The 72,089-nt window shown below is 36.3% G+C and overlaps 1 protein-coding gene across 1 annotated transcript; it reads left to right on the top strand.

Annotated features, from left to right (window-relative positions):
- The first annotated feature begins 36,851 nt into the window (after positions 1–36,851).
- On the top strand, positions 36,852–65,656 carry SLC6A15 (solute carrier family 6 member 15). Its single transcript, XM_077168146.1, has 11 exons — positions 36,852–37,308; positions 44,486–44,643; positions 44,993–45,119; positions 46,621–46,802; positions 51,121–51,231; positions 54,428–54,669; positions 54,769–54,961; positions 56,627–56,819; positions 58,528–58,687; positions 63,070–63,232; positions 64,320–65,656. Exons 1-11 carry the CDS (start codon positions 37,020–37,022, stop codon positions 64,689–64,691), a joined length of 2,190 nt encoding a protein of 729 aa, XP_077024261.1. The 5' UTR covers positions 36,852–37,019; the 3' UTR covers positions 64,692–65,656.
- Positions 65,657–72,089: the final 6,433 nt, after the last annotated feature.

Raw genomic sequence — 72,089 nt, 5'->3', positions numbered from 1 at the left:
CCCACTCAAAATTAGCAGCTTTTCTGGTCACTCGATAAATGGGCTGGAGTAGCACACCCAAATGAGGAATATGTTGTCGCCAAAATCCAAAAAGACCAACTAGGCGTTGTGCCTCTTTTTTGGATGTGGGAGGGGCCAGATGCTGCAATTTATCCTTCACCTTAGAAGGGATATCTCGACATGCCCCACACCACTGGACACCTAGAAATTTTACTGAGGTGGAAGGCCCCTGTATTTTTGTTGGATTTATCTCCCATCCTCTGACACGCAAATGCCTTACCAGTAAATCTAGAGTAGTTGCTACTTCTTGCTCACTAGGTCCAATCAACATGATATCATCAATATAATGGACCAGTGTGATGTCTTGTGGGAGGGAGAAACGATCAAGGTCTCTGCGAACAAGATTATGACATAGGGCTGGAGAGTTGATATACCCCTGAGGTAGGACAGTGAAAGTATATTGCTGACCTTGCCAGCTGAAAGCAAACTGTTTCTGGTGGTCCTTACTAATAGCTATTGAGAAAAAAGCATTTGCCAGATCAATAGCTGCATACCAGGTACCAGGGGATGTATTGATTTGCTCAAGCAATGATACTACATCTGGAACAGCAGCTGCAATTGGAGTTACCACCTGGTTGAATTTATGATAATCCACTGTCATTCTCCAAGACCCATCTGTTTTCTGAACAGGCCAAATAGGAGAGTTGAACGGGGATGTGGTGGGAATCACCACCCTTGCATCTTTCAAGTCCTTAAGAGTGGCAGTAATCTCTGCAATCCCTCCAGGAATACGGTATTGCTTTTGATTTACTATTTTGCTTGGTAGGGGCAGTTCTAGTGGCTTCCACTTGGCCTTTCCCACCATAATAGCCCTCACTGCACGAGTTAGAGAACCAACGTGGGGATTCTGCCAGTTGCTCAGTATGTCTATGCCAATTATACATTCCGGAACTGGGGAAATAACTACAGGATGGGTCCGGGGGCCCACTGGACCCACTGTGAGACGGACCTGAGCTAAAACTCCATTGATCACCTGGCCTCCATAAGCCCCCACTCTGACTGGTGGTCCAGAGTGACGTTTTGGGTCCCCTGGAATTAATGTCACTTCTGAACCAGTGTCTAATAATCCCCGAAATATCTGATCATTTCCTTTTCCCCAATGCACAGTTACCCTGGTAAAAGGCCGTCAGTCTCCTTGGGGAAGACTTAGAGGAAGGTTAACAGTATAAATTTGTGGCAGTGTAACAGGTTTCTTCCCCATAGGGACCTGGCCTCCCCTTCATTCAAGGGGCTCAGGGTCTGTAAACTGTTTCAAGTCTGGAAATTGGTTAAGGGGCCGTGACTCTGTGTTTTTGTAATTCAGGTTAGACTTCTGTTCCCTTGACCTAGAACTCTTTTGTTTATACAGCTCCAACAAGAATTTAGTAGGCTGCCCTTCTATTGTATTTCTAGGCACCCCATGATTTACTAGCCAATGCCACAAATCTCTGCGTGTCATATAATTTTGATGCCTCCTTTGAGTTTGTTGTCTATTATAATGCCCACGTCTACCCTGTCTTTGGTGATTAAGTGCTGCCACCTGGCTTCTGCCAACTCGGGATCCTGTCATCCCCATTGTGTTTAAGGATTCCAGCTCAGTGACAGCAGTTCCTACAGTAGTATCTGACCTACAGAGTAGTGCAACCACAGAGCTCTTGAGGGATGATGGTGCTAGTCTCACAAATTTATTTCTCACTGTTCTGGTAAAAGGTGCATCCTCTGGACATTCCTGGGGGGTAAGAACAGGCTTTGCATGATAAATCCACTCTAACATTCCAATCTCTCTAAGCCTCTGGATACCCTCATCTACATTATACCAGGAAAGTTCTGGCATTTCAACCTCAGGTAATGTTGGCCACCTTTTGATCCATGTTTCAACCAACCACCCAAACAAACTGTTAACACCTTTTCTAACTGCTCTAGCTATAACATTGAATGCAGAATCTCTGCTTAGTGGGCCCATATCAATAAATTCAGCCTGATCCAGCCTTATATTCCTCCCACCATTATCCCACACTCTTAAAATCCATTGCCACACATATTCCCCTGATTTCTGTCTATATAAATTGGAAAACTCACACAGTTCTTTTGGAGTATAACGTACCTCCTCATGTGTGATACTTTGTACCTCACCTTTAGGGGCCTGTTGGGACTTTAGTCTAGTTATAGGTCTAGAAGAAATGAGGGGTGGTGGGGGTGGGTCATGAAAAGAATTAGAAATATCTTCCAAGCCATTTGCTTCAGGGCTTTCATTTGCAGTTTCATCTGGTGAAACAGGATTAATAACTCTAGGGCTAATCCCTTCAGGAGGAGGTTGGGTGGCCAATTCCTCAAGGCAGGCTGGAGGTGGGGCGGCTATGTCCTCAGGGCAGACTATTACAGGGTTATCTAAAGAAGGCTCAGCATGGTCTAGGGTTTCAACCTCACCCCCAACATCATTATCAATCCATATGTCACCATCCCATTTTTCAGGGTCCCACTCCTTTCCAATCAATGCCCTCACTTTAACGGCAGACACCATGCAAGACTGAGATTTCAGTTTACGTTGTAAAGTTGCTACTCTAACAATAAGATTCTGAGTCTGATTTTCAGAGATCTCAAGTCTACGGCTACAGGAAATAAAATTTTCTTTCAGGATACTCATAGAAACCTCTACGTCTTTCAGACGGCACTTAAGCTTCTTGTTTGAAGCCTTAAGCCCATCCCTTTCACCCTTTAATGTAGACAGTATATCTAACAACAACCAACCAACATCTCTATAACTCTTATTTCTACAAAACTCTGTAAAGGTGTCAAAAACGTTATCCCCCAGAGTCTGGCTTCGTACTAGCGAAGCATTAGGAGAATCAAATGATGATATTTTGACTATCTCCTTTGCCAACTCAGTCCATGGATTGGGAGTGTCATTCTGATATGGGAATCAGAGTCCTTAGTGTCTCTGAGCCCAGTCAGAGTAGAAAACCATTCATAAAAAAACATTTTTAAGATTCTGTTCCTTAAGAACCACTCCTGGTACCAAGATGTATTAGTTAGGGTTCTCTAGAGAAACAGAATCAACAGGGAACACTTGCAAGTATAAAATTTATGAAAGTGTCTCACGTGACCGTAGGAATGCAGAGTCCAAAATCCACAGGGCAGGCTACGAAGCTGATGACTCCAATGGATGGCCTGGATGCACTCCACAGGAGAGGCTTACCAGCCAAAGCAGGAATGCAACCTGTCTCCTCTGAGTCCTCCTTAAAAGGCTTCCCATGATTGGATTTAGCATCACTAATTGCAGAAGACACTCCCCTTTGGCTGATTATAAATGGAATCAGCTGTGGATGTAGCTGACGTGATCATGACCTAATCCTATGAAATGTCCTCATTGCAACAGACAGGCCAGCGCTTGCCCAATCAGATGAACAGGTACCACAACTTGGCCAAGTTGACACCTGTCCCTAACCATGACACTTACTAATGCTGTTTTGATAAAAAAATTACATGGAATCTAAGGATGTGTTTTTAGGATATACTCATGGTTATTTTAATAAAATATGTGATAAAAAAAGAAAAAAATAGTGTAATTACAATGTTTAGTTCATTTAATCCTTTCACCAATTACAATACTATTTTGAGGGAATTTAATATTCTTTGAATTCCAGACACAAATAAGCAATAAAGAAAGAGATGTTACAAGTACAATATAAAATTAGTAGAAAAGTGGGAAAAGGAGAAAGGAGTGAAAGATTAATTTAAACCTAAATTCTTCCTAAAAAGTAGTGATGTTCTGGGGAACAATTAGCATAGTATGCTTGGATATTGCTCTTTTCATTAAGACATGAGAATCAGTGGAATTAACATAACTTACTATTTCCAAAGCGTATTTTAATCTTTAGGACAAAACAAATACAAAATTTCAATAATCTTGTGCCAGTTTGAAAGGATGTATGTCTCCTAGAAAAGCCATGTTTTAATCTAAATCCCATTTCATAAAGGCAGAATAATCCTTATTCAAAACTGTATGTTTGAAACTGTAGTCAGATCATCTCCCTGGAGATGTGATTTAATCAAGAGCGGTTGTTAAACTGGATTAGGTGACAACATGCCTCCACCCATTTGGGTGGGTTCTGATAGGTTTCCACCAGACAGCAACCTTCAGAAATGAAGAAGAAAAATGCCTCTTGGGGAGCTTCATGAAACAGGAAGCCAGGAGAAGAAGCTACCAGATGATGCTGTGTTTGCCATGTGCTCTTCTAGATGAGAGAGGCAACCTGACCATGTTCTCCATGTGCCTTTCCAGATGAGAGAGAAGCCCTGACTGTGTTTGCCATGTGCCTTCTCACTTGAGAGAGAAACCCTGAACTTCATCAGCCTTCTTGAACCAAGGTATCTTTCCCTGGATGGATGCCTTTGATTGGACATTTCTATAGACTTGTTTTAATTGGGATACTTTCTCGGCCTTAGAACTGTAAACTAGCAACTCATTAAACTCCCCTTTTTAAAAGCCATTCTGTTTCTGGTATATTGCATTTCAGCAGCTAGCAAACTGGAACAAATCTTTATAATTTAAACCATATAATAAGACAAATTAATTAATTTAGTTCCTGAATCCAACAACAAATTGAAAATATGTACTCAGTTTTAATTTCCATGTGAGAAATATCTATTTTAATCTTGATCTGGGATAATATATATTTTCCATAAGTGAAAAACATTGTGCCATAATTATGAATTTATATAGTGTGAATTCATTTAATTTCTGTTCTTAATATAACAACTTTTCCTTTACTTCCATCCAAGACCCATAATATTAATTTAAGTAGATCTAACTATCCAAGAAATTGAGAGTAGGTAAGAAAATACACAGAAAGTTCTTTGACATAATGTGTCTAGTCAATACAAAAACAAAGGATGGTTTGAATCATTGAGACAACCAGCCATGTGTATGCAGGCTTAGCCTATATATATCTTTAAATTAATATTTAAATTTCAATTTGAATGAAATATGATTGAAACCAGAGTTTTCTAGTTTAAAAAATAATCATGACATGGGTACCAATACAAAATGATTAGTGACAAGTTTTTGTAGGAGTCCATAAAACTCTTCAGGAAGTCAGTTTAAAAAATATTTTTGATGCATCTACTCTTTCAAAATTTGAGTTCATTAGATAATTATACATATATATTTTATATTACCACAAATAGGCTCCACAGTATGGATAATAACATGAAAATTACAAAACTATTTCAGCAACAGCATTGTGTGTGTATTTTTTTTTCCTTTTGGCCTGCCAACAATTTGAAAGGAAAATAAAAGCATATTTAGTAGAGAAAAATATTTTAATCTTTGACTATTTTACTTTCTAGTGGAAAATAATTCAAGTGGAACTATATAAATATGGCAAAAACTCCAACTCTCCCAGAAATAATAGATAAAAAGATTTCAAACTAATATTCTGAAACAACCATTGATCCCAGTTTGTTAATTTAATGTATGTTTATATCTGGTAGCAGGCTGACTCATTAAGCCTACATGATTCTGCACTTTATACTAATACTTTTATCTGGGAATGGGTCAATTTAGTTTCAGGCCATTCCCTTTTTTTGTCAGGTAACCTTACTTTATAACTCACCATCTTCACTGAGAATGAAAATTATCTGCAAGAGAAAACTTCAAAAATGCAGAACTTGGGTTTATACTTCTCCTCCAATTTAATGGAACATCTTTCATGCCTGCAGATATTTTTATATCTAAGACAGCCTGCAGTTTTGCTTGCCAATCTAAAGCTTGTTTCACAAAATTTTTTCAGCAGCTGGCATGGTAATAAAGCCAATTTTTATGTAAATTAGATATTTTCCTAATCAATTTTTAACTGGAGAAATCATTTTTTTAATGTTTTCTGCACATTTTCTCTTCTCTTCTCCTTCTGGGGCATCCATGATACCTATATTTGTGCACTTCATGCTGTCCTTCAAAGCCCTGAGACCTGTTCTTTTCTCTATTTGCTTTTCTGTCTGTAAGATTTCAATTGTCCTATCATCTAGTTCATTGATTCTTTCTTCTGTCTGTTCAAATATGCTATGTATGCCTCTAGTGTATTTGTTTGTTTGCATGGGCAGGCTCCAGAAATCAAACCTGGGTCTCTGGCATGGGACATGGGAATTCTGCCACTGAGTCACCATTGCACCTACCCTCTAGTGTATTTTTAATCTCTTCAATTGTGCCTTTCACTGCCCTAAGTTCTGTTCTGCTGCTTTTCATACTTTCAAATTCTTTATACTCACATGGTGTCTTCTTTTTTTTAAAAAAGATATTTTTATTGAAAAAGCTTAATGTACAAACATATATTCTTGACATAAAAACATTCCATACATGGTGCACAATCAATGGCTCACAATATCATCACATAGTTGTATATTCATCACTATGATCATTTTTTGAACATTTGCATCACTCTAGCAAGGGAAATAAAAGAAAAAAGGAAAAACTCATACATGCCATACCCCTCACTCCTCCCTCTCATTGACAACTAGTATTTCCCTCTACCAATTTAATTTCACCCTCTGTTCCCCCATATTATTTATTTATTTATTTATATCCATATTTTTTGCTCATCTGCCCATATACTGGATAAAAGGAGCATCAGACACAAGGTTCTCACAATCACACAGTCACATTGTAAACATTATATTTTTATGCAATCATCTTCAAGAATCTAGGCTACTGGAACACAGCTCAAAAGTTTCAGGTACTTCCCTCTAGCCACTCCAATACACCATAAACTCAAAAGGGATATCTATATAGTGCATAAGAATAACCTCCATGATAATCTTTTGACTCTGTTTGAAATCTCTCAGCCACTGAAACTTTAATTGTCTCATTTTCTCTCTTCCCCCTTTTGGTCAAGAATGCTTTCTTAATCTCTTGATACCAGGTCCTAATTTATCCCAGGTTTTCTATCCTATGGAGGTTTACACCCCGGGGAGTCATGTCCCACGTGGGGGGAAGGCAGTGAGTTCACATGCTGAGTTAGCTTAGAGAGAGAGGCCACATCTGAGCAACAACAGAGGTTCTCTAGGGGTGACTCTTAGGTCTAATTATTAGTAGGTTTACCCTGTCCTTTGCAGGAATAAGTTTCATAAGGGTAAGTCCCAGGATTGAGGGCTCAGCCTATTGATTTGGTTGTTCCCACTCCTTGCAAGAATATCTGGAGTTCTTCAAATGGAGAAGTTGAATTATCCCCTTTCTCCCCATTTCCCCAAGGGGACTTCACAAATACTTCTTTATTCAAATCACTCTGGGATTTATTGGATCATCACACTAACCTGGACAAACCTACAAAATCTCATGCCCTATTCAAGGTTCCATATACTTATGGTGTTCAATTAAACTGTTCATATACATTAAATTAGGAAATGCATTAGTCAAAATACAAATTTTGTACCAAATAAACATTCCTTACTTTAGTCTCATGCAGAAATTGAAGTTTAAAAATTGACCATTTATTTTCAACACCTTACGATATTGACATTCCTATGTTCTTCCTCATGCAAAAATTTTTAAATTTGTACATTAAGTCATTATCATTGCACACTCTAGGCATTCCTAGATTATACCATCTCAGTCTTTATCATCTATCTTTCCTTCTGGTTTCATATGTGCCCCAAGCCCTCCTCCCTCTAATCATTCTCACATTCAGCTTCATTCAGTGTACTTACATTATTGTGTTACAATCAGGTAGTAGTGCACTATCCATTTCTTAATTTTTATAATCAGCCCTGTTGCACAATCCATATCTCTTTAGCTCCAATTACCCAATCTCTACCCTATTTCTATCTCCTGATAATCTCTGTTCTTAACTGAAATTCTCCAAGTTCACTGATTAATGTTAGTTCATATCAGTGAGCTCATACAGTATTTGTCCTTTTGTTTCTGGCTAATCTCAGTCAGCATAATGTCCTCAAGGTCCATCCATATTGTTACATGCTTCATGGCTTTATTCTGTCTTGCAGTTGCATAATATCCCATTGGGTATATATATATATACCACAGTTTGTTTAGCTGCTCATCTGTTGATGGACATTTGGACTGTTTCCATCTCTTGGCCATCGTAAATAATGCTGCTATAAACATTAGTGTGCAAGTGTTTATTTGTGTCCTTGCCCTCATGTCCTCTGAATAGATACCTAGCAATAGTATTGCTGGGTCATATGGCAATTCTATACTTAGCTTCCTGAGGAACTGCCAAACTGCCTTCCACAGCAGTTGTACTATTTTACATTCTCACCAACAGTGGATAAGTGTGCCTCTTTCTCCACATCCTCTCCAGCACTTGTCATTTTCTGTTTTATTGATAATGGCCATTCTGGTGGGTGTGAGATAGTAGCTCATTGTGGTTTTCATATACATTTCCCTAATACCCAGGGAAGTTGAGCCTCTTTTCATGTGCCTTTTAGCCATTTGTATTTCCTCTTCTGAGAAGTGTCAGTTCATATCTTTTGCCCATTTTTTTAATTGGGTTGTTTGTTTTTTATTGTTGAGTTGAAGAATCTCTTTATATATTCCAGATACAAGACCCTTGTCTGATATGCCATTTGCAAATATTGTCTCCTATTGTGTAGGCTGTTTACTTTCTTGACAAAGTTCTTTATATACAAAAGTGTTTAATTTTGGAGTTCACATTTATCTATTTCTTTCGTTAATGCTCATGCTTTGGGTATAAGATCTAGGGAACTGCCTCCTATTACAAGCTTAATAAGATATTTCCCTACGTATTCTTCTAAAAGTTTTATGATCTTAGCTCTAATGTTTAGGTCTTTGATCTGTTTTGAGTTAATTTTTGTATAGGGTTTGAGATATGGATCCTTTCTCATTCTTTTGCATGTGAATAGCCAGTTCTCCAAGCACCATTTATTGAAGAGACTGTTCTCTCCCAGGTGAGTTGGCTTGACTGCCTTAAAGACCAATTGTCCATAGATGAGAGGGTCTATATCTGAACACTCTATTCAATTCCATTTGTCAGTGTATCTATTTTTATGCCAATACCATGTTGTTTTGACCACTGTAGCTTTGTAATATGCCTTATGAAGTCAGGTAGTGTGAGACCTCCAACTTCATGTTTCTTTTTCTAGATATTTTTAGCTATTCAGGGCACCCTGCCCTTCCAGAAAAATTTGGTTATTGTTTTTTCTATTTCTGCAAAGTATGGTTTGGGGATTTTAGTTGGTATTGCATTGAATCTATGGTTTGAAAAGATGCATGTACCCTAGAAAAACCATGTTTTAATACTAATCCCGTTTTGTAAAGGCAGCTATTTCTTCTAATCCCTATTCAGTACTGTATATTTGAAACTGTAATTAGATAATCTCCCTGGAGATGTGACTCAGTCAAGAATGGTTGTTAAGTTGGATTAGGTGGAGATGTGTCTCCACTCATTTGGGTGGGTCTTGATTAGTTTACTGGAACCCCATAAAAGAGGAAACATTTTTGGAGAATGGGAGATTAGTTTACTGGAATCCTATAAAAGAGGAAACAGTTTTAGAGGATGGAAGAGATTCAGAGAGAGAGAAGAAGAATGACAGAACCACGAGACAGCTACAACAGAGAACACCATAGAATCATGAAGCAGAGCATCTGCCAGTCAGTGACTTTTGGAGATGAAGGAAAACTCCTCTCAGGGAGCTGGGGAGGAATCTAGCAGATGATGCCATGTTTGCCATGTGCCCCTTCCAGCCAAGAGGGAAACCCTGATCATGTTCACCATGTGCCTTTCCAGATGAGAGAGAAACCCTGAACTTCATTGGCCTTCTTTAACAAGGTATCTTTCCTTGGATGCCTTAGATTGGACATTTCTATAGGTTTGCTTTAATTGAGACCTTTCCATGGCCTAAAAACTGTTAACTTGAAACTTATTAAATTCCCCCTTTTAAAAAGCCATTCTGTTTCTGGTGTATTGTATTCTGACAGCTAGAATGCAAACTCAGACATTTTAACTATATTTAGTTTTCCAATCCATGAACATTGCATGCCCTTCCATTTATTTAGGCCTGTGATTTATTTTAGCAATTTCTAGTAGTTTTCTTTGTATAGGTCTTTTGTATGCTTAGTTAAATTTATTCCTAAATATTTTATTCTTTTGGTTACAATTATAAATGGAATTTTTTCTTGATTTCTCCCTCAGATTATTCATTTCTAGTGTATAGAAACTCTATATACTTGAGCGTTGATCTTTAGCCTGCTACTTTGATCAAGATCTTTAGCATTGATCTTGTAGCCTGCTACTTTGCTGTACTCATTTATTAGCTCTAATTGTTTTGCTGTGGCTTTTTCAGGGTTTTCAACATATAGTATCATATCATCTGCAAACAGTGAGAGTTTTACTTCTTCCTTTCCAATTTGGATGTCTTGTATTTCTTTTTCTTATCTAATTGCTCTGGCTAGAACTTCCAACGCAATGTTGAATAACAATGGTGACAATGGACATCCTTGTCTTCCTCCTGATCTTAGGGGGAAAGCTTTCAGTCTTTCCTCATTGAGGATGATGCTAGCTGTGGGTTTTTTATGTTGAGGAAGTTTGTTCTTTTCCTATCCTTTGAAGTATTTTCAACAAGAAAGGATGTTGAATTTTGTGAAATGCCTTTTCTGAATAATAGAGATGATCATGTGGTTTTTCTGCTTTGATTTGTTGATATGGTATATTACATTAAATGGTTTTCTTATGTTGAACCATTCTTGCATACCTGGGATAAATCCAACTTGGTCATGGTGTTTAATTCATTTATTTTGCTGCTGCATTCAATTTGCAAGAATTTTGTTGAGGATTTTTGCATCTGTATTCATTAGAGAGATAGGTCTGTAATTTTCTTTTTGTGTAGTATCTTTGTCTGGCTTTGATATGAGGGTGATGTTAGCTTCATAGAATGAGTTAGGTAGCCTTCCTTCCTCTTCAATGTTTTTGAAGAGTTTGATCAGGATTGGTACTAATTCTTTCTTGAATGCTTGGTAGAATTCAACATGTGAAGCCATCTGGTCCTGGACTTCCCTTTTTTGGAGGAGCTTCTTAATGGCTGATTCAATTTCTTTACTTGTGATTGCTTTGTTTGGGTGATCTATTTCTCCTTGAGTCAATGTTGGTTATTCATGCCTTTCTAAGAAGTTGTCCATTTCATCTACGCTGTCTGGTTTATTAGCATAAAGTTTTTCCTAGTACACTTTCATTACCTCCTTTATTATCGCAGGCTCAGTGGTTCTATCTGCTCTTCCATTTCTGATTTTTTTAAATTTGCATCCTCTATTTTCTTTATTTTTCTCAATCTTGCTCAGGGTCCATCAATTTTATTGACTTTCTCAAAGAACCAAGTTCTCGTTTTGCTGATTTTCTCATTTTTTTCTTGTTCTGAATTTCATTTATTTCTGCTCTAATCTTCATTATTTCTTTCCTTTTGCTTGCTTTGGGTTAGTTTGCTGTTCTTTCTCTAGTACTTCCAAGTGAACAGTTAATTCCTCAACTTTTGCTCTTTTTCTTCTTCTTCATCTTCTTCTTCTTCTTCTTCTTCTTCTTCTTCTTCCTCTTCCTCTTCCTCTTCCTCCTCCTCCTCCTCCCCTTCCCTTTCCTCCTCCTTCTCCTTCCCTTCCCCTTCCCCTTCTCCTTCTTCTCCTCCTTCTTCTTCTGTTGGAGACCCAAGTCTCCAATATTCTTTATTCTTTTTTGATATAGGCATTTAGGCAATACATTTCCCTCTTAGCACTGCCTTTGCTTCATCCCATAAATTTTGATATGTTGTGTTTTCAATTTCATTTGCCTCGAGATATTTACTGATTTCTTTTGTAGTTTTCCCTTGACCCACTGGTTATCTAAGGGTGTGTGGTTGAACCAATATATATTTGAGAATTTTCTGGCCCTTTGCCTGTTATGGATTTCCAACTTCATTCCTTTATGATTCAAGAAAGTGTTTTGTATGATTTCAATCTTTTTAAATTTATTGAGACTTGCTTTGTGACCCAGCATATGGTCTATCCCTGAGAATGATCCATGAGCACGTCAGAAAAAAGTGTATCCTGCTGTTGTGGGGTGTAAGGTTCTATAAATGTCTGTTAAGTCCCATTTGTTTATTGTATTATTGAAATTATCTCTTTCTTTGTTGATCCTCTGTCTAGATATCCTGTCCATTGATGACAGTGGGGAATTAAAGTCTCCAATTATTATGGTAGATGTGTCTATTTCTCTTTTCAGTGTTTGCCTCATGTATTTTCACTCAGTGCACACATTTTATGACTCATATCTTCTTCTTGTTTAATTGTTCTTTGCATTACCACATAGTGTCCTTCTTTGTCTTTTTTAATTGTTTTACATTTGAAGTCTAATTTGTTGGATGTTAGTATAGCTACTCCTGCTCTTTTCTGATTGTTGTTTGCATGAAATATATTTTCCCAACCTTTCACTTGCAACCTCTGTTTGTCCTTGGGTGTAAAATGTGTCTCCTATAGACATCATATGGATGGGTTCTGTTTTTTAATCCATTCTGCCAGTCTATGTCTTTTGATTGGGGAGTTTAACCAATTAACATTTAGTGTTATTACTGTAAGGGCAGTAATTTCTTCTACCATTTTGCCTTTTGGATTTTGTATGCCATATCTATTTTTTTTCTCTTTTTACCTTCACTGATAGTCTTAATTTCTACACTCTTCTCCACACCTCTCTCTCCTGTCTTTTCCTATTTGCCTCTAGTGCTCTCTTTAGTATTTCTTATAGAGCTGGTGTCTTAGTCACAAATTCTCTCAGTGACTTTTTGCCTGAAAATGTTTTAATTTCTCCCTTCATTTTTGATGGATAATTTTGCTAGTTATAGAATTCTTGGTTGGCAGTTTTTCTCTTTTAGAATCTTAAATATATCATACCACTGTCTTTTTGCTTCCAGGGTTTCTGCTGAGAAATCTGCACAGTCTTATTGGGCTTCCCTTGTATGGATTGCTTTTCTCTTGCTGCTTTCAAAATTTTCTCTTTCTTGGTGTGTGCTGCTGTTTCAGATAGTTACTGCTTGTCTACCAGCTGTTTTTGGAGGAAGTGTGAGTCCTGTGCCTCACGATTTTATCATCTTCCCCAGAAGTACTATTCTTTTCCTTGATTTTTAATTTGTTCATTATGTAGGTGAAATTTAAGTTGTCTTTTAAAGTATGAGCAGCCTTTCACCAACTGGAGGAGGAAAGAAAGTGCAACAGCTTATACAAAGGCAGAACAAAGCAAGGGTTGTGGGAAGTATTTCCTCTCATGATGGCCTTTGTATCTGAAATTGTGTATGTTCTCTTGGGCTTTATATGCATCTTTTTGTTTATTATTACATACTTAAAACTTTGTTGTTGTTTTCCTTCATTAATTCTTTAGGTCTTTCTTATGAAGTGTGAAATACCAGCATTGAACAGGAAAGGTAAAACAAGCTTTTAGCATATATATGGCAGATACTTTTCTAAATGATTTACACATTTTTTACCCTTTAACAAAGCTGCTGGTGTGCAATATTCCAGAAATCAAATGGCTTTTAAAAAGGGGAATTCATTAAATTTTAAGTTTATCATTCTGAAGTCATAAAAATTGTCAAATTAAGGCACCAATAAGGGGTTACCTTTTCTCAAGAAATGCTGATACCATTTGGGATACCTCTGTGAGCTGGGAAGGCAGTGGCTGGTGTCTGCTGGGGAATCTGGCTTCTGGACACCTCTGTCAGCTAGGAAGGCCAAAGCAACATCTGCTAGCTTTCTCTCCTAACTTCTTCAATAGCTTCACCAGCAGCATTTTCTTTCATCTCTAAAGATTTCTGGCTGTGTAGGCTCGGTTGGCTCTCTAGCTATTCCAAAATGGCTCCATTTTAAAGGATTCCAGGAACCAACCTCACCTTGAATGGGTGGAGACACTCCATGAAAAACATCTAATCAAAAGTTACCACTCACAACTGGGTGGGCCATATCTCCATGTAAACAATTAAAATGATCCCACCCAGCAATATTGACTAAGGATTAAAGAACATGGCTTTTCTGGGGTACACGATAGTTTCAAAGTGGCACATTCCACCCTCTGAACCCCATAAAGATATGTTCTTTCCATATACAAAATGTATTCTTTCCATTATGATATCAGAAGAGCTTTAAACCATTTTAGTAACAATTCAAAATCATAAACCTTGAAAAATCTCATTGAAGGCAGCTACAGGCATGGTCTATCCTAAGGCAAAATTCTCCTCTGGCTCTGGACCTGTAAAAACCCAGAACAAGTTATCTGCTACCAATATAGAAAGCAAGGACAGTCATAGTGTACATATTTCTATTTCCATAGGGAGAACATGGAAGGAACACACTGGCCAAAGGTACCAAACTGTTCCTAAAACCAGTAGGGCAAACACCATTAGATTTCAATTCTGAGAGTCATTCATCCCTGGGGTTTTAAAAAGTGGCCCTACACAGTGGCCCAGATTCCTTCAAATGCAACCTTGGGGGACATTTGGGAGGCCACCTTTTCCTTAGCAGCACCCTCTCCAAATATCAGACCACACCTGGGCTCTCTGCCATCTGCAGGGCAAATGCTCAACCCCTCAGAACAATGCTGCTCCAAGACCTGTGGCACAACTCTTACAGAACTTCTAGGTGGAAGGCCCATTCTCTGCTTTGGGGACAAAATCACTCTCTCCAAGTGCTTGGGTGGATCTAATCTCCTGGCCCAAAGTTTCTTGGCTTTAGACCTTAGCTTCCATGGTTCTGCCTCTAAGTTATTTTTCCTTCAATTTGCCCCTTTTTCTTTTCCTTTTAATCTAGACTGACAGTGGTTCCATTCATACAAAACCTAAAATACTCTTGTTGGTTTTCTATGTAGTATGCAGGGATCATAACCATCAGCCAATAGGACTTTTCACAAGTCCTTCCTGGATAACTCAATCTCCAATCCTGGCTTCTCCTATTATGGCTGCGTGCTTCCATGTTTGGTTAAATCCTTATGCCGGGCACTATTCTCTGGTGTCTCCCTTTCTGGAAGCTCAGACTTTTCCAGACTATCAATTTCTGGTTTCTTTGTACCCAAGAGTTCAGATCTCAACTTATCTCTTTCCTGTTGCATTTCATCATAAACTGCAAAAAGAAACCAGGCTGCACTTTCCACATTTAATTTGGAAAACTCCTCTGCTAAGTATCCAAGTTTGTGGCTTTAAAAATTTTCCTTCCATCCAAAATCAATAGTCAATTTTGCTCAATTCTTTGCCACTTTAAAACAAAGATTGCTTTCCTTGCAGTATGCAATGCATCATTTCTGCCTAAGGCATTATCAGAAGTATTTTTAGAGTTCACATTTCTAACCACAGTCTCTTCAAAGCATTCTAGGCCTTCTCTATCAAGCTCCTCACAACTCTTCCAGAATCTTCCTCTTATCCATATGAAAAGCTGTTCCAACATGTGTTATTTGCAAACAGCTGCACCACCCCACTTCTCCAGTATCAAAATCTGTTTTAATTTGTTAAAGCTGCCAGAATGCAATAATCTAGAAATGGAATGGCTTTTTAAAAGGGAATTTATTAAGTTTCAAGTTTACAGTTCTAAGCCTGTAAAAACGTCTAAATTAAGGCACCAACAAGGGGTTGCCTTCACTCAAAATATGCTGATGCCGTCCGGAACAACTTTGTCAGCTGAGAAGGCAAGTGGCTGGCGTCTGCTAGGGTCTCTGGCTTCTGGACACCTCTGTCAGCTGGGAAGGCACATGGCAATGCCTGCTAGCTTTCTCCCCAGTCTTCTTCAACAGCTTCCTTGGGGGCATTTTCTTTCATCTCCAAAGGTCTCTAGCTGTGCGGGCTCTGTTGGTTCTCTAGCTTTTCCAAAATGGTTCCCTCTTAAAAGATTCCAGTAAGCAACCCCACCTTGAATGAATGGAGACACATCTCCATGGAAACCATCTAATCAAAAGTTACCACCCACAGTTGTACGGGTCACATCTACATGGAAACAATAAAATATCCTACCCAGCAATATTAGATAATGATTAAAGAACAGAGCTTTTCTGGGGTACACAACAGTTACAAACTGGCACACCTTATAACCTCCCTAGTAAAAGTTGCTATTGCGTCCTTTACTGATGAGGCAACTGAAACACAAATGTTAAGTGAGTTTCTAAAGTTACAGTAATGGTACATAGCAGAGTTAGACTTCAAATCCAATCAGAGTGGCTACTTAATTTGTGCTCTGAAACACTATGCTGTCTGTTTCTCAAGACTATGTAGGATCAAGGTGAGGAAGATTTACCCATACTGATAGAGAAGTCAGCAATACAAATAAAATTTTCTAGCTGTGTTTGGAGGGCCCATAAGACAGGTTATAGCTCAAAGCCTAGAGCAAACAGAAAATTTAGAGAATGGTGCAAACAGCAGGAATTGTCAGAAAGGGGTCGATTTAAAAAATGTTTCAGGAAATAACTGATAGAATTGGCTACCATCCTCTACATAGTAAGAAGTGAAAAAATGGTAACTTCAAAAAAAAAAAAAGAGTTTTTCCTGTTAGGCAGTTTTGAGGGAGAGGAACGTAGAAACTTGCTAAACTTATTTTAAATTTTACATGGAAATGCAATAAGCCTAGAATAGTGAAAAGAACTTGAATATGATCCTTATATAAGAATTCACTGATAGATGAATGGAACAGAATAGAGAGCCAAGAAATTGACTCACATTTACACATCTGAAGGCAAAAAAAATCATTTCAACCCTTACCCCACCCATAAACAAAATGTCATTCAAGATCGATCATAGCCTGAAATGGAAAATCTAAAACTATAACTCTCCTAAGAGAACAAGGAGAGCTTCTTTGTGATGTGGGAGTAGAAAGTCATAGCAGCCAGATGTGGTAGCTTCTTGGCCTTCCTGTGACCTTGGGAATTTCCACCCGCTATACGTTTTGAGACTGAAGCTTTTAGAAAATAAATTTGATTCTCTATAGCATTCAAGGCTTTCACTCCACCGGTACCCCCACATTTTATAAGTCCTAATTCCTTTGTTAAATATCTTGTTTCTGTGACATTTAAGATGGTTCTGCTTTGCTCACTAAATCAAGACTAATAAAATTTTTCATAACAGAATGGTTTTAGGGGAACAGAGTCTTTAAAAAGGGAGCATGGACTTGATTCCAGATTCTGCTTAAGTTTAAAGTCTTTAGTGACCACCCCATCACCACCCCCCATGGTAAATGAAACTCTGATGTCTCTCCAATATTAAAAAAGAAATCTAGGACCAGAGGCAAACTGAATCTAAGAAGTGTCACAGAAGTATGGGAAACTGAATCAAGCAATAGAGACTAAAAATTTGCAATATTTGAACCTCAATTCTAGATATTTGGTCTAGATTTCGATTGTTTCTACCTCTTCTTGAGATATCCATGAATGACATGGCCCGTTTCTTACAACAAACTTCTCTTTATTTCTCATATCCCTCGCAGTGAATAACTTTGCCTTTATTTTCATGTTCCTAACATACATTTTATGAATTTACAATGATAACATCGTGATATTTGGACAATTCTCTGTAAGACATTAGTATAATGAAATTTTACCTACTTACTCTTCCTGTTAGGGAAAATTAAGGGCATCAAGGGATCTCTCCCAGGTATCTAATTTCTTAGGTGTCATAGATTTATTTGTGTTTTTCAGTGGAAGTATATTAGAATGAAGAAGGGAGGACCACATAGTAACTTGAGGTGTGTGAAGGATTGAACGTCAGTGTTTATTTGATAACAATCAACCTGCCAATGTAAAATACTTTTATGAGCCTTCATTTTGGTATTAGCTTCTGTTGCCAAGGAGGCAACAGGGAATCAAAAAGATTCACTGCAGAGTTGAGGGTAGCCTAAGTACAACATTCTCAGTCTTAGTGAATACTCATGCCTCGAACCTGGAATGGGACCAGCAGTGACCCATTGTACCAGAAAGGATCATGTGAGTAGGACAGTAGACATCCTTGGATAACCCAGTAATCAGTGGATACTGCCCCTTATGCCACAGCACTATATGAAATCCCAAAACCCTTGATTTAAAACTATAGGGACAGGTTGAGGGTACAAAAAATACTTGGGGATTGTAAGGAAATCCCAAGAATGACTGAAGGTAATAGTTTGTATTTTTTTTTTTAATCTGCTGAATTGTATGTGAATTCAGAGTCAGAGCTTATAAATTAATTTCTATTTATAAAAAATAAAGATATGGCCACAGTCAAATGTTCCTTGATAAACATTGGAGCATTTACCCAGTGAAATTGCAGCACATGTCAATTTTGGATTTTCGGGAATTCTGGGGGGATAGGAGAAGAAGCTATTTGCAACCTGCATGAAAGTATACAAGCTGAACCCAAATAGTACACAACGACTAGGGCTTCAAATTCTCTATGCCTAAGCCAGCTTCTGAGTAAGGAGACTCGTGACCTACAGGTTCACACCTAACTTTCAGGGTTGGGGCAAAAGAGGAAAGAAACAAATACTAATAGGGCCATTATTCAAGGATGATGTTCTTCATTCATCCATAGGCTTTCACCAGCCATAACCACACGATCAGCTGAGAAAGACACATCTTTGTGAGTTTTCACAAAACATTTCTATTCTAAGGGATTTGGTTTAAGAATATTAGGCTAGAAACACTTGGTGTCTTCATCCTCTAACTCAAAGAGAATACTCACTTCTTCTGTTCTTCTGACCTTTCATCAGATTTTATTTTCAAATGAGATGTGAACTGTCAATTACTTAAAAGTTGCCATCAAATTCAGAAAGTGATTTAGAGGCAGCTATTCATTTACAATATTGAACAGACACTTCTTGACTGCATTATATTAGGCAACCGAGGTCTCAGTTTTCTCTTCCAGCAATCTGGGACTAATAATCATACCTACTTCACAGGATTGGTATAAGGATTGAGTAAAATAAGGAATACAAATTATTCTGCACATTGCCAATGCTCATAATTAATACTGAATCGGTATTTACTAATACTGTTAAATCCAGCAATTATTGTTAAATCCAGCATGGTTAAAAAAAAAAAAAAAGTGAGTCTCTCTTCACTAGTAGGCTGAAATCTTCCAGTTCTGCTATTCCTTTTCTATGTGCTGTCTCCTTCACACAAACACTATATTGTCACTTTTTCACAGTGTGATAGAGAAAATATTCATTAAGTGTTAACTTAAGAACACTAGAAATTGAACTTTAAATCTTTGAAGCATCTTTGTTGCTTCAATTAAAAAATGGGGACATTTTACTACTGGGCTTGGGGTTCCAAGTCTCTCTTTATCAGGTGTTCTAGTTTGAAAGTTGCCCGAATGCAATATACCAGAAACGGAATGGCTTTTAGAAAGGGAAATTTAATAAGTTGCAAGTTTACAGTTCTAAGGCAGTGGAAATGTCCAAATTAAAGCAAGGCTATAGAAATGTGCAATCTAAGGAATCCAAGGAAAGATACCTTGCTTCAAGAAGGCCAAAGACGTTTAGGGTTTCTCTCTCAACTGGAAAGTCACATGGCGAACATAGTGACATCTGCTAGCTTTCTCTCCAGGCTTTTTGTTTCATGAAGCTCCCTCAGGGGCGTTTTCCTTCTTCATCTTCAAAGGTCTCTGGCTGTACGGCTCTCAAACTTTTTCCAAAATGATTCCTTCTTAAAGGGCTCCAGTCAGCAACCCCGCCTTGAACGGGTAGAAACACACATCTCCATGGAAACCATCTAATCAAAAGTTACCACCCACAATTGGGTGGGTCACATCTCCATGAGAACAATCAAACACCTCCCACCCAGCGATACTGAATGGGGATTAAAGGACATGGCTTTTCTGGGATCCACAACAGATTCGAACTGGCACATGGGGTCTTCCACTCCCAGGCCACTTCTAGTTTTCAAAGGTGGCTGGTCTTTGTGTCAATTCTCCCTTTTTCTCCCATAAAATCTACAAATTCATTAAATGCTTGCAAGATATGACAAATGTGTAAGAATTCTGAAGCTAGCCAGATCTGAATTTAAATCTCCATTCTGTCAGGGAACTAGGTGTGACTTTTACATTTTTTCCCCCTGAGTATCACCTTTTCTCTAATCTCTAAACTAGGAAAAAAATCACCTCATTAATTAGTTGAGAAGATTAAATAAGATATTCTAAAACAGCAGGTACTTAGTGGGAAGCTCAATAATAGCTGCTTTCTCTACTTCTCATTGGCATCATGGCATAAATTAGTGACAGTCACTATTGAGAGCATGACACAACAAATTTTTGTAACTTGTGGCTTTTATATATGTATTTGAGATAGGTGTCAAACATCAGGGAAAAGGTTTTTAAGGGGGAATACTTTTAGGAAGTAGGGCCATTTTGGTATCACAGTTAACCATTCTTCTAATCATACAGGTAACTTTGTTTCCCACAGATAAAACTGGTTGTGGAGCACCTAGCTCTAGTTGTTTTCTTAAAGTCTTCTAAGTTGTTATTAACAATATTTCTATAGTCTCTTTGTTTAAATATATATATAACGATATTTATCAATATAAATATTTGCCTGTGTATCACCAAGTTAGGAAAACAGTCAATTATGCAAGATTATTCCATAATACCCTTATTGTAACTTTGTAACTTAAAAATTTTTTTTCATGTGGGGCATCTGTCAAAGAGCATTTATTTATCCATAGGAAGGGAGGGGCATCGAAGGGATCAAATCTACTATTTATTTATTTATTTATTTATTTTTAAGGTGGGATTGGAGGAGAGGCTGAGAAAATAAACCTCTCTTGGCTACTTTCAAAGCTAAGGATTAGTAGCAATGTTCTGACCTGAAGTTTAGGTCTTGTGATTTCTTTCCAGGAGATTTTTCAGTGCATGAAAAACCTGCTTCCAACAGTATTATTATTTAATTCAATCTTAATTGGATACAAAACGTCAACAACTGAGGGACTCTTGGAAGGTAATTTTTTGCACAAGGGGCATGTTAGTTAGTTGGAAGTGAAACGTATCTTTTTCCAAGTCATTGAACCTTTCTGTGCAGATGTATTAGTTTCATTTTGCATTTCTTTCAAATTTTTAAAGGTTCAAGGGTCGCAAATTGATTCTTAGAGCATTTGCCCTGGTTAGGGGAGGATTCAGCCATTTTCAAAAGAAGGATGAGCTTTGGGCTCAGTTGATGTGTATTTGAGGAATTCTCCACGTGGTTTAATTATGAGCCCTATCAGCCTTTAATCTTGTAATGAGACCTATTGGTAAAGAGTCAGATGCTGAGTTATCAACCTTGGAGAAGACTGGAGTCCTTTTTTTTTTTTTTTTTTTTTTTAATGGCCGGCGTGGGGAGAAAGCTAAGAAAAAGGCTTCTTTTGGTCACCCCCTTCTCCCTAGTCCCGTTACGACTCGGAAAACACTCAAGAGTATGCGGGGGAGGATCATTTCTATTGTTGTCCTCACAGAGACAAAGGCAGGGGGCTGGCAACTATGCCACCCCCCCTTTCGGCTGAATGGGCTGAAGGAGGACAGCAGTGGCGGAGAGAATTTGTTTTGTTTTGCTTTGCAGCAGGCTTCCCCAGTTCCATCCAGCGCCCCGTGGCCCCAACGCCTGGGTGGACGCCACCCGGTAGCCGCAGCGGCCTCTGCGTCAAAGAGCGCCGGGGCAGAGAGGTGCGGCACCCTGCGGGCGCGGCCGGCTCCCCTCCGCCTGCCCCCGCCGCCGCGCCCCCCACGGCAGTCTGTCGGCGGCCGCAGCACTGGCGGGCCGGGCACGTGGGCGCCTCCGTCACACACACACACACACACACACACACACACCCGCGCGCGCACACACGCACCCGCGCGCTTGCATCCCGTGCTCCTTCCCTGGCAGACGCACGGGCGCTCACGAGTGTCTTCTCGCCCGCCTGCAGGGCAGCGACCCCCGAAACCCAACCCCAGAGCCCGCCCTTCAGAAGCAGCTGCTGCTCTCCAAGCAGCTCTTTTGCGGCCTCCATCAGTCCCCACCTGGACCCAGCCCTTTCGCGGGCGCTGCTCGCTGTCTGCACGCGGAAGCAGCAGCAAAGAAGCGCCCAGACCGGACACGCTAACGGTAACCACACGCTCCCAACGCCGAGGGCACCGAGAGTGGGGTGGGGCTCGCCGCTAGCAACGCGGGAGCCCGGGGCCCGGGAAGGGGCTGGAATTGATGGATAGATCAGGCTGTTTCCTGGGGGGTGCGGGGTGCGGTATGAGGGAGGCCCCCAAGCCCGGGGAGCGCGAGGCCGGCGACCCTCCCGGGTCTGCGTGCTGCAACCTGTGCAGAATCGCGGGCGACGAGCGGCGGCTGTGGAGGTTGGCACATGGGTCGGAACGTGCTGCCATCCCTCCATCTCAGCGTGCAAACTGCCGACGGTATCCCCGGGAGACCTACTCTTTTCCAAGTCAAGTCGGGTTGGAGGAAGGGTGGGGTCGGACAGGGGGAATCCGAGGGGAAACCCGGGAGGGTCCGGAGCCGAGAGGCGCCTGCGAAAGTTCTCAGTGAATGGGAAGCCCCGGCCCTCGGGTAGGTGGGCGGCGGGGCGGGGAGAGGGGCGAGCCTCATTCCTCATTCGCTTTTCGGGCTTTTGCAACTGCTGAAGGGACTACCGGAGACCTAGTGTTTTCCCGTCACCCAGTTCCCTTTTGCCTGAGGCACGCTGAGATAAATGGTCCTAAAATGGGCCTTTCGCCGCGGTGAAGGCTTGTGGCTTCTCAACAAGCACGGTTTGCGCATCTTGGAATGTGAGATTGTGGCGGTGACGGTGGAGGAGCTGGAATTTTTAAGGAAAGGATGGGAAGGAGCTGAGTATCCAGATCGTTTCTACATTTTCATTCAGATGGATTGTCTATGCGTGGCCGGGGAGAGGACGATTTCGGTACATCGAGAGCCTTTCAGTCTTTACTTGCGCACCTGTTTTGTAAAAATGAATGACTCAAAACGCTGGCGACATCGGGCGGCAGGCGTCACCCCGCCGGCTACAGGGCAGTGAATTCCCTTCTGTGGGCTGGAGAAGCGGCGTTTGACGTACGTTGGAGGAGAGCGAAGCCCCGGGCTTGTTTTCTCCAGTGCCTCGCGTCCCTTTCCATCCTTCTCCCAGGTGGAGAAAGGCTGGAGTAAGACGGGGCGGGACCCGGACCCGGACGCCGTGACGCCAGCACTGTTTGGGTGCTTATGCAAATGAGACGGCAATCATTTCTCCTGATGGGGCTGGGTCCCTCCCAGTTCTTAAAGGCAGAGCCGAGTTTGGTCTGCTTCATTTGTGGCTGTTCACAGATCGGAAGCACGGGAGGAGTGGGGGGTGGGGTGGGTTGCTTTTGTGGCTGTATTTGGGGTCCTCAACTCCCATTCTTAAGGCCTGGTTGCTTTTCCAGGATCCTGGGAACAATATTTGCTTTAAGTAGTAACATTCCCTGTGGACTCACTCCTTTCAAGCTTTACTCCATCCAGCCCTCCTTTCTGCTGAAAGGTGCTCAGCTCTAGACCAGTTGAAGTCTTTGGTGCCTAGTACTGGGCTTGAATTATAATAGGAACTCAGTAAATACTTGCTGATGTACTGAATATTCTTCCATCAGTGTGTTATTGCCTTTTCTATCTGCAGAAACAATGGTCCAGCACACATGGTGGAGTAAAATATTCTATCCCACCAAATTTAGAATAAAAGGCATTGCTCATTCTAGTGAAACATTCAGTGTGTTCTTATCATTTTTTCAGTAAGTGAGGTTGACAAGAAGACAGTAACGTTTTATGAAAGGAAGTAATCTCTCACTGTTCATAAATTTTTCTTTTGCTGATTGCGCTCATCTACTTGATTCAGTAATTACTTGTGCTTCCAAAATATGTAACGCAAGATGTAGTATTTCAGTGGAAGTTAGAAAGGCATCTGTAATGCTTCTAGGAAATAAGTACTCTATCACCCAATTAAAAAGCTTTATCAAAAATAGTAGGTAGGGGGTGGTGCAATGGTGACTCAGTGGTGGAATTCTCACCTGCCATGCCAGAGACCCAGGTTCAATTTCCAGGGCCTGCCCATGCAAAAAAAAAAGGTAGGAAAAAAAGTCAATTGTGATGATAAAAATAATATTAAGCCCTCTAGCCTCCTATATTCTGAAGCAGCTAGAAGGAAAAATATGAAAGGACCGTGTAGTAGCCCATGACAAATTCTGGAATCTGTCCTATAACTACTTCTTGAAGAGTGCTTTGAAAATTATTGCTGTTTTACTTTTTTGCTTTGTATATATGTTATACTATACAATAAAAAAGTTAAAAATAAAAAAAATAGTAGGGAATTTTAAATTGGATACCTTAGCTATTTGAGATGCTGATAATCAGATGAGATGCTTTACTGTCTGGTTATTGACATATTAAAAAAAGTCAAATAAATTACTAAAACCCAAACTCATATATATATATATATATTTCTTTTTACATGGGCAGAAACTGGGAATCGAACCCGGGTCTTCTGGCATGGCAGGCGAAAACTCTGCCCACTGAGCCACCGTGGCCCCAAATTCCATATTTTTAATCATCAATTTATACAGTGACCACAGTTCAAATTTTACTGTCTGCATAGTGAAAAATATGCCTGAGCTGTCATGCAACTGTGAAGGAATAGGTAAGAAACTGCATTCCTTTCAACTGTGGAGTTATTGTCAGGGTAGGTTTTTTTTAAAGAAAAAACATGACAAACTGGCAAACCTGAAAGAGATTTGTGGGATTATCAAAAGCTCCCAAAACTTTTCTTTTACTTCTGGATTTTCTTTTCAACTCCTTTTGAAGAGTATATTAATTCTTTATTACTGCATACATATACATGTTTTGATCTATTAATATGGTCCTATGAATATTTAAAATGGATTTCAAAGGTCTCTGAGCATGTGGCATTATTAATAGAAATCCACTGGCATGGCCTGATGCCTGAAAAACATTCAGGGTGATGTGATAAAACCTTCAGGTTTATTTCCAGTTTGCCTTATAACTTAAAACAAGTTCTAACCAATTTCTGCTTAAATATTAGTTTTGCTTAATAACTACCTTCCCCTTTTCTTTTTTGTGAATAACAAGCACACAGAATAGACTCGACTTCAAGGTAGTTGTAAATGCACAGTATCATTTGATACTGGATAAAGCCACGTTCAGTCTTGAAGGTCATTTTATTTCCTTGTGAGTAATGCGCCAAAGTATTCTTTTGCTAAGAGATTGATTGATTGTTATCTTTGAGTAGAATGCTCACCCTGGGAACTTTTCCACCTATTTCATTGTCAAAGGTTAAAAAGATTATTCATTGTATTGAAGAGAGCAGAGGGAAACAGACATTGTTGTGTATTGCTGATGGTAGTGTAAATTGGGACAATCAGTCTTTAGGGCAATTTGGCAATTTTATCAAAATTATAAAATCATATACCCTGGGGGTGGAAAGGTAGTTCAGTGGTAGAATTTTTGCCTGCTGTTCAGGAGACCTGGGTTCCATTTCTGGTCCATGCATTTCTCAAAAAACAAACAAGCAAAACAAGCAAAAAAACAAAAATTCAACAAATGGTGCCGCAATAACAGGATACTCACATGGAAAAATAATGAAGTGTGACCCCACCATGCAGCACCCACCCACCCACACACACACACACACACACACACACACACAAAATCACATGCACTTTGATCAAACAGCTCCACTTCTAGGAATTTATTCTACAGATATGCAAGTGCCAGATGTACAGTTATTTGTTGGAACATTGTTCTAAAAAATTGCCGAAAGTGACTTAGATATGCGATGCAACCATAGCATGGGATGTCAAACAGTTATTCCAAAAAACAAGGAAGCTATTTTATCAAAGTTTTTTGAGATTTTATTAAGTGAAAAACCAAGGTGCAGAACTACGTGTATAGTAACATTTGTATAAAAAGACATGTTGAGTGACGGGGAGATTGAACTCAGCTTAAATATACACAAAATATCGATAAAGACTTTGCTTTCTTATAGGAAGGCAGAGGCGAAACTAAATTTGTTGGGGGAAGAGAGGAAGGAATATATTTCACTCTGTACACTTTAATACCATATTATTTATTAAAAATACACATTTAAAATATTCTGAAGCAAAAGCAAGAACAACCAAAATTCCTTGGGAGAGCAGATTCAGACATCAGATGTCAGATTAGTAGGGACAAATATCAATGGGTATTTTGTGTAATTGTTTTTGAATTTGCAAGAACATTTCATCTTTCAACATTCTTAGTAATGAAAAGATTTTAGTGATTGAGAATTAGTGGATTCAGTAAAATATAAAATGTGTAAATTTATTTTTAGTGAATGGAATGGAATTAAAAAAATTATTTTGGGATAATTATGCATTCACATGAAGTTTCAAGAAATAATAAAAGGGAGATCTGCATACTCTTTGCCCAGTTTTCCACAAATTAACATCTTGCAAAGACTGTACTGCAATATCATCATCAGAATATTAACATGGAAACAGTCAATTATGGGAAAGTTCTCTCACTGCCAGGATCATTGAGATGCCCTTTTATAACTACAAGCATTTCACTTCTATTCCCATCTATTTCTTAGCTCCTGGAAGCCACTAAGCTGTTTTCTACAGTGAATATTTTGTCATTTCAAGAGTGTTATATAAATGAAATTATATAGCATGAAACCTTAATTTGTTTCTTTTTATTGCAGAGTAGCTCTCCATCTTATGGATTTACCATTCGTTTTTTTTAAACATTCACCCATTGAATGACATCTGAATTGCTTCATTTGAGGATTATTATGAATAAAGAATAAAACTGCTATGAATAGTGGTGTGTGGGGTTTCTTTCTGCTGTTTGTTAATTTCTCTGAGATCAATGCCTAGAGTGCAGTTGCTGGATTTTATGGTTGTTTTATGTTTGAAACTACCAAACTCTTTTCCAGAATGGCTGTACTATTTTATATTCGCAACAGCAATGTATGAGTGGACCAGTTTTTCTAAATACTTGCCAGCATTTGGTGGTGGTACTTTTTTGTTTTAGCAATTGTGATAGGTGTATACAGTATCTCATTGTGGTTTTAATTTTCATTTTCCTAATTGTTAATGATGCTGAACCTTTTTTCATGTGTTTATTTGTTGCCTGTATATCATTTTCAGTGAAATGTCCCTCTGTATGTCTATTCTCTATTTTATGTGTTTTTTTCCCACTGTTGAGTTTTAAGAGTTCTTTATATATCTGGAAACTAGTCCTTTGTTGGATATTCAGCTTGCAAATATTTTCTCCGTCTTCAGCTTGTCTTTTCATCCTCTTAACTAGTTCATTCACAGAGCTAACATTTTTTTTTTAATCGATGAAGTCTAATTTTTCAAATTTCACTTTTATGACTACTGTTTTTGGTGTCACATCTAAGAACTGTTTACTTAGGCCTGATATAGAAAATTTTCTCTGATGATTTTTTCCCAATATTTTTATAGCTTTGTGTTTTACACTTTCAGTCCATGACCCATTTCCAGTTAATGTTTTTGATAAGGAGTGAGGCTTAGGTTTAAGTTTATTTTATTTTATTTTATTTATTTTTGCCTATGAATGTTCATTTGCTCCATAACCATCTGTTGACAGGACTAGCTTTCTTTAGTGAGTTGCTTTTGTACCTTTGTCAAAAATTAGTTAGGCCTATTTGTGTAGGTCTGTTTCTGGGTGCTTTTCTCGGTTCACTTGTCCAAGTCCCCACTGCATCCCCACGGGCCCCAACAGGAGAGGGGATGGAGGAGGGGAGAGTGTTGGCACCGTGAAGGGCTGGTTGTCTTCTTTCACTGGCACAACCTCTACAGGGGTTGTATATTTGAATGTGGCTAAAAGGCGATATTTTAGGTTGCATATATGTTATTAGAATAAAATTAAAAACAAGAATAATAAAACATTGGTTTGTACAGCACAAACTGTGAACCCTAATGTAAATCATGGACTGTAGGTACTAGTACAATTATAATAATATTCTCTCATCAATTGCAGCAAAGATGTTAATAATGAAGGAGGTATATGAGAACTTTGCATTTCTTGCATTGTTTTTTTTTTATAAACCCACAACTTCCTGAATTAAAATAACAAAGCAAACAACTATAAAGCTCCTTGAAGAACTAGAGATATGTCTTTGAGGCATTGTAGTAGGCAGTTTTCCTACAAAGGACATAAAAGTACTAATCATATAAGAAAAAAATTGAGAAATTAGATTCCATCAAAATTAAATATTTTTCTGGTATTCCAGACATTGTTAAGGAAATAAAAAAGCAAACCACAATTCAGAAGAAAGTACCCCTAACACATATATTTGAAAAGAATTGGAATCCAAAATATAGAAAGAATTCCTGCAACACAAAAATTAAAAGCATACACACTCATACAAACAATTCAAGCTTTAAAAAAAAGGATAAAAGACGTATATAAAATGGACTGTAAATATATGAAAAGCTGCTCAATGACATTAGTTATCAGGGAAATGGAATTAAAATAATGGTGTTTCTCCTGGTTTGAAAGGATGCATGTACCCTAGAAAAGCCATGTTTGAATCCTAATCCCATTTTGTAAAGGCAGTCATTTCCTCTATTCCCTATTCAGTACTGTATGTTTCCCTATTCAGTACTGTATGTTTGAAAACTATAATTAGATCATCCCTGGAGATGTGATTTAATGGAGTGGTTGTTAAACTGGATTAGGTGGAGGTGTGTCTCCACCCATATGGGTGGGTCTTGATTAGTTTACTGGAGTCCTATAAGAGAGGAAACATTTTGGAGAAAGCAGAAGATTTCTGCAGAGAATGACACAGCCACAAGAAGTAGAGAGTCTACCAGCCAGCCCCCTTTGGAGGTAAAGAAGGAAAATGCCTCCTGGGAAGTTTCATGAAACAGGAAGCCAGGAGAGAAAGCTAGCAGATGATGCCGGGTTCACCATATGCCTTCTCACTTGAGAGAGAGAGAGAAACCCTGAACTTCATCGGCCTTCTTGAACTAGCGTATCTTTTCCTGGATGCCTTTGATTGGACATTACTATAGATGTGCTTTAATTGGGACATTTTTTCGGCCTTAGAATTGTAAATTAGCAACTTATTAAATTCCCCTTTTTAAAAGCCATTCCATTTCTGGTATATTGCATTCCAGCAGCTAACAAAGTAGAACAGTGGTAGGTTGCTGAACTCCCACAAAAATAGCAAAAATTTTAGAAAAAAGCACAAAACTAAAAGTAGGTGAGAATGCGGAGCAACTAAAATGCACATACCTTGTAAAATGCTACAACTACTTTGGAAATTGTTTAGTAGCTTCTTTAAAAATTAAGCATGTATCTGTGCTATAACTCCACAATTCAACTTTTAGGTGTTTACCGAGAAAAACAAATACATGAAGACATGAAAGACTGTTCTAGCAGCTTTACTCAGCGTAGTCCCAAAATGGAAACAACTCAGGTATCTATCAGAAGGCACATAGGTAATCAGACAGTGATGTGATTGTGCAAACTTAACAACTATTCAGCAACAAAAATGAATGAATTAATGATGCAACACATAGATGAGTTTTAAAAACTTTATGTGGAGTGAAACAATCCTTACACAAAGAAGTGAACACTATATTCTATTTCAGTGAAGTTGTAGAATAGGCAAAATTAGTCTATGGTGATGAATCAGGATGTTAATTTGTAGGGGCTATTGCCTAGGCACAGGGAAACTTTCTAGGGTGATTGTAATGTACCATGTCTTGACTGTGGTAGGGATTACGTGGTATATGCAGTTGTCAAAGGTGATAGTAGTGTACATTTATCTGTGCATTTTATTTTATGTACACTTTATCAAAAAGGAATTTGAGAATATTATCTAATTATCTGTTATTAAGACAATGTGATGGATATATTGGATTCATTTTATTCTTTTTCCTATTTTTTGTGAATATGGACATTTTTTTTTTGGCATAGACAGGCTCCAGGGATCGAACCAGGCTCTCCAACCCAACAGGCAAGAATTCTGCCACTGAGCCACCAGTGCACCACCCGAATATGTAATTCTTTTAATATAAAGAAGAAAAAAATTGCTTGTAGTTGAGACCCACTGAGCTGAACATTTAGTGTGTATTTAAAAAGATATGGATCTAGTTTTTAAGTGCTTTAAATCGTTTTATTATGAAAAATTATACACGATTATTAAAAAATAATTAAAAATACAAAAATAGTAGAATGAGAAAAATATACATATAACACCAAATGTTATGTAATATTCCTAATGACTTCCAACTATGTATGTATAGACATGTTGCTAAGTGAAATAAAAAGGTAACAGTAGTTTTGCATTCCTAAGCCATGTATTATTTCTTGTTTACAAACTGCAGAAACTGTTTCTGGATAACAGGCAAAAAATATTGGCAGAGTTTGGGGGCTCACAGAAACAATGGGGTGCTAGGCAATGAGTTGGAAGCACTGAAATTAGTTCTGAAAACTTGGAACCAGGATTCGTGACAGTGGTAGCACTCAGCTGGGCATAATGATTTTGTGGGAATCGAAAAATGAGATGCTAACTTTTGGTGTCTTTATCCCATCCTCATGACTCAAATTCCAGTGAAGGGGAATCTAACCAGAAAAATGTGGTAGATTATTTTCAAAGAGAACTTTCATGTTTTTCTCCGCTCTCTCCTCATGTCCAATGCAATTTAACTTTGCTCCTTCCAGCAACCAGTGGAGTTAATCTCTCTCCACTGTTGAATCTGGGCTTTGGCCAGTAAGACAGTAACAATGTGACACAAATAAGGGCTTTCATAACACTTTTACACCGGCTTGCTCTCTTTTGGCTACAGCTGAAAACCTGAGTTTGCAAATGTGAATAAGTTGGAACTAGTCTTTTGGAAATACTACATGTAGGCACACGAGGTTCTATGGCTTATAGTCTCCTGCCAGACAAGAAACCAACTTAATCCATTCACCTCCACTCAAATGGCCAGTGACTGCAGTGACAATGGGCATAGTATTGTCTTTATTTTATAAATGAATAAATCGAAGCACAGTTACATAACTTGGCTGAGGTCACAAAACATTAAATTAGGATGTGAACTCAGGCTGTATGACTCTAGAACCCTGCTATCAATGTTTGTCATCAATAAATCCCCCTTCAGAGCAAGAGTTATTAGTTCCAAAAGATCCTTCTGAAACTAAATAAAGGTTATGAAAGTGTAAAGAAGTTGGGGTCATTATCCATTTGTTCTATGAATTTCATATTTAAATACTATATCTTACTTGCTCCTATGAAAGATGAACACATTTTCAGTCTTTCACTTCTTTCTTTCTCCTCTAATTTCACTTACTCATTTTGTTGAAAAAATATAAATAAAATTAAAAAACAATGCAACATTTCCGTCCAACATAATCTCTACAGATCTTTAATCTTATTTGAAAATATAATCTTCATTTCTGTTCTCTAATATGGTTTCTCTATTACTGAAGTCTCTATTATCTTGTATTAATTCTTTTCTTTTCTTTGGATAAAACCAATTATGAATTGATTGGATTGTTTTTATCTGACTTCAATTTCCACTAACTTTTTCTCTAAATCACTCTTAAATATGTGTCTCTTCCCATTTCTCCTTGAAAGCTGTCTCTAAAGCCTATCCTCCCCATCTGTGGATACAGTTTCAGAAGTACTTATTCTAGTTTTCAGAAAATTAGTCCAATTAGTCCTTAGTTTGCATTAATTGTCTTTTCCCCATATACCACCCTATTATTAACACCATGTAATAGTGATGTACATTTGTTCTAGGTCATGTGAGAACTTTCTTATATCTGTACAATTAACCAGAGTCATTATCCACTCTAGGTTTTGCGATGTTATACAGTCCCATGTTTTATCCTCTAGCTTTCCTTCTAGTGATATAACATGAACCTAGCTTCCTCTTTCAACCATACGCACACTCACCGTTGTTAGTTATACTTACAGAATTATGCTACATCACATGGTATTGTGCTATCCATTTCTGAACATTTAAAATCAAACTTACTAACGTTCTTTACAAATTACGCATCATCTTCCCATTCTCTACTCTCTTTCTATCTCCTGGTAACCTATACTGTAGATTTTAATTCCTAGACTTTGCTCATTATAATTTCATATTAGTGAGCTCATACACTATTTATCCTTTCATGTCTGGCTTACTTTGCTCAAAATAATGTCTTCAAATTTCCTCCGTATTATCGGATGCATCAAGATTTTATTCCTTCTTGCAGTGGCATAGTATTACATCATTGTATATATCACAGTTTGTTTATCCATCATCTGTTGATGAACACTTGGTTGTTTCCATCTATTGACAATTGTGAATAATGCTGCTATAAACATTGATGTGCCAATGTCTATTCATGTCCCTGCTTTCATTTCTCCTGAATATATACCTAGTAACGGGATTGCTGGATTGCATGACAGTTTTAACTCAGCTTCCTGAAGGAATCGCCAAACATCCTTTGGAGTGGCTGCACCATTCCACATTCCCACTCACAGTGCCACAGTGACCAAGTGCTCCTAGGATGCCATATTCTCTCCAGCACTTGTAATTTTCTTTCTTTCTTTTCTCTCTCTCTCTCTCTTTTTTTATCATGGCCATTCTAATAGAGGTAAAATGGCATCTCATTGTGGTTTTGATTTTATACAGCAATTTTTATTCTTAATTTTACTCATCTTTGAGTGGGGAGAGTTCTCATGGTATGTCGTTTGGTAAAGAAAGTAGTGCCATGTAGATGGAATGATCTGGGGCACTCCACATTTTCAATTCAGAGCTACTCTATTGAGCAACAATGGGAAAACTTTCTCTGTAAAGAGACAGCGAGTAAACATGTTCGGCTTTACAGTCCATGCCACAGATACTCAACTTTGCTGTTGTAGCATAAAAGCAATCCTAGATAATATGTAAATGCATGGGGTGGCTATGTTCTAATAAAACTTTATTTATAAAATAAATAGAGGGTAGTGAGCCGTATTGAGTCTCTAGACCATTTTTAGTCACCCCCTGCTTTTGAATGTCTGCTGGGTAGTTGTAGACAGGAGGCCCTTAGCAGTTAATACGGAGGACAGGTAATGCAACTCTTAGGTGCAGATGAAGTTCGCCAGTTTGATGGCTTGACTTTCTATCACAAGAGTGGATGATGCTAACTTTGCAGAGACAGGACAATTATTTGATACTGATTCTACTGCTATCCATGTAGTCTGTCTGTCAAAGAGTGATACTTCATCACCCTCTACCTCACTTCCTTCCTGGATACTCAGGTTTCATTTCTCCTTCTATGTCCAGATTTAGCAATAAGTAATGCACTTTTATTATATTCAACATCTCTTTTATTCTCTCTCTGAAATCTATATCTATGGTTTACTTTTGTGAACTAAGTTCTACCAGACAAGATTTTGAAATTCATAAAAGGTATTATCCTTCCCTTTCAAATTTGTCTTTATGCTTAATTTTTTTTTTTAACAAATATGAATGAACAAATCATTCAGAGACTCAATGGATTTATTTACTTTTGGCTGTGCATAACCTCTGCACAAAGAAAGGAATGCCTCTAACTCAGTGGCTGAAGTGCCTCTGGGTAAAAACAAACAGGTAACAGTAAAAAAATTCTTGTAGCTATCGCAATATTTTTCTGTCATATTTCTTCCAGTTCATTAATTTTACAGACAAGTTTAAACTCTGAGAATATGAGGGTAAGATAAATAAAGTCACTCTCCAGGTAAAGCTTGTGGTGTAGTGAGGAAGAGATACTTTTTTCAAACTTAGATTTTATTCTGGATATTTCAGTGTTAATTGCCACCCCTCCCTGCCTCCTTTCTTCAACCACCTCAGGAAAGAGTAGTGGGGAGAAGAGAGTAAGAAAAAGAGTAAGGACAGAGAGCATAAATTTCTATTTTACTTATAATATCATTAATATTCCATCTGGATTTTTTTCTTATAGTCATAAAAGGCTTTAAATGCACACAAATCATATTAGATATCTCTTTTTATATGTTTACTTTGAATTCTGTAAATATCACCTAGGGCTATTGCATTATACAGTGTGTGTGTATATATTTGTTTACATTTATGTGTTTATAATATAAACATTTCCAAAGGATGTCCCATGGAAATTGGTGATATTATCCGTTGGATGTGTAAAAACATGCAGTAGTGTCCCAAGGTGGTACTTTTCATTTTTCTTTGTTTGTATTTTTCCTTTTCGCAGAGAGTAATGTATTGAAGAAAAATATAACAGTTACTGAGATGAGTTGGGGGAGGTGCGTGAGTAATGCTGTCTGAAACTTTTTCTTTATGAAATGGTTTGTGATTGTTGTAGTTGCTAGCTGCTGGAATGCAATATACGAGAAACAGAATGGCTTTTAAAAACGGGAATTTAATAAGTTGCTAGTTTACAAATCTAAGGCCATGGAAATGTCCCAATTAAAGCAAGTCTATAGCAGTGTCCAATCTAAGGCATCCAGGAAAAGAAACCTTGATTCAAGAAGGCTGATGAAAGTTGAGAGTTTTTCTCCAAAGTGGAAGGGCACGTGGCAAACACAGTCAGCTTTTCTCTCTTGGCTGGAAGGGCACGTGGCAGACACAGGATCGTCTGCTAGCTTTCTCTCCAGCTCCCAGGAAGTCGTTTCCTTCTTCATCTCCAAAAGTCACTGGCCGGTGAACTCTCTGCTTTATGATGCTGTGGTGTGCTCTGTTGTGGCTTTCTTGTGGCTCTGTCTTTATCCCTGCTTTCTGTGAATCTCCAGCTTTCTCCAAAATGTTTTCTCTTTTATAGGACTACAGTAATCAAGCCCAACCTGGAATGGGTGGGGACATGTGTCCACCTAATCCAGTTTAACAACCACTCTTGAATGAGTCACATCTGCAGGGAGATGATTTAATTAAAATTTCTAACATATAGTACTGAATAGAGATTAGTAAAGAAAAGAATGGCTTCTTTGTAAAGAAACTGCTGCCTTTACAAAATGGGATTATGATTAAAACATGGCTTTCCTAGGGTACATATATCCTTTCAAACCAGCACAGTGTTTTTACTGTAATAATATCTCTAAACTTAGAAACACCCTCTAACTTTCTAATATTATGGGAAAAAAGGAGAAGTAGATAATTGTTTATTGAGGGAACTGAAATTAAGGGAGATATAACTGCCAGAAGTTATACGACTATTAAGCAATAGAACTGGGGCATAAATCCAAGTTTTCTAGACCTTAAAATCAAGTTCTAACCATATAACACTTGCATTCCTAAGATAACATCTTTTCTTTAGTTAATTTACAAATATAGACACTTAATTTGGATAGTTCATATGTTACACATAACACTTCCTTTCACGTCAGGTTGGTTTCTTCCAGCAGAAGTGATTTGGAAAATTAGCTTGTTTCCATTTTCCAATGTTTGCAATCATTCAGTCGGTTAATAATTACTGAACTCTGGATGGAAATGTTACAAACTAGATGGACGTAATCCCTAACCTCATGAAACTATTTCTATATCAGACCTTGTTAGGTCTATAAAACAGTCATTGTGAGAAGATTTTTTCACTTATTCTAGAGATGTCTATCACTCAAAGAATTTTAGGAATGCTTCTGTCTCTCTCAGAATTACCTTCAGTCACCCTTAATCTTCAGCAAATCCTAAAGGATTAAGTGTTTGCTCTATAGGTATATATTCTAATTTTGGAAACAACTAAACATCAACCAAATTTAAAGGAATGAATATGTTAAATAATTCTTCCTCTTAATTGGGTTACCTAGCATCTTGTCTAGCTTATTAAGATTATAAATTGAAATGTGAATGGGCTATTTTTTGTGACTTGTTATATAAACCTAATGGCAGTTGCACCAGGGAATTCCGTTTTTTCTAATACTGACCCAATGCTTAGAATATCCTTTCTAAAGTTTACTAATCCAGCTTTGAAGAGAAGCATGCATAGATCTAGTCACCTTTTAAAATGGACAATTTGTTGATCTTGTACACTTGGTCTGTGTCTGAATGAAGAGAAGAGTATGAGGGATAACAAACAGAAATAAAGAGAAAAATGCAAAAGTGATGTTTGAATTGAGTTTCTTGCATTGAGTTTTTGAGAGAATATTCACACAAATATCATGTGTGCTTTTTTTACATTATTCCTTATTTGAAGTGTCTCTCCATTTCTGCTCAATTCGACTGTTATTTTTACCCAAATTTCCTGATCTCTCATATTGTAAAAATGTTGGGTCTTTTAACTTATACAAGAAAGTACAGTTATTTAAGGTGTATTTTTCTCTCTATTACAGAGAAGCTCTTTAAAGGCAGATACTGTGTGTTTCATTAATTTATATCCCTTAGGGTTCCATCACAATTAATATCAAATGAGTAAATAGATGAATATGTGAACAAAAGATTTTTGCATAAAATAAGCTTACTGGGTTTGTATGCAATTGTGTATATAATTCCATAAGAAACTAAATGAAGAATGTTTATTAAAAGACCTACTTTAGTTAAAGAGGAAAAATAAAGAATTAATTAAAAAGGTCTCAAAATTTTAACTGCTTACGAACAGAATATGTGTTTTACATTGGTGTTTATGTAAGATCAAAGCACATTTTTGTAAGAGGATTATTAACTGAAAGGAAATATGTGAGATATTAAGCACATTTTATTAATATTTGTCAAACTAATATTAATACATTAATATTTATTAAGTACAAGCATTAAGCTCTGAAAAGCTATGGACTATCATGTGTTTTATACCATGTAGAAGAAAATTCTATCTTAAAAATGAGTAAGAGAAGTTATTTAAATATTTAAAAAATATTTTTAATGAGTAGACATTTATTATATTTCAACTTATAATTTTACAGGTACCTGCAGAATATTGGACATACAGATCTAGGATCTTTAAGACTCCATCACCTTGAATCAAGGATTTATTTGATACCTTCCTCGGTACTTACTTTATATCAAATAACTTTTTTTTTTTTAAAAAGTTAACCTGTTTACCCTAAGGGAATTTTAAAAAATAAGACCACCCAGACTTTCCAATGCCGAAGAATAGCAAGGTCGTAAAAAGGGAATTAGATGATGAGGTTATTGAGTCTGTCAAAGACCTTCTTTCCAATGAAGACTCAGCTGATGATGCTTTTAAGAAGAGTGAACTTATTGTTGATGTTCACGAAGAGAAAGACACAGACGTTGAAGAAGAATCTGAAGTCGAAGATGAAAGACCAGCTTGGAACAGTAAGCTACAATACATCCTGGCCCAAGTTGGATTTTCTGTAGGTTTAGGGAATGTGTGGCGATTCCCATACCTATGTCAGAAGAACGGGGGTGGTAAGTTTTAATATTTAAGTGATACATTACTGTAGTAAATTGCAATGGGTTACGTCAAACAGCTCCTTTCATTGCTGGTCTCATTAATATAGAAACCGCAAATTCCATTGTTAAAGATTGGGACCTTTCTTTGTGAAAAGTGAGCCAAGCTTTATTTGTAGGTAAGGTTTCATAGGAGCAGATTTGCTTGCTAGGTATACTTAAGGATTGCTTCAAAGTCATAAATCCTCTCATTTTTCCTATGAATTCTGTGAACTTCTCTAAATTACTGACATGCTGTTTTCTAAGAAGTGTTGCATCCCCTGTGAGTGCATTTATTCTTTTTGAAGAATAATCTAAAGTTTCTGATACAAGACAAAATTGGGGAAGGAAGACAGAGAGAATTTTCTTTCCATGGCTTAGCTGGGAATTTTAAATTGTTTCACTCTTCAAAACAGCAAAGACAACATATAATTTAGAATGATCATGATCTTCAAATGCTGATCAGAACTTTTTAGATCCCGTTAGAAGGGATGTCAATAGATAATTAGTATAATGGCAGATATTCTTCATCCTTAGATAGCTTCCAAATTTGGTACCATATCCTCTGTTATCTGGGGCAGAACTCAGTTTCAAAGAGAACTTAAAAGAAATTTGCACCATTAATTTGAAAAGAAAATATCTGCATTACCACTGATTTTTCTTTTTATTTGTGCATATTAATTACCAAGGGAACTTTTTGCAAGGGAACATTTTTGATTCACAATCAAGAAAATAGCCCGTATAAAAGAAGAGATTGGTTATGTAGAATGTAACTCTTTCGTACACCAAAATCAAATTGAAAGCTAAATTACCTAACATTTGGGTTGAAAATTAATTGTCCATGTGCATGAAAGCTATTAAAGTAAGAGTGGTAAAAAATTAAATATTTCATATGCCATGCTCTTCAGCACACAAAAAATAAAAAAAAGTTTTGACATTTGATTTGTTGACTGGACAGGGGCACGGTTTTATTTTTAATATAAGCTCTAATCTATACACAACTTTATCAAATGTAATAATGCAGCCATTCAAATCTGAAATTTCTTCTTGCCACTAAAAGAGATAAAAACTAGGGTGTTAGTGAAAAAAATATGTATTTAAGATTTCCTAGTTAACTAGGCACAAAATAAGGAGTTTGAAAAAAATGTAGCCTATTTGACAAATCTGCCTGGGAACTAAGAATCAACACATAAAGATGGTGATAGCACCACACATCATTTCATTGCAGTTATGAGCTTCTCAGCTAATCGGTAATATCACATATGAATTATTTATCAAATCAGCTATAAACAGCCACACACGCCCCTGCTTTTTTTGTAAAGCCTAACAGAAGTTGAATTCTGATTTGAGACATTTCACCTTGTAAGCCTTACTAGTGATCCTGTCAAGGAAGAAGTATGTCTTGGGTGAAAAGTCAGGTTGCTTTCCACTTAGTAAAATTTCTGGCTTGGTGCAAAGCTCTAAAGCATTTCATATTTAGTAATTACATATTAATAAAAATGGCTCTTCCATCATATCTCCATACGTCGAATGTGTCAAAATATTCTTCTTAGTATTGTTTCCTTTTTCTATATACACAAATACTAGATAGAGGTATTGTCCTTATTATCTAATACCAATGGACTATCATTTCAAGATGGCTGTTAGGATGCAAAAAGCATACTCATCATGCAATGGAGCATTGAGCCTTCTAGGTTTTATGAGTAGTATCTTCTCTCTGTTTAATCAAACATCTTATTCATTAATTCATTTGAGGCTCTTTATGAATAATAGAACCGAAAGGTGATAGCTACAGTACAATTTGATTTGCCTAAAGATATTATCCTTAAAACACAATGGTTAATCTTTATTACATCAAAAACCTTTTAATTAACATTTTTAATTGTAAAAATGATGGCATTTTAGGTTTGGGCAAAGTGTCAGTCAGCACAAAAAAGTATAAAATGGAAAGTAAATTCTACTCAGAGCCCTGATCCTTACTCCAGAGGAAACTGTTACATTTAACATCTTGTGTGAGAATATTTTATGTGCATCCAATTGTAAGACTGTAACTCCTGCCTGTTTAAAAAAGGCAAAAACCTCCTCAAAATATGAGCATGTTTATATACATTGAACCTTGCTTTTTTCTCACCTTCCAATGTAACACAGAGATTGTTCCATAGGAATAAACAGACATAGCTCTTTCTTTTTCGTGGCTTCATAGCACTTCATTATAAGGATGTTTCACTATTTGTTCCTCTACTGAGGACTTATCTAAGCATTTTAAATTCATGAAATCAACATGTTCTTAAATGGCTATATGGAAATGGAAAATTTATAAAACCTTTACACATTATTAAATAATCATCATCCCAAAGGATGTTGGATGGAGAATTACTACTATTCCCATATCACGAAATATATATTCCATGATGAGGAAAGATGGCTGATATTCTCATGACTTTTCCATCTGTGAAATTTGAGGACATCAACAATCCTAACCTTGATGCTATGGAAATAATAGAGAGGAAAATATTTGAGTTTTAAGATCCTTAGGAAAAAAAAACCCTTTAGAAGAAAGAGAATGTTTCTGGGCTTATATAGCAGATTCATGGGATTTTATTTTTTCTTCGATAATATGCTACTAGCTTTTTAAAATAGCAAAGTTTCCAAAGATGCTTTCTTTCACTGTTTTCATAGACAATTAGCATTTTCAATTTCAAATAATAATAATACTTATATTTAGAGGAAATTTTTCATGGGTCTAGTTAATGTACTATGGAAGCTATACCCTGGCATCACCCCTAATTAGGAAGGGGTGTTTTAGGGAGAGAGGTGTAGCTTTTTGGTTGGAAACATAAAATAAGATTTGATTTTTAGACCATTCTTTAAGATTTTGTCTTTTATCCTATGGACCCATTGAGGCTTAATATAATATAATATAAAATAAGTAATACAATAAAGACAATAATATAATATAATATGATATAATATATCTGAAAGTGGCATGTAGAATGAATGGGAGGTGGGAAAGGAAGGAGAGAAGCCAAAAGGACTTGTAATAGTTTAAGATTAAGGGGATGAAAGCTGAAGGGAGAACAGCAGAAACAAGAAGTGATAAGGACCTAAGAATGAGTCACCTTTTTTTCTGCCTTACCGCCCTTCAGAATCAAGACACCACCGCATTAATTAACAGTGATTCAATCTGTATTAAAATAATTTTTTGCAAGTGTGGCAGGAAACCAAATTAAAACAAGAAAGTGTCTTGCAACAAATAATTAAACTATATAAACAAGGCAGTGACTGTCTTCAGAGTTCTCTCTCTTGCTTATATGAAATGGACTGCTTTCTTTTCTTTCACTGATGCCTTCCTTGAGCCATCACTGTAACAAAGTATCAAGGAACGACCTCCAAGAAGAGAAAATATCAACAAAGATGGTTGACTTAATAAGTTAATAGTTCTCAGAGGTAACTGCTTGATAATTTAAAGATAATTCATTTAAGAATATTTATATTATGTCTAAATATTTTGAAAGGTTTTTAAAATGATGAAAGTCTGGATGAATCATGGGGATAGAAAAGGGCTCTTTAAGCATGAGACCAAAGACAGACACTCTAAAAGATTGAGTTGACTATTTTAAAACAAAAAAGTAAACACCATTCACAGTTAAGAATACAAAAAGCCCATCCTAACCACCCAAAACAAAATTAAAAGGCAAATAGTAAACTTAAAAATATTTGTAATACCTGTTTTTGACAACAAATTACTATGTTTAATATGTAAAGAGCTATTACAAATCTTTGAGCAAAAGGGGCTTCCTACCCAGAGCTCTGGAGAATAAAAGCAGTCCTGATCCCCTTTTGAAGTGCCTTTCCTTTGACTTAAAGTCACCTAAACTGTAGAATGTGTGATCCAATAGATGGCCCCAGTACTAACAAAATTAGATTCCTTAGCTTGATACAATCCTTTTTACTGGTAGTAAGGGATTGGAAGGTGGCTAAGAACATGAAAAGGGATAGGGAGAAGGTCTTGGAGCATGAGATGAAGACAGGATGGTATAAACACTGAAGAAAATGAGTAGAGTCATGAAAGGTATTTTTCAAGCTACGCTGAGAAGTGTATAAAAGTATGTAAAACACAGGACCCAACCTGCACTTGGGTTTTATTAAACGTGTATTGAATTAAGGAAATGCATGACATGGCTTGAAACAAAGGAACAAGGATGAAGTAGGTCCTGCGTTTATTGTAATTATAATTATAGCTGATTTTATTATTATAGCATAAAAGGTGCCTGACTCTTAGCTTAGCTCTGTACCTGGGTTATTTCATTGAATTTATACAACTTGGTCAGTTTGGTATTAGTATCCCCATTTTACACATTTAGAAACGGAAGCTCTGGAAATTTGAACATTTTGTCCAAGCTCACATAACTTGGAAAAGACTGGTTGAGTCAAAATCTGGGCCATTTGAGAGACCAGGTTCTCTCATTGCTCTACTCCCTCACTGGCCATGCCCGGCCAGCAGGAGCCCACGTGTGGCCTTAGTGGACACAGGTCCTCAACCATCGGTCACAAGGTGTCTTCCTTCTTGGTGGATTATTTGCTTAAATGACTTTTGTTTGTTGCAAATAATTGCTTTAAATTTTTTTTAGAGAAGTTGTGAATTTGCAAAACAACCATGCACATAAACTGGATTCCTTTAGCACCCCACCAGCATCTTGCATTGATGTGGAACATTGGTTTCTGTTGATGATAGCACATTTCAATAATTGCATTTTTTTGACAGTAGTTACCTTTGTAACAATTGATGAAAGATTATTAAACTAGTTCTGTCCATCATCCATTATTTACATTAGGTGTATTTTTCCTATGTACCATTCTAATTATCACTGCCTTACCATACATTTGTTATAACCCATGAAAGAACATTCTCATACTTGTACTATTAACTATAGTCCATCATCTACAATAGGGCTCACTGAGTTGTCCTGTTTTATCTTTTAATTTTTATTCTTGCGATACATACATCCTAAAGTTTCCTCTTTTGACCATATTCGCCTATGTAGTTTAGTGCTGTTGGTTACACTTACATTAATGTGATACCATCACCACCATCCATTTCCAACCTTTTACCAGTGGCTTTAATAGAAATTCTATACCAATTAAACATCAGCTCCTCATTCTCTAACCCCAATCTGTAGCCTGGTAACCTATATTCTAGATTTTAACTCTATGACCTTGCTTACTATAATTAGTTCAAAACAATGAGATCATACAATATTTGTCCTTTTGTGTCTGGTTTATTTTATTCAACATGATATTTGCAAGGTTCATCCATGTTGTCACATGTGTCAGAACTTCATTCCTTTTTACAACTGAATAATATTCCATGTGTGTATATGCCACATTTTGTTTGTCTCTTCACTGATTGCTGGATACCTGGGTTGTTTCCACCTTCTGTCAGTTGGGAATAATGCTGTTATGTACGTCATGTGCAAATGTCTGTTTGAGTCCCTGCTTTCAATACCTCTGGGCATACAACAATGGCTAATCTTAAAACTTGATATAGTATAGAGGCTAAGAAGTCAGGTTTAAGATATCAATTTAATATGGGTGAAGCCTTGTTCTTTCCAACACTGGCCATGTGACCTTTCACCATTATCTCATTTCTTCTGGCTTAGTTTCCAAACCTGTAAAATAGGGATAATAATGGTACTTCACTCATTGGATTCTTGTGAGAGAGAGAGAAAAAAAGAGTAGCTACTAATTACTAAGTGAGAAATGTGCCTGCCAAATAAATGCCCAATTATTTTTTAGCTATGATTATGTTTAATATGGGGGATAATGTTAGAGTAATTTGAGTTGGACAGAAAGGCTAAATATCTAATAACATTCCATGCACATATATCACTGAGGAGAGGTTCACGAGTCCAGTCTTATTCATTCATTGTTTTTTTTCCTAGCCATGCACCAACATGCTCACACATTGAATGTGGTGTTAAAATGCAGAAACACTTTCAGGTCAATAGTCCCTGAATGTTACTAATTCTTTTAGAATTGAGGTTTCGATAGCTCTGTTTTATAAGCTCATGTATCAGTGTTTAACAGTATATACTATTTTATAGATCAACTAAATTCAAAAACCTGAAAATCAACTATAAGAAGGTGGAGATAATGTACAAACCATTATATTTGGGCAACACTCTTGTATATAGCTTTTTTGTTTTCTTTTTTTAGGTGGTTTTTATTACAGCAATATTGTAATGCTGGGATAATCTTTTAAAACATTAATTATTACTTCTTTAGCACAGTAACCACAAGAAAAATTTGAATAACTTTCAATGTCAATATATTTAACTGTATTATCCAATTAGTAGAGTCTAATATTAACATTGTCCAGCTATTGAATACATTTTTACAATCACTCTTTCATACGTGTTATTTTTAGGTTTGATAACTTTACGGCAAGGATGCTAGTGCATGTAATTTTACAACAGACATTAAATGTTCCATAAATGAGCTTAAATTCTAAATTGTTTTGCCAAAACAAGCTAACTTCAGTATGTTTCTCAACTACTTCTTATATCCCTTCTTGAAAACAAAAACAATGTTAATTTATGGAGGGAAATAATGTTTATTTTTCTGGGGTGAAGTTTTTAAGTTTTCAGTTTGACTAGTCATTTATTCTTCCATACTGTTATTATATGTAGAAAAATGTCTGTTTAATGCCATAAACTCTCAGTCATTCATAATTACCGATTTGTAATTCATAATGTTTTAGCTGGGTTGGGATAAAACTGAATAAATAAATGACTTGCTAAACATTGTTTGAATAAGATTTCCAAGAGTTTGTGAAGTCTACTCAAGAAAATAATTTTTAAGAATCAGTTATTTTTATGGAAAATGAAGCTCTTTTACCCTTTCATAAAATGAAACAATTCATTATATTGATACTTTTATCATAATTGTTATAAATTTATTAGAAACACTTGGTAACAGTCATTCAAGTTTCCCATTCTAGAAAGTTTAAAGTAATGAAATTGTATTTCATTTATAGTCCTCTACAAATACACTGCATACAAGCTAAAATATTGTCATTCATGAGATAATTAGAATTAATGATTTCTCTATTGCAAATATTGAAAAATAATCTGTTTTATTGTTTTTGTCCCTATAGGTGCATATCTTTTGCCATATTTAGTACTGCTTCTGGTAATAGGCATTCCTCTTTTTTTCCTGGAACTTTCTGTGGGTCAAAGAATTCGGCGAGGCAGTATTGGTGTGTGGAATTACATAAGCCCCAAACTGGGCGGAATTGGATTTGCAAGTTGCGTAGTAAGTTTCCCAGTATGGTATATGGTAGAATATTTACAGGGCTTGGATTTATATTGCTCACATTTGAACAAACCCTCTGAATGTGTTACTCCTCAACTCCTGGGTCATCTTTTAAAAAACACTGGAGCGTGGGCTAATACACAAAACAAGCCACAAATATTACTCTATCTCATTCTTGTTAATGCATGTTCCTGAGACCTGGGAGAGAGATTAATTTTTAAGAAAAAGATCATTTGTTTCAAGTAGAAAGTAAAATGAAGAGGGCTTTAGGTGGAATTTTATGCATTTCATGTTGTTGCTTCAAAGAAAAGGCATGAGAGATTCGACGTAATCACGTTTTGTTTTGCAGGTGTGCTTTTTTGTGGCTCTCTACTACAACGTCATCATTGGCTGGAGTTTGTTTTATTTTTCCCAGTCTTTTCAGCAACCTCTACCTTGGGATCAGTGTCCTTTGGTGAAAAATTCTTCACACACTCGTAAGGCATTTAAATGAAGTGTTTTTCCATTTAAAGAACATAAGATTGGTAAAGGCATGTGCTTGCAAGAGCATTTTTCTCTTTAAAATAACGTGGAAAAAGCTTTTCAAAATTATTATCACTAAAAAACATCCTCATCTTTTGTGCCATACTCAGAAGACCTTTCAGATGATTTAATTTACTGGTTTTTCCTAAGGTTTTTTTATTGTGTCCCTTGCCAGTAGGGTAAAAATCTTCACTCTTCAGCTGTTAGCTTTGTACATCTTTTGTTTTGTACACTTGTCATTAACTTACATTTTCACTGAAATAAAAAACAGAATTTGGATTAATTGAATTACTTTTATGCCTTTGTGTTTCATAGTTTTCCCATCATTTTTTTTTTTTTGTATGCTATATGGCGGGGTCTCATTTCATTCTTTTTCCATGTGAGTATCCTGTTCCTGCTGCATCGTTTGTTGAATTTTTTGTTTGTTAGATTGTTTTTGTTGATTTCTTTGTTTGTTTGGGAAATGCATGGGCTGGGAATCGAACCCGGGTCTCCCGCATGGCAGGTGAGAATTCTACCATTGAGCTACTCTCACATCCCCTCCCATCATTTATTTTTTTATTTTTTTATTTTTTTATTTTTTTTTATTTTTAAGGAAAGACAGAGAGAAGGAAGGAAGGATAGAAGGAAGGAAGGAAGGAAGAAAGGGAAACATCTTTAAACATTTTCTTGTTTTTATTGTATTTTGTTTTTCCGTTTTTGTTACATGGGCTGGGGCCGGGAATCGAACCGAGGTCCTCCGGCATAGCAGGCAAGCACTTTGCCCGCTGAGCCACCGCGGCCCGCCCCCATCATTTATTTTTATATCCTAGTATATAAGTAAATAATTCCTTATAGTAGCAGTCCAATAGATATTTAATGCAAGTCACACATGTAATTTAAAATTTTCTAGTAATCACATTTTAAAAAGATAAAAAAAGAGATGAAACAGTTTATTTAACCCAGTATATGCGAAGTATTATAGTTTCAGTATATAAATAATATAAATTTATTAATGTAGTAGCTTATATTACTTTTCACAGACTAAGTTTTAGAAATCTGGTGTGTATTTTGCATTCCTAGCATATGTCACTTTCGACTAGCCCTATCCCACAAAAGCCATATGTGGCCAGCAGCTACTGTATTTGACAGCACTGCCTTACCAAATCAATCATATAATTCTGATTTTGTTCTGGTTACTTTGATAATAAGCACACACATTCTTACTTTTAAAATGCATAATAAGTGCCCATGCCAAAAAATGCATAATAATATATATCAAGGAGGATATATGCTGTTTTTTTAAATTTTTACATGGCTGGATTTTTATTCTTTATGAAATTAGCTGCATCTGTTGAATGGTAGTGCTTTTCTAGGAAGCACTAAGAATTGATTTATAGGTTTACTGGGAAGAAAATGGTCTCATTACTCTTTTATGGAGTCTGAAATGATTGTGTGTTACTTTTCTTTCTACAGTTGTGGAACCTGAATGTGAGAAAAGTTCTGCTACCACTTATTACTGGTACAGAGAAGCACTGAATATTTCTAATTCCATCTCTGAAAGTGGGGGCTTAAATTGGAAGATGACTGTCTGCTTGCTAGCTGCCTGGGTCATAGTTTGCTTGGCTATGATCAAAGGCATTCAGTCTTCTGGAAAGGTTAGTATGCTAGAGCCCCTCTGATTCTGACCATCACCATGCCCCTTTCAAAATCCTTGTGAGCCAACTGCAAGTCGTGATTTGTCCTAAGTAGTTCATTGAAAAGACATGCAAAGTTTGCAAAAAGTGGTGATTATTAAAATGTGTTTAAATTAAAGAAAGGATGTAAATAATGACATAAAATTTTATAGTGAACTGTGTCCTTATAATCTTTCCTCATATCATTAAGATAGCTTTTAAAATTTTTGTCAGTAACTCAAAATCACTTATCTTGGCTAAATTTCAGTTGACCCATGCAATGGGCAGGAAGGCAAAGGTGCCTGAATCTTCATGGAGTTTTCATTCTAGAAGAAAAGGTGTACAATGAACAAACTCCTAAGATGACTCCAGATAGCAATACATAAATATAATGTGCTAAGCAGATAATGATGGGGAGTAGCATTTTAGATATGGTTGGAAGTTAGAATTAGCTATTAATATTAGTGTACACATGACTGTTTTTGTATAATAAGGGAGCAATATGATTAAATGCTGAGAATCTGTGTTTTAAAAACACATTTGTAAAGTGCTAGCCTAAAATGTGTCTTTAAATTTCAGAATTTAATAATTAAATATTCTTCCTTTTACCTACTCATGAAGAAGAAGATTGGAGTGTGAACTACTTAATACTGATTAAGTGTTTAAAACATTGACTTCTATTTTCACCAAGTTATATAACTGAAAATCCCATCTTCTTCAGAAGCTATGTTAGAGTCTCATCACTGAATCCAGACCAGTATCCAATACCTCTTAAACACTCAAATATTTGCTTAATGAATGAATGAAAATTGAAATAACTCCCATCATATTGAAAAAATACATTAGATTTAAAATTTATGAAATAAAGGTAAGTTTTTTTGTGTGTTTTTGTTTTAGGAAATATGTACATAAAGGAAATATTAATTTCCTATAAATTCTCTGAACATGCAGTATTTTTGAGTATGAACCATAGGTCAAGTGCTAGAGGTTGCAGTCTTTGTCAAGGAACCCTTAATGTAATGGGTATAATAATAAAGCATAGTAAGGACAATAATAAAACACATAGAAAGTACTTGAAAGCACCACACTATTAAATAAACCTGGATTTGTGGGAAGTCTTGCCAGATGAGGTAACATTTGGGATAAGGTTTGGTGGTTGAAGAGGAGTTCCCCAGAAAGTTCAGAGAAAAATGTAACATGCAAGACCCAAAGTTTACTGAATATACCTATATGAGTTTTGCATGCAATTTGGGCAGCTTGTGGGAGATGGAGCTTGATATTTAAGTTGATTGCAGATATTAAAGGATCTCACGGACATTGCTAAAATGATCGGCTGTTACTTTGCAAATCCTCAAGGGTTTTCAGCAGTTCAGTAACACGATCAAAACCTTAACTTAGAAATATCACTACAGCAGCTGTATGGAGGATGGATTTCAGGGATGTTGGAGAGAGCTGCTAGGGAAAAGCTGGAGGTAGGAGAAGCAGGAAGCATTTTAATAGCAGAAGTTGACCTACTATTAAGGATGGAAATGAAGGGACATTGTGAGATTTCTGTGATAAAAGTCATTGGACTTGGTGACAGGTCAGTTATGGGTCCTGAGGAAGACATTAAGGATGTGTTAGAGATGTCTAGCCTGAACAAATGTAAGTACAAGGAGGATCTTTTTTTTCTTTAGTCCTGAACTTGAAATTTTATTGCAAATCTCCTGTGCTTATGCATATTCAAAATACTCATGATCAACTTCTCTGGATTATTTTAGCCTGTAGCTTGTTATTTTTAAATAAGATTAATGGAAATCATTTAACTCATCTACAATGCATCAAATTTGTGTGTGTGTATGTGCTGTATGGTAGAGGTCACATTTCATTCTTTCTGCATATGACTGTCCTGTTATTGTAGCACCATTTGTTGAATTTATTTTTGGGGGGAGGGGGGTGAAGTGCATGGACTGGGAATTTAACCCAGGTCTCCTGCATGGCAGACGAGAATTCTACTACTGAACTATCCTTGCACCTCCTACAATGCATCAAATTTGATTACCATTTTTTAAAAAAAGATAAATTGTGGAAGTGAATCCATGCTTCTGGCTGGCATCTATATTAGTGAAGAAGAAGAATAAAAGCGACAACTTTAATTCAAGTGTGATCAAGGGCATTTTTGGACAGATACATAGTAGACAGACAGATTGAAAGAATGATAAAAATAGGCAGGAAGAATGAAAAAAGTATTGCATGTAAAAGCATTCTGATAAAAAGAAATCAAGAAATATGGGTAAAGCTATGTGATCAACAAGCCAACCCAGTAAAAAAATGATTGGAAAATTATGTTTCATTACAACTAAATTAAGATATAATCATTTCTATTAAAATATGAAATTCTAAGTATACTGAAATTTTATCCATAATAATTTTTTTCTTAGGGTGTTCCCTCTTGTTTAATCATGAACATCAAGTAGATGTATCGTGCATGAGTGTAAGATATTTTATTGCATTATCTGACAAGTTGTTTTCTGTGGCTATTGAATTCAATATCTCTTAAATGCCCTGATCTATCCTCGGTTATGGCAGTTTTTCCTTTATTCTTTCCGCCCTGGCTCCAGTTTCTTCCTTCCAGGGATACATGTTTATATCTACTATGTGCCAAGAACTGTGTGAGGTAATTGAAATATAGTATTGAACAAGGAAGAAAAGGCTTTTGGCCTCAGAGTTTGTACTCCAGTAGGTGAGACAGAAAATAAGCAAGCAAATAAGGTGATTTCAACAGTGTTAATTGCTGTAAAGAAAACACAGTAAGATAATAGTGTTGAGGAATAGGGATGGGAGGTATTGGGTGGGAAAAGGTCCAACTCAGATGGGTAGTCATGGAAGACCCTGGAGAGAAGATGAAGATTGATTATGTTGAGTGAAATAAGCCAGACACAAAAACCCAAATATTGCATGATTCCACTTATATGAAGTATCTAGGATAAGCACATTCTACAGAGACAGAAAGTAGATTAGAGGTTAAAAGGGACCAGGGAAGAAGGGAATGAGGAGTTTATTGCTTAATAGGTGCAGAGTTTCTTTTTGAGGATCATGAAAACATGTTTGTGGTAGATGGTGATGATGGTGGCACAACAATTCTAATGTAATAATGCAATTCAAGTGTGCACTAAATAATTATTAAAACGGGAAGGTTTGTGTTATATATATGTTACACCACAATAAAAAAAACAAGGAAGGGCAAATCAAGCCAAGGTGATGGTCGGTTCCAGACACTGGACACAGCTCTTTCCCTGGCCCTGAGGCAGGAATGAGCTTAGCTGGGTGGTGATGAGCTCCGCAGCAGGAGCCTCAGGGGTTAGAGCTCAGCGAGGCAGACATGGTGGGGCAGACCTGTACGGGCTCCGCAGGAAGTCTTTGCAGGCTAGAGGGATGGATGGACATTCCATTCTAAATGCAGTAGGACTCCACGGAAGGCTGTAAGTAGAGCATGACATAACCTGAGCGAAAGTCACAAAACCCTTTAGAGATTATTACAAAAAGAGTAGCCAAGACTACTTCCTCGTGTTTGAGGGAAGCAACTGGATGGTTGGTGGGGCCAGGTATTGAGATGGAGATGAGGGGAGCCAGCTTTGGGGGTAATTCAGAAACTCTCTTCTGAACTTGGTCATTTTGAGAGACCTCTTGGGTCTCCGCATGGCGATGTCAAGAAAGAAGTAAATGTCTGGTTAGGATAATTCCTTTCCTATGATAAATATTGATCAACTACTTAATTTAATGTGAAGGAAAACATAAAATCTTTGCATGACTTGTTGTTTAAGTTCTGCCAGAGACTTAGCATAGGGACCGTCTGCTCCCTATTCTCAGGAAGCTTTTGAAAATCAGAATGGATGTATTAAAAGGAAAAAAAGGGGGGGGGATTTTTTTCTAACCTACAACAATTAAAGGGATAATATCCATTCATTTCTGTCTCAAATATTGCTTGCATTGTAAACTATAAGGGATCGACACTATTCAAGCTATACCATACTCTTGTGTTATTTTAAAGGAAATTAAATAAGGGTTATTCCTTGTATTTCATCATATCTTGAAGGATCTTAAATAAGTCATACTTAAGACTAATAAACCACTCTAATGTGATGGTTTTAGATATTATTAATAGGATTGTAAATAGAACACACACACACACACACACACACACACACACACAGAGAGAACAATGTCTGCCAAAAGTATAGAACAGAACACATAAACTCAATTAAAGGAAAAGAATATAATTGTTAGTGTCTCACCTACTTTTATTTGTCTTTCTTTTCAGATCATGTATTTTAGTTCTCTTTTCCCATATGTGGTACTTATATGCTTCCTAATCAGAGCACTCCTTTTAAATGGCTCAGTTGATGGCATCCGCCACATGTTTACCCCGAAGGTATGTGCTGTGTTTCTATAGAGCGCATGAAAGCATTTTGTTTATTGTTACAATGTTTCCACGGTCAGATTTAGGAGATAATTATTCTAATGTGTGTATTTTATGTGCGTGTATGTATTTAAATTATAGTTATGTTAACCAGCCTAGAAAAAATAGTTTCTGTATAATATCCTTAACTATAAATATCTTCCATTTTAAGTGGCTTCATTTAGTTCTAGAGTAAGATTATCAATATGTAAACCTCAAAAATCCCTTTTTTATGATAACTTTCAGTCTTTTCACTAATGAATTGTAGAACATTTCATATTCCATTTGCCCTTCTCCTTTTGTTTCAGTGGTTCCTAACCACTGAATTTGAGAAATTCATTATAGCTATAGATGTTCTTATCAGAAATTTATAAAAAAATGAGCATATTCATTTGCTTAGAGTCTCAGGTGGTTGGCATGTCCCTAAAACCGCGGACCCAGATTAAGAAGCATGCTGCATTCTCAAAGTCTATTTCACAGAAAGTGTTTCCTTGCCTTTACTCTGCTTTGAGGTGTTGTGCCTTCTAGAATAATATTTACAGTGGCCAGTTTGGGAAGTTCTATAGCTTTTATAAATACATGTACATTTCAAGAAAAATATCATCAGGCCTTATAGAGAGCTCAGAACTTAGACTTCTTCAGATTACTAGCTCGGAACTCAGTGCTAGGCACACTGAGCCCGAATAATCAATACTTATGGACTTCATATATTAATTTTCCAGGGAGCAAAAATAAGTATAGAGGTTTATGTATTTTTTTCTGCATGGGCAGGCATCAGGACTCGAACCCTGGTCTCTGGAATGGCAGGCAAGGATTCTGCCTGCTGAGCCACCATGGCCTGCCCTCTGGTCTATGTATTTTTTATGTACCAAAATGTAGTTGTACCTTTCTGTTAATTTGATAAGACTATGATAAGCAGGCACTAAGTTATAAATAGACAGTTGCAACATTAATTCAGAAATTGGAAATAATTTGAAGGATGAATGGGCAGCCAGAATTGTGTTGTTATATTTAGGCAGAAAGAATTAGCTTCCCTGGGATTGCTTGTCATTCCTGGCAGCTGCCTTGATCTTATGTAAAGGAAGCTGTGTTTTCTGGATATCTGGTTCTGACTTTGTATTCATCCTCTTGTAGCAGAAATGCTGACGATGGTGTCTGGTTCTCTTGGATAGTTCACAAAATCCTGATTAGCGTTTAGAATTGATGGAACTTCTCAGTGAAAATTTAGTCAAGATGCATAAATTTCAACTATGGTATAGGTTAAACTGGCTTCAAGTGGGCAATATTTAAGACCAAAATTCTGCATTTATAATATCAAACAAAAAATGTTTGTGTTCAAAACCACTAACTCCTGTATGAGTCTAGAATCTTGTGGCATAATTTTAAACATTTCACTTATTTATATTTGGAATGTATCCACTTTGATATTTGCATGGCTCCAGTGTTTAAAACTGCCGCATGTATTAACATTTTTAACCAGCACTCAGGATTATTGAAATTTGTTAATTTTTTCTTTCACACCTTTTTCACTGGCTTAATAAGATACCGTATTAGGTCACTGTAGGGTATGTTATTTAATGTGATGATGATTATTAGATGTCAATTAGTGTTAAATTCACACAATTTATGTAGGGAAGAAAGTACTTAAGCACCTAAAATACTAGGGTAAAAGTGAATGGAGAACTGGTTCAGAACTTGGAAGTGTTTAGTAAGTAGGTGCCTTCTGCCATCTCGTGGCTGAAATGGAGAGCTACGATTGAATTGGTATTTTCGTAAATAAGCATTAACCATAGAAAGGTAATGTAGCAATGACCAGTAAACAGTATGCATATCAAGTTGATTGTTCATAAATTAATAAAGATAGTCATTGTTATGTTTAATTCGCATTTTTCATAAATTTAAACAGTAATAAAATTAATTGAAGCAAGGAATCCTAAAAGTTGATAGAGCATAAGTTTTGGAATCTATCCATGTTCACATCTCAGCTCTAGCCTGGACTTGCTGTGTGACCCAAGTCAGATGATTTGACTTCTCTAAGACGCAGATAATAGTGGTACCAACCTCATGAGTGACCATCAAATGAGATGCCATATAAGTGTTTTTAGTGTGTCCACCACTGTGGTGGGTGGATGCATGTTAGCAGTCTTGAGCACTCACAGCGTGTTAGGCACCATGATAATTTATGTATGTCTTGTTGGTCCCATCCTTCGGTTGGAGAAACTGAGGCTCAGAGAGGACAGACCACTTGCCCCAGGTTGTATATTATTAAATTATTAAAAACAGGGTCAGGACCTGAAATTCTGAAATGCATATTCTCAACCATAGTTAACAGGACTCCCAATAAAGGCAGTTTTGTTGCAATGGTACAAATTAAAAAAAAAAAGACAGAACACCAACTTATACACCACTATTACTGAAATCAGATTCAACTGTTTATTGAGGTCTGTGTGAGATATAAAAAATATGAGTGATCTGATTCGGTACAGTAATATTTATTTAAGAAATAAAGCAGAGTTACTTGAAATATATGTTCAGAACAGATTCAGAACTTTAGAACTATGGATCAGAAAGGATTTCTTAGAGATGATGTAGTTGAATTTCTTCATTGTTCAGAGAAAAGGCTTTTAGGAAACTTGTGAATGAACAAATCATATGTAACTGAATATGCAATGTTTAAATAGCTTAACTCTAAACAGTTTGTAATTCTTACCTGCTTTAAGTATTAGACCTTCACCAGAAAACACAAGACAGAGTATTAGTTAAGTAATCATTTGACTTTTATTGGTAGTTGGTTTATTTTGATTTGGAAAGAAAAAAGGTAAAATGGGGAAATGATTAAAGATAGTTAATTTTCTGTTTCGCATATTCCTTTGATGACTTGTTTTAAAAATATTTTTAAGTCCCCATAGAATTAGACAATCTCCATGTAAATAAAATCCCCATCTAAGAGTCTTGATGGTCTTTTTTTCCTTTCTTCATATTCCTTGTTCGTCTACTTGAAGAATTAATTATAACTGGTGAAGAACAGATTATCCCCTAGATTTAGATATCCTTTGGGTGCCTAAATATCAGTTAGACATACTTAAGCAATTTAACCAATTCCTTATAGATTAATTATTGCCAAAACATTATCTTACAGCTGACTTCTGTTATGTTTAATTTTAAACAGCTTGAAATAATGCTGGAGCCCAAGGTTTGGAGAGAAGCTGCCACTCAGGTGTTCTTTGCCTTAGGTCTGGGATTTGGTGGCGTCATTGCCTTTTCAAGCTACAACAAGAGAGACAACAACTGCCACTTCGATGCTGTCCTGGTGTCCTTCATCAATTTTTTCACTTCTGTCCTGGCCACGTTGGTGGTGTTTGCGGTTCTGGGCTTCAAAGCAAACGTCGTAAATGAGAAATGCATCGCACAGTATGGATATTAATTTCCTTAATTTTGTCAGCAACATTGTTTACAAAATAGTCCCCGAATAACCACAAATGTCCACTGATACATTGTTCTATTTCACAGAAATTCAGAGATGATCGTAAGATTTTTGAAAATGGGCAACATTAGTCAGGACATTATTCCCCGTCATATCAATTTTTCAGTTGTTACTGCAGAGGATTATCATTTAGTTTATGACATCATTCAAAAAGTGAAAGAAGAAGAGTTTCCTTCTCTTCATCTCAACTCCTGTCAAATTGAAGATGAGCTGGATCAAGTGAGTAGCCAGGCTTAATTAATAAAGTACTTCTCAATAAATTACCATATGCATTCTCCAGAAAACTTTTCAGAAAAATGGACTTTAAAATTCCTATGACGATCTTATGGATTAAAATCCATATTCTCTATTTCAGAGAACATGCTTTCTCAAATCATTAAGGTTTATTTCATTAAAAAAAACAATTTCACTGATTTGGCCACAATAATTTAAAATATGAATATAAATAAAGCGAATAATTTTCCTCAAAGAAGATGAAGATTAGCCTGATATCTTTCTTGGTCTAATATTCAATATAAAATTTAAATTGTGATCATCACTTAGCATTATCATTTTCAATTACGTTTAGAGTGGTCATTTACATTTACTCAGTACATGATTATATTTTGAGGCTTGAATGATATTTGAAATGGCCATTTTAGTAGGAGTGCTAAAGTTCCTTTTCTTAGCCACTATAATATATATTAGTAAGCAAGAAATAGGTGAATCTTATAAATATTCTTGTTTTGGCTGTCACCTCTCTTACATTGTCAAAAAGCAAAATATAATGAAGGAACTGGTTACTAAATAGTTACTTTAATGTATAGTTAACTTTAAGGTAGCTAACTAAAATAAAGGAAAATGCGCAGAATCATGTGCAGGAAATTATGGGTGAAGCTACCACTAATATAAAAACTTTGCATTCTATAAGGAAAGAATTAACTACTAACATTTCAAGTTTTTTTTTTTATTCTACTCGACTCATTGTGTTTACGAGATAAAAGAATTTGGAGTTTGTTTAAAGGTACAATTTCAGTTATTTTAGAGTTGAATATTTGTCATATTCATAAAAAATAAACTAATGTTACTGTTTGCTGGCATTCCCACTGTGTTCTGCCACATTGGAGTCTGCCTTTTTATCCATTTTATTATTGATTTTGACTAGAAATTCGTTGAGTCTCCCAAATTATGAAAACCAGTAGATCAGTCCAACTTTCAGTGTGCAAGTAGGACTATCAGGGGTAGAAAAGATGAAGATGTTAATTTTCTCTAAGATTGAAAATAATTGAATTGCTATCATTTACTTATTCTCTGTCCTCCTTTTATTTAGCACTTATATTAATAGTCTTTTAAATTAAAACGAGTTGTTTACTCACAGTCTGTATTTTCTCTACACTGATTGATTAAGCTACTTTGGGGTTAAGGTAAAACTAAATACTTTCTGTCTGCATCTATGGGCCAGAAATAACTGCGTATAGATTTGTATTTATATATCTGTGGCAATAGATCATATTCATGTTCATAAGCCTTAACAAAACCAAAAAATATTCTATGTGTTCTTTAAAATAATGTTTTAATTATTCCAGTGCCCATGTGAAATATTTTAGTATACAATGCAATATAATTATTTGTTCAGTTTACTAATCCTAAACAGAGTTTTTTTCCCCCTTTTTTTGGGGGGGGGGAGTTTATTTGGTAGAATTAAATTGGAGTTCTGACGATGAGAAAATGACCTAAGAGGCTCAAGACTGATGCCAGCATGTCCATTTCTGGCAGCAGCCCCAGCCCATTACACCATTACATAGAGATGTCAAATGTCCGTCCCCTTTTACCTGGTATCTAGAGCTAGCACGGCATATTGCCCTTGATTGTGCGTTACTCTTCCTGGTTTGGCTTATCGCGCAGGCTGTTCAGGGCACGGGCTTAGCTTTCATCGCCTTCACAGAAGCCATGACCCATTTCCCGGCATCCCCGTGTTGGTCGGTGATGTTCTTTCTCATGCTGGTTAACCTGGGGCTCGGCAGCATGTTCGGAACCATCGAGGGGATCATCACGCCGATTGTGGACACTTTCAAAGTGAGGAAAGAAATTCTTACTGGTGAGCGCTACAGTTTGGTCTTTATTGAGATGTCAGTGTCACGAACTCCTGGCACCAGACTAAATTAATAGAATGTTCACGTGTAACTCTGTGGGCAAGTCAAAGTAAGTATAAATAGAACAGTTCAGATCCAGGATGTCTTATCCAAAAAGCGCATAGCTGAACAGATAACCCTAAACCCCGTTCTCATACACAATGGCAATTGTGGCTTAGGAGGCCCACATATGGGGCACCAGTAGAGACACAAGTATTTAATGTGTCTGGGTAGGTAAGAGCATAAAATAATTTATCACTCTTGATGGTTGTCAAGTCCAATCTGCAAGTGATTATTAAGATGCTACTTTGGTTCTGCATCATCCTTGCTGTCGAGGGACAATAAGTGTGTAAGATGAATTATAAGGAAGACACATAAGGAAGACTTGAGAGTCTCTTCTCCCTGAATAATAGTGCTTAAATTTCTCAGGTATATTTCTCTCACTTGTAAAATAAAGATAATAACACATGCTCCCATTAGGATATTATAAGAACTAAGTGAGATAATTAAAATTATTTTAATTAAGTAAAGCATTAAATTATGTTATGCATTATTTAGTATAAAATATTAACATTAAATAAAGCATTAAAATATTTTAATACACAGTAGACTCTACCTAAATGCTACTCTCATTTTTCTATATTCTGTTTACATATGATATGCATTTTATGTGGGCTATGTCTTTTGCACCTGGCATAGTTCCTAGGAGATAAAGGTAATAGCTTAATTTAACCCGTAGTTATTGAGTTTTAGGGAATCCCCATATGATTGAATGAATGGATATCTATTTTCTCCTCTCCAGAACTTCCATTACCTGCTCTAATTCTTTCAGTTTTACCCCACCTCTGCTAGAGGTTGAGAAATAGAATGCAGTCATCTTTTACTTTTGAGGGCTTCTTTCCTAGTAAGTATGAGAGAACACAGTTTAATAAAAATATGGGGATATCTAAAAAGCTCTCTAAGTTTTTAAATTAATGGCACCTGGTCTGAAGTTTCTGCGTGCTTTTAGATATTCCTGGAGAAACTACTTTTACATCGTTCTTCTTAGTTAATTTCCTGGATTATCAAATTGCCCAACCCTGTCATAATTAGATTCCAAGTTAAACTGATGAGGCAAGATACAGATATAGATTCAAGTCAGTGCTGAGGCTAGGTCTGATCAGATTTTATTAGTTATGCTTTAATAATTATATTTCAACCAAACATAAAAATATGTATCTTATATGATAATCTTATTATGGGCCACCTTAGTAATATTATTAATAAAAAGAAATCAATATATATTCCAAGACTATAAAACATTATTAAAGGTATAAAGAACCTATAAACACTTGCTTCCTCAAAAGATTACTTTACTATTAATAAGAGAAGTAGGGTATGGGAATATATATTTTAATGTCTTCTCTTGTTTTTTACCTCATTTATTATTTCTCTTTGGTAAATAATTTTCCACGGGAACCTGGAGATAGGTTAACATAACAATGCTAAAACAAGGGACCGTAACTCCCAATATGTTATATTCCAAAGTATCAGGAGAGATATTGCCTTTTTAAATATTTGAAAAGTTATAAAAGTTGAACTATAGCTATTGTTTGAATCTAATAATTTATAATGAAATTTAAAATAATTGACTTTGAGTAAAAGTTTGTTTTCCCACTTATTCCTTTTGTCCAGTTATTTGTTGTCTTCTGGCATTTTGCATTGGCCTGATATTTGTACATGGCTCTGGAAATTACTTTGTTACAATGTTTGATGATTACTCTGCTACACTGCCTCTGCTAATCGTAGTCATTTTGGAGAATATTGCTGTGTCCTTTGTTTATGGCATCGATAAGTAAGTACATTGCTTTTGTACATTCATTTCTCCACTGCCTTTTGAAAAGATCAATTGTCAGTGAATTCAAATAATAGCTTTGTATAAATATGAAGCTTGTGTGTAGTAAATGCTACATCTATTTCTGACATTTTACTTTTAATAAAATTATAGGAAAGAAATGAATAGAAGGAAACACATTTACCACAAAATTGAATCTTTTGCAGGCTTTTCTTCATTGACTGGTTTTAATAAAGTATGTCCCCTATTAGGTGATTAGATAGAATTGTGTAGATTTTGAATAGTTTAGGATTGTGGAGCTTTGATTTAATTCTACAAGCTGATTATTAAGTGATAACTCTAGTGAGTATTGGTTATCTTCCAAGAACCTTGAGCTTGTTTAAGTTGCTGTTGCTACCTACAATTCACAGAAAAGGAAACTCAGGTTTAGAGAGAGACAGTGGTAGACCTGGGATTCATACTCATTTCTGTTTGATTCTAAAGCCCATGCTCCTAAGTGATTTACTAGACTGTTTTATGAAGAGAATGGCTATGTCATAATGTCTGGTGTAACAAAACAATGTTGGGAAGCAATATATCCTGGTCTGACTTCTTTGTCAGAAATAGACCTAGCATTTACTGCACACAAACTTCCTATTTATACAAAGTTATTATTTGAATTCACTATATGCATAAATCTCTGCATTATATTTGTAACCACTTGAAGCGAAATAAAGCCTCAACGTAACCTCAGGGGTCAAAAAAGACCTTTGGAGGTATTTGCCTGGTTATTTTAAAAGTTGTTGCCTCGCGTTCATGTAGGTGGATTGAGAGGCAGCACAACCATCAAGCTTATTGCAGCTTTCTGCAATGGAGGAATGAGAGCATACTGAGTGAAAACCGGAGTCCCCTTAATGGTGCATAAAGGACATTATTAGTATTGAATAGACTTTGTGACAAAAGTAGAGAATGTTTTTGATTACTGGTAAAAGCTCTCAGCCAGGAAAGATTGAGAACTTGCGTCTATTAATTATTATGTACTTGCAGCAAGCATAGTAATGGCTGTCTGACATGTATTAACTCTTCATTCCCATTAAATAATCCCATGTACTGAGTGTTGCACATATCTTAGATAGGAGACCGGCACTACTTTTGCAGGAGGATACATGAGCTAGATATAAAGTCAGGGCTTTAATTTAGACATATGATTCAAAACCTTCTTTCTCTCTACTCCGCTAAGCTGCCGCCAACTCTTGACCTGCACCGTGCTGAAATTTGATACCATTGTTGGACTTATTTGGGAATCAATAGAATCATGGACCGTAATTTATTTTTCCAAATAGACAGTTCATCATTTACAATATGCTTACTAGAGACTATCGCTTTTTAATGGTGTTCTTAAATAGCAGTCATGTCAATGGGAGAAATAATGCTCTCAACAATTGATATATTGAATTCCTGCTGTATAACAGGTAGTGTGCTCTGTGTACATATTCTATGATTCTACCAAAGACTCTCCAAGACAGATATTATCACAACTATTTTGTAAATGTCAAAAATAAAGCTCAGAGAGATAAAGCTCTTCAGAGGTATGATTTGAAACCAAATCTGTTGGTCTCCAAAGCTCACGCTTTGCCTTAGAAGCAGGTGTGGCATTTTGACATCCAAGATGCTCTCATTTTATTATTTTTTCCTTTAAAAATTTGGTAGCAACTTTGTATTTTCTGTTTATCTTCAGTAATTTTATAAGCTCGGTTCTACTCTATATCCTTTACCACTTTTGCCTCTATTTTCAGAAACAGAACTGACAGATAGAAGGCAAAACCTAAGCTTTTGAGATAGGAAATTCAAATGCAGAAAAAGAAAGTATCAGAGCATAGTGAGTTAAGAATTAGGAATAACTATGAATTAAAAAAATGAGAAGGAGAATTTGAGAGGCTGGAAGTGATGGCAGCAGCTTTTGTATCCCTCCAATGTTCTCATTAAAAAAAAAAGAAAAAAGAAAGTCAAAACTAGAAAAGCAAACGCAAAGACCCATGGACAGTTGCAACAAGATATTCCTAAGAACCCAGAAGGATGAGTGACCCACTGACAGCCACAGAGCTATGTGCTTTTGGCATTTGTGGGAGATGTAGGAGAGGATAGACAGCTGTGCTCTGGCAGTACCCTTCTCAGCTGCCGGTTCTCTCTGCAATGAGGGAGGCCAGTCTGAAGACAGTGGCGAACACTGGGAGAAATTCTGCAGGATCTTTTTCTTTATTTCACTGAATGCAGAGGAATCACAGTGCAATAATATCATCAGTGCTGTAACAATCTGGGGTCTGAAACCTCTTGCAAATAATAAACTGGAGCTCCCTTCCATGGCAAACTCTGCACTGGAGAGAAACTGATGGGAGTAAAATCCGAATTGGGCAGGACAGAGACAACAGGGGCACAGAAAGATAAAGTCCATTTAACTTTGGGGAAAGGAGAGTAGCAGAGGTCATTCTCAGAAACTGTGAGGCCAATTTTTGATCACTTTGCAAATGAAAACAAAATAAAATAAGAGAAACCAGAGGAATTGCCAATTGCGCCATCCTAAAAAATACAAAAGGATTAATTTTACTTAAATGTGACCGAGTCTTAAGAGAAGTTATTTTAAGACAAAAGAGAAAAGGAGCAGAATGATTTCCCTGTAGGCAAAAGAAAGAAAGGAAAAAAAAAAGCATACAGCAGAAGAGAGCAAACATTTCAAAATGAACTGAAATAATTTTATACAAATGATAGAAGCCACAAAAAGAATAGCATAAGTCAGTGTTATTTAAAAACAAAATAAATGTCACACCTAGAAAAAAGATGGATATGATAAGAGAAAATGTCACACCTAGAAAAAAGATAGATATGAAAAGAGAGTTATAGAACTTGGGAAATAATTATAAATAAAAGGAAAAGACTCCTGACATGAAGATTGAATTAAAAGGATCACAAAGAAAATAAGCACAATGGTTAATTCCTTAAGAGAATTAGAAGGTAAAAAGGAGTAATTTAAAGAAATGAAAAAGGAACAAAGAAGGATTTAAGAAAAATAATGGAAACAGAAATTAAGCAAAGATGATTATATATATATAATCATTTATATATTTTCCATATTATAAAAGCAGTGGCCCAAATAAATACTAAAACTATAATTCAAGGAAACTTTCCTGAAATAAAAGACAACTTGTAGGTTGAAAGGGTATACACTATACTTCCAAAAATAGACATAAAGACTTACACCAGCACATAATCTAGAATATCACTTCAAAGAAAAAGGAAAAAAAAAAAGACATCCAGCCAAAACAAACAAACAACAAAACAAGTCATTTATAAAAGAAAGAAAATTTTGATCGTCTGTAGGCTTAATGCAGCAGTGCAATGCTACACTATTAAACATATTTACAATAGCAAGAAAAAGAAAATGTAAGCCACAGATTTCAAATCATGCCAAACTGACATTCATGTATAATGACCACAGAGAATTACAAATATGCAAAAATTAGATAATATAGTGAGCCCTTTTTGAGGAATTTACTATAGAGCAAGCTTTAGACAGCTAAAAAAAGTTGGAGAAACATCAATATAAGGACTAGTGACTAAACATTATTTATCTTTAGATAACATAAAGGGAGATAGACTACTATGTAATAGTTATGGTTTCTGACAATGTTAACATTATGCAACTAAAAAGAGTGAATTTTCTCTTATGTAAATTATACCTCAAAAATCTTACTTAAAAGAATCAAATATGTCTAATAAAGACTCTAGATATGAGTAGTAATTTATAGGAAATAGGAAATTTATAGGATCAGATGCACTTGTTAAGCAACACTTTATGCGTACAATCAATGAAGTCCAGAGTGTGGCAAACTGAAAGACAAAGGACCAAGCCGATTCATCAAAAACTCGGAAATAGACGGAGGAAGAACCTATAGATAAGACTTGTAAGACAGATCCATTAATTACAATGGGTGGACTTTTTTTGAAGCCAGATGGATAGACCGTAAAAAGTATTGAAATTTTGGAAAATATAAACACACTTGGATATGTGATAATATTAGGTAATCATTGCTAGGGAAGAATTGAGATAAGCAAGTTTTCTTGTGTTGCCAGTGTTGTGTTCATACAATAGAATGGAAACAGGAGGACTTTTCAATAATTGGTGTAAGAGAGCTTTTGTTAGATATAAATGATAGTACTTAACTGATTTTACTTTACTTTATGAATGTTCTTAATGTATAAGTTGTTTTCCAATGTTATGTTGACTCAGTGTAAAATGTCATAGGGTATTCATGGCTAAACTCACGTCAAACCATTGAAATAATGCAAATTTTTAAGGAATAGCAACATTAACTGGAGAAACATTAAAATATTTTCTTTTCATTCAGGTTTATGGAAGACCTAAAGGATATGTTGGGTTTTGCTCCCAACAGATATTACTACTATATGTGGAAATATATTTCTCCTCTAATGCTATTATCATTGCTAATAGCTAGCATCGTGAATATGGGATTAAGTCCTCCTGGTTATAATGCATGGATTGAGGATAAGGTAAAATATGTAACAGAAAAGTTAGATTATATATATATGATGCCATTTTAGAGGCTTTTATCTTTTGCTCTCTTCACACTATTTTTTTTTTTTGCTTTTATGCAGAGATCTTGAGATTTTTGTTTTGTGCCTCAAACATCTATAGTTTTCTTTATATGCTGTAGATTTCTTTAATACATTGGAAACACTATTCTTGTCCTCGTTAAATCAACTTTACTCATCTTAGTATAGATTATTTGATAATTATGGGGGATTTTGCTCCAGAAAACCTATTAACCAAGCTTCCAGAAATAGTTTTCCTTTATTATTTTATTAAATTATATCCTGCACACCATTCAACAATGAAGATATGCATTAGCCATGCAGACATAATTTAAAATAAGTAAATACTAAAGTAAAGTTCTTATTATAACTGTTTTATGTTAGCAATTCATATTTTAATTTCTGCTCTCAAGCCTCATTTGTCCCATATCAATACAATCATAAGAGCTATATATTAGCGGATATAAAATCAGTAATTATTTTTCATGAATACCGCTGACCTTTAATTATCCTATGGCCAAAAATTCTACTTAATAATTTAACTAAATTCATGACTGAGGCATAAACAAATCTGTTACCCTTAATCAAAACCCTTGGGGCCAGCTGTGCTTCAAAATGTGGATTTTCATATTTTAGAAGGTTAATGTGGCGCACGTGACAGGCATCTATTGATTAGTAATGGATGACCCCAAAAGGTAGTGACTGAAGTCAAAGGTGATGCGTTATTTCTCCTGGTCTGTGGGTGCGCTGGACAATTCTTCTCTTGGTTTCACCTCCTGCCTCTGCAGTCAGCTGGGAGAGCTCCGGCAGGGTTGGCATCTCTTCACAGCTTCCTGGCCTGGGGGCAACAATCTAAGCGAGCAGAAGCCAAAACTAAAGGCCCTGAAGGCTAATCCTTGAAATGGCTTAACAGGCACTTCATCCTCTGATGAAAGCAAGTCAAAAGCCCCCCCCCCCCCCCATTCTTTGCTTAAGAACCCTGAAATAAGTACCTGAAAAGAAAGATGAGTCTTGATTATTTTTTTTTTCTTTCTGGCTTTACCAGGCATCTGAAGAGTTTCTGAGCTATCCAACGTGGGGACTTGTGGTCTGTATCTCTCTGATAGTCCTGGCAATCCTGCCCGTCCCCGTTACCTTCGTCATTCGTCGCTTCAACCTCATAGACGACAGTTCTGGTAATTTAGCATCCGTGACCTATAAGAGAGGAAGGGTCCTGAAAGAGCCCGTAAACTTAGAGGGAGATGATGCGAGCCTCATTCATGGAAAGATTCCAAGCGAGATGTCATCGCCGACGTTTGGTAAAAATATTTATCGAAAACAGAGCGGATCACCAACTCTGGATACTGCCCCCAATGGGCGTTACGGAATAGGGTACTTAATGGCAGACATGCCAGACATGCCAGAATCTGACTTGTAGCTCCGGGAAAAATCCAGCGTGTTTTCTTTAAGTTCATTTTAACACTGAACATTGGCTCTTCTAAGAGACGCATTAGGCTTCACTTCTCAGAGGGTGATCTCAGGTGTTCCATGGCTGTGATCTTTAAACCAAACAGTATTTGAAAATTCAACTAGAGCATTCCTTTGGATTCTTTGGTTTACATTTGCGCTGAAAAGATTACAGAGAAAGCTTACGATGACTGAGGCCCATGTTTGTCACAATTTTTTAAAGTACTTTTTGTGTATTTTCAAGTATTTCTATCTCTACAAACAGGTGTTACCTCAGTTTCTAATAATTTCTGAATTTACTAGTATCGACAATTAAAAAATATGGTACCTTAAAACTTCTAAGTTTTCCTTCAGGGAACTCCCAGTATTACAAGGAGCAATTCCGTAAATCGGTGCCTCTCAGCACATTTCCAGTAATATATTGCATAGATATATTCTATCTATCCAATGTCTGTTATCTACTGTACTTATTTTGTTAGCATTGATACCTTCTTAGGTGATTAGCTGAAGAAATCTGCAAAATATTTTCTTATGTAGTAGCTGTATAAAGCAGTAGAATGAGAGAATAAGGAGGCAATTCTACAGAAAGTTCGCCTCAGAGGGGGCAGGGGAACATGTGAGTGATGGCAGTATATTTTGTGTAAAATGTATGTGTGAAAATGATCTAAGAGTGACCCACTCAGCAGTCTCAAGAATTATGCAGATTCTGCATTTCTCCATGCCGTGTGCCTAAAAACCTACTTGATATTTATTGTGGTTTTGAGATTACTCATAGTATATTTATATAATATACTTGCAATGTATATACATGCATATTAAGTACTCTAAGTACTGATTTTGAAACTTGAAGCAAGATGGCATTTTATTTCCTATCTTTCTGTTTTGCTTCTGTTTTATGCAAATATAAATCATTTTTAAGTGATTGTTAAAACTGTATGGCACTACATCTTAATCAATGAATAAACAGAGTTTAAAAATGGTGTTTGTTTTTCACATTGATTTTGTAATCGCCTGGATTATCTTGAGATTCAGTCAGCACTACAAGCACTTCATAATAATTAATCATCAAATTTAAACTCGAATTAATAGAGTTACCACCACTTTAGAGACAAAAGAAAAATAGGATATTATGGTTAAATGGTGCTCTAATGAAGTCTTATGATTCTTTAAAAATACTTATAAAATATGGTGCATGGGTGGTTCAGTGGTAGAATGATCGCCTTCCATGTGAAAGGTCCAGGTTCAATTCCCAGACCATGCACCCCCCCTAAAAAATTTATAAAATAATCTCCAAGGAAACCATGTGGATGATTGATTGCTTGATGTGTAAGTATTATCCCTGAAGTCTAAACAATTATAATTTTTCATGAAACTGTTGCATATATGGAGATAGATATAGCAGAGACTTCTATGAATGCTACCTAGTTAAAGGATTTTTACTGCCTTAGCACTGTATCAATCATATAAATAATGAAGGATGCAGCAGCAAAATATGAGAGGAGTACACACCATAGTCTTTGGTTTATTTTGGCCAATTTTTTTTTTTTTATAACATAGGCAGGCACCGGGAATCAAACCCAGGTCTCTGGCATGACGGGTAACCCTCTATCACTGAGCCACCGTGGCCCACCCTTGACCAAATGTTTTTGCTCTGCAGACATACCTTAACAGACATTTATCTCAGCATTTTAAGTGTAATTCTACTGCTAGCTAAAATGTTTAGTTTTTTATTTTCATGTTCACCATTATATTTTTATCTCATTAAATTTTTAAATATTGTAATCATAGGAAATCTTTGCACATTGTACATCATTTAAAAATTCAAAAATTCAGCATAAACTAAGTTTTCCCTCCAACATTTTCCCTAGCCACCCATTTCCCATCTTCAAAGGTAACCACCATTTCCGGTTTTATATATCTATCTTTCCAGAGAGGCTCTATGTGGTAACTCCATTAACATTTCATAAAAGACAGCATCCTGTATTCTCACATCTTATTTATTCCATTGAGCAATTTATCTTATACAAATGTATCACATGAAAACTCATGATCTACCTCATTATTTCAGAAGTTGAAATAATGTTTTATTTTTGTGCTGAAACAGTATTTTCTTTGAAAGTGCACCCCCCAAAGAAGAAACAAAAAAGAAAGTACACCTAAATATTAAAAATTTTGTAGCAACTATATCATTAGCCCACCAGTCTTTAAGTTATTGTGATAATGCTTCGCCAAACAGTATAATTTCTCCTCTCTCCTTATCTTGCCATGAGGGCTATTCATCTCCAGTTGGATTCCTGCCTTCCACTTGGGAATAGGTCTCCATTTTTACTATTCATAGAGCAATACTAAGAAGGCAGGAATCATGTGTTTGAGATGGAAAAGAATTTAAACCCTTTCTAATACCTTCATTTGTCAGATGGGGGAACTAAGGTAAAGAAGTTAAAATGAAATGAACAATATTTGTTCCTTTTCGCTAATTCCATGAAGTCAATCCATCAGCCATTCATTCAGTTATTCACCCTTTCATTCAGCATCTCTTCACCAAACATCCATCTTATTCTTAGTACCAAGACAAGGCAATATTGTAATTAGAGTATAAAAGCTACTCAGATTTTTTCCTTTTCTCCCCTTTGTCAGTAAGACTCTTTCCTTACCTTTCCCCAGGCAATGTAGTATTTAATCAATAAATAGTAGTTTGAAGTGTCCTTCTAATACCCTGTCTTCTCATTCTGTTTTCATACTCTAAATTTTGAGTACTTTCTACTTCTAATATAAACTCTGGTCTGAATTTAGACCTGGCTGTGACATAGCCCAGTATTATCTATCTTTCTATGGAGGGGGGCCAGGGAGTGCGACAGGAGGGCGGGTAGAGTTGTCTGGAGTGGAAAAATTGGTTGAAAGTAAAACGTGCTCATTATTAAGTACTAGAATTATAATAAGGGAATACAATATCTTGGTGCAAAGAGGACTTGGGTATTACAGATGTTTTCCTAGCCCAACAGGTACAAGTACTGTGACTTGCAGAGTGAACATACATGAAATACTTAGGGAAAAATTGCATTTGAAAGTGTTCTAAACTATAATATTGACATTCCATTTCATAAGGAACTATGGTAGACCAGGTTAAGTCTTTCCGTTAATTTTCAAGAGTGAAAATCTTGAAGAATGAGTAGGATTTCAACCAGTGGGAAGAGAAAGGGAGTGAGAAAATGTGTGAGAAAACATGACTGAGTTAGTTAACCTTACTTTATCTGAAAACATGTGCTGGGAAAAAGGAAAAATTTGGGGTAGATTGAGTAGGACAAGACTAGGACAACCTTGTAAGCCAAGGTTGTCTTGCTGCCATGAGATATAAGTTTTTGGGTAGAGGTGAAGCCTGACCATAGCATTAGCATACCATGCAACCACTGTATATTTGTATCAACCTTTAACAAAATCTAAGAGGTAAGTTGACCATCTCAATTTTGTACATGGGACAACTGATGCTCAGAAAAAATAAGAAAATGTCATATGGCTTCTGAGTGGCAAAGATGACATTCATATTTGCTGTATCCTCCCTCAAAGTTCCTAAAATCGCTTCCTATGACACTTTTTACTCTAAGGGAGGATAAAATAAAAACATAAGGTCCAAGAGGGAATCCTTTGATGGGGCAATGGGTTTAAGGGCTGTGATAACATCAACAGGAATAGAGAGAAAGGCTGAACCCAGAGACTTGGCAGGAAGTGGTGGCAGCTGGTGTTGTCAGGGTAAGGATAGTGCCAGGAGCCACTAATGGAACCCTAAGGCTTCCAAGGATGTAATTTCCTGGAAGTGCATATGCATTTCATGTGTGTGTGTTTATGTGCAGTTTGGGAAGAAAAACTACTTTTTTTTTTCATGAAATCCTCAAATGGGTATATGATCCCAGAAAGTTTAAGAATACTTCTTAAGTGTTATTATGTTTATGTCTGTTTTGAAGTCATGCATTCCAAACTACTGAACCAAAACCCTTTTTGAGTTGGACCCAGGACATGAGTACGTCTTAGAAACTCCAGAGTCACTTTAGCATACACTCTAGGTTAGGAATTGTGGGTATGAAGAAGATGAAAAGAAGGAGAAGTAAAATAGAATCCTGATAATAATTTTATTCTCTGAGACCAAATGAAAATGATGGCCTTATAACTATCATAATCGAACAAAAATTATTCACCTGGGCAGAAGTCAGAATTACTTTTTGAAAAGAAAGATCCCTTGAAAATTAGAATACATTTCTTCTTTGAGCTTATACTGTAGTCACTATGTTCCCTAAACACTCCAAAAGGAGCTCCACATCCATGTTGATTGAATATGAACAAAATCGATAACAATTATAACAATTACATCGACTTTTCTGTAACTATAGTTATAGCGTTTAGCCATAAATTTTTGTCGAAAAGGGAAAAAAAAATCATTAAACTCCAGAAAACCAATGCAAGTATTAAAGATGACATTTCCCATAAGCTGTCTATTACTGTGGATAGTATATTTTTACTTTCATAACCTGGGATTGAAGTAAAATGTTCCATATGTTATTTTGCCTCAAATGACTGACACCAAAACTGGCTCATCTTCCAGTTACCCTGACAAGCATTCCTACCTAAATGTTTCCTTAAAAATGCCTATCGGGGAGGTAAAAAAGAAAGGGGACTGGGACATTATCTTATTCTAAATTCAATGCCCTCTGGATTCTACATTTTTTCAATCATCCCAAGCACACACACGCACACACACACACATACACACCACCACCAACAAAATGCCTGGTTTATATAAGTAGCAGAAATATGCCACGCAGTGCCTGTGTGATACGATATGTGGTGGCATGTAAATAAAGGAAACCATGCCACATAGATTGATATCCCAAATGCTTTTCTTTTTTCCATTGATTGTCTTTTCAGGGTATCTTCGGTTGCACAAGTAAAGGAAATAAAGGCTCCTTAGGAGAGATGGATATTTATCTTTCTGAGAATAGAATGTTGCGAGGAAAAGCCCATTAAGCCAATTACAAAAAGTATGTGGTTTCAGTGTCCTTTAAGGGAATGCTTTCAAAAAGGAAAAAAAAAAAAAACAAGCAGAAAATGATACCCCAATGTAGTCTGATTGGAGAATACAGAGTAAACCTTAACATTTTCAAGCATAGTAGCGTTGTTGCATTTAATCTGCTCATCACTAGCATTTGCCCACATTATTGATAATGTCAACAGAATTCAGAGATGCAGATGTTTGGCCTGTCCTCACCCTCCTAGAGCACTCTCCCATCGGGAACATGCCATTGCTTCCTTCATTTTTAAAGTTTGTATTAATTTTTTGTAACATTTTCATTGTGAAATACATATACAAAATGTCAATAAATTTCAACATTTTACATTTAGTTTTAGAACAAATTTCAAAGTCTGATAGGGATTACAGTTCCACTATTTCATGTGTTTCCTTCTAAGGAAAACCGTCTCTATACCCAATGGCTAGGCCTTAAATATCCAAAAAATAGTGGATTACAGTTCCATTATTTCAAGTGTTTCCATAGCTACTCTAAGACAATTGAAAACTAAAAAAGAAATATAAATATAATGATTCAGTAGTCATACTCATCTGTTAAATCCCATCTTCTCTATTGCAACTCCTCCTGCTCCTTTGATTCTTCTTCCACCCTTTAGGAATATTTGGGCAACGACCATTCTAACTTCTTCGTGTTGAAAAGGCATGTTGACATTATGGGGTAGGGGAATACAACTGGTTGATGCTGCTGAAGAGACTGGCAACTCTGGGTTTCAGGGCTTATCTGGCCTAGGAACCATATAAAGGTTATAGGTTTCTGAAAAAATAAACTTAGTGAGTGAAGCTTTTATAGAGACTCAGATAGAGCCCTATGTATTTTCTAGGGTTTATAGGAATTCTATTGGTTGGGGCTTGACATACCATGGCAATTAGCAATATCTCACTGAAGCTTTCCTAATATAGAATAAACTCCAGAATAGCCTCTTGACTCTATTTGAAATCTCTTAGGCACTGATACCTTATTTTGTTGCATTTCTTTTCCCCCTTTGGTCAGGTAGGGTTTTTTTTATTGTTGTCGATCCAAAAATATGAGGGCCAGGTGCATCCCTGAACGTTATGTCCCATGTAGGGGAAGGGCAATGATTTTACTTACAAAGTTGGGCTTAGAAAGAGAGAGGCCACATCTGAGCAACAAAAGATGTTCTCTGGAAGTAACTCCTAGGCATCATTATAGGTAGGCTTGTAAGCTATGTATTGATTTGAGTAAACGTTAAAAGAATTAATATGGGAACATTAGAGGTCAGCCAAATCAGGATCTGGTGAGATTGGGCAACAAAGATAGCTTCTGAGCAAAAGGGCACCTGCAGGACCCAAACTTTTTGCTAAAAACATCAAATAGAAGTTTAAAGTATTCACCATATAAATCTTTAATTCATTTTTGGGTAGAATTATTTGAATTCAGACTTTTGTAAATAGTTCTACTAGAGATTCAATCATCTCAATCTTTTTTTTTTTTAATTTGAGTTACTGCATGAAGAAATGCAATGTTGATGTAGAAACCAGAGAACTGATTAGCATTTCTAAAGATACAACTTACTTTCCGTTTCTTTTGCCAAGTGAGGTCACTAGTCAACTCTTCATAGGATTTAGTTTCTATCAAATACACCTAGTTATTTGAAGTTTTAATACATTTTGAAGTTATGATATACACTTCAAAATCATGATAGGGAACTTGTTTTCTATTTTATTTTTGCTTTACAATTCTTAGAGATAGTACTTGATATCCGTAGAGAGCATTTTCTTATCCCAAACTCTTTAACTTTTATTTTTTTCCCACCTCTTCATAAAATATTTATAATTAACAGATCCCAAGTTGAATAAGTAGAATAATCTTCCATCCTGCTGCATTTTACAGATGAATTCCAAAAGCAACAATACACACTTTATGTTATCATTGTTATTAATTCACATTTCTGAATTTTTTTTAGAAAACAGAGTCGTTGGCTTGCTAAACTTTAATTTTTTTCAAATTTTCAGTTTTTCAAATTTCTACTTTGTTCAAATGAGGCTATTAGAACTGTTCCTCCATTGTCTGACAAGGTTAGTGTTCTGGCCTGGGGGTGATGGATGGAAATACTCACTTTCTTTGTTTTTCTCATCACAAAAGAGCATTTTATCAATGCTCATAGAGAGGACAAACACTAATTCTGAGATTTTGCCTAGATTTTTGTCACGAAATTTCACAGGTAGTTCATTTCATAGGAATTCAATAATTGCATACAGTTAAAGTAAAGAACTTCTTTATTACGATTAAATAATTTCAGGTAATGTCAAGACCATAAAAGTGGTTTTGAG

This window comes from Tamandua tetradactyla, chromosome 7 (genome assembly GCF_023851605.1).
Source record: "Tamandua tetradactyla isolate mTamTet1 chromosome 7, mTamTet1.pri, whole genome shotgun sequence".
NCBI classification, from domain to species: domain Eukaryota; kingdom Metazoa; phylum Chordata; class Mammalia; order Pilosa; family Myrmecophagidae; genus Tamandua; species Tamandua tetradactyla.
Note: the sequence above shows the minus strand (reverse complement) of the source record. Positions and strands in the feature narration are given on the sequence as shown.

What these genes read in the sequence shown, in the direction of transcription:
- SLC6A15 (XM_077168146.1), top strand. Translation starts at nt 37,020, where the DNA reads ATGCCGAAGAATAGCAAGGTCGTAAAAAGGGAATTAGATGATGAGGTT. An exon ending in ATGTCAGAAGAACGGGGGTG is followed by an intron (nt 37,309 to 44,485) that starts GTAAGTTTTAAT and finishes TTGTCCCTATAG; the next exon opens with GTGCATATCTTTTGCCATAT. An exon ending in GAAAAATTCTTCACACACTC is followed by an intron (nt 45,120 to 46,620) that starts GTAAGGCATTTA and finishes TTCTTTCTACAG; the next exon opens with TTGTGGAACCTGAATGTGAG.